This window comes from Biomphalaria glabrata, chromosome 2 (assembly GCF_947242115.1).
Source record: "Biomphalaria glabrata chromosome 2, xgBioGlab47.1, whole genome shotgun sequence".
Taxonomy (NCBI): Eukaryota; Metazoa; Mollusca; class Gastropoda; family Planorbidae; genus Biomphalaria; species Biomphalaria glabrata.
In genome coordinates this window covers 27422119-27494207 of record NC_074712.1, presented here as the reverse complement: position 1 = coordinate 27494207, position 72089 = coordinate 27422119, and the positions used below count along the sequence as shown (strand labels likewise).

The 72089-nt window shown below is 34.3% G+C and overlaps 1 protein-coding gene and 1 long non-coding RNA gene across 3 annotated transcripts; both read left to right on the top strand.

The window, feature by feature from the left end:
* Window positions 1-11774: 11774 nt before the first annotated feature.
* Window positions 11775-15764, top strand: LOC129924541 (uncharacterized). 2 transcript variants are annotated; one of them, XR_008776518.1, is made up of 4 exons: window positions 11775-12293; window positions 13526-13651; window positions 13994-14062; window positions 14424-15764. It is a non-coding gene; the product is annotated as an uncharacterized LOC129924541 (long non-coding RNA). The 2 variants fall into 2 exon arrangements; XR_008776517.1 differs by lacking the exon at window positions 11775-12293 and having other exon boundaries at window positions 12795-13651.
* Window positions 15765-33010: 17246 nt separating this feature from the next.
* Window positions 33011-67654, top strand: LOC129924540 (uncharacterized). Its single transcript, XM_056019797.1, has 7 exons — window positions 33011-33144; window positions 36235-36402; window positions 38744-38926; window positions 44947-45719; window positions 52933-53225; window positions 53315-53537; window positions 59342-67654. Exons 1-7 carry the CDS (start codon window positions 33031-33033, stop codon window positions 59475-59477), a joined length of 1890 nt encoding a protein of 629 aa, XP_055875772.1. The 5' UTR covers window positions 33011-33030; the 3' UTR covers window positions 59478-67654.
* Window positions 67655-72089: the final 4435 nt, after the last annotated feature.

The following is a 72089-nucleotide window of genomic DNA, read 5'->3' as shown; positions in this document are numbered from 1 at the left end:
TATAGCTATGAGCTTATACATTTTAGGGCAACCGTTTCATTAAGATGAGCCTAAGAAGTGTTTGTGCATACCTTATAATAGAGGATAGAGGGTCTTTTCTTTGGTGAATAAAAAAACAAAAAAGGACATATAATTTGAGGAATAGAAAAATATGTTTGGGTGGGGAGCGTTATTACAATGGGCTTAAAAGTGCTTCGGGCAAAATACCAACATACCAAGATATAGAGGTAAATAGATAGATAGATATAGAGATAAATAGATAGATAGATAGATAGATAGATAGATAGATAGATAGATAGACAGATAGATAGATAGATAGATAGATATATAGATAGATAGATAGATAGATAGATAGATAGATAGATAGATAGATAGATAGATAGATAGATAGATAGATAGATAGATAGATAGATAGATAGATAGATAGATACTAGCCATTTATTAGACAGCGTAAGTCTTAATTTCAGTGTTAAAGTATCAAGTAGATCTATCATCTTTGAATTTGATCTAGAGTTAGAAATAGATTTAGGCTTGGATAGATTTTCTTTTTACGCGTGCGTTAAGCCTTCTCTCTGCTTATCTGTGACCTTTGTGTCTTCTCTAAAAAAAGAAGTGAGCGATAAATGTGATATAAAGTAGGTCAGGATGTCTAAATTCGCAGCTCTATGGAGCGAATGTATGTAAACATGCTTTTGAAACACACACTAAAGGTTAATTTTTATTTAATAATGAGATGAATGGACTATATTTTTTATTATCATATGTCAACGTAAGAAGCTATCTTTGCAAAGTGTAGTTCTTAACATTAGATCAAGATCCGTTCGATCTTGTCTCATGTAAACATGGCTATATGACCTAGATCAATGAAACAGTAATGTAATACTTTCATAAATTTGGACAATTTTTTTTAGTGTCTTAAGTTTGTTTTAGGGCTACTTTACATACGTTACAGTTACAGTTAGTATTTAAGGAACATTTATATCAAGTTTGGTGAAACGGTTTTGATTTCTATGCGGAACATACACACATACATACATGCTTACGCCTTACTTTTAACTTTATGGTATAGATATACTAGTCGAATATGACCCGCGAACTGCGGGACTTACTTTGAGTATTACTGATCTACTGGATTGTATTTAGATCTATGTCAAACATAATAAATGTTTCCGTTACATTTTTTTCTACGAAACTAAAAGTAGAGTGTGACAACGGACTTGACCCTTTAGCTGGCATTCATTTCAAGTATAAAATATTCGATTCGTTAAAAAGTTTCGTCTTTCAATAGAGATACCATTAGGTATTTAGGACATACATACATATATACATACGCCTTACTTTTTGCTTTTTTAATATTATATTAAGGAGATGGTCATAACGGAAATTCTTTATACCGATGATTGCGCCCTGCTAGCTACCAATGATCATGATCTTCAGAACGCGGAAAAGAATTGCATACGCTTCCGCCTATTTCGGTTTATCTATAAATCTCGAGAAAACAAAAGTCATGTTCCAGAAGTCAGCCAATAAATCCTACTCAACCCCAAAGATCAACGGACAGCCCCTTAACGTGGTAGACCACTTCAAATATATAGGTAGTATGCTGTCAATTCACGCCTTACATTCATTGGAAGTTGATTACCGTCTGGCAAGGGCCAGTAGCGCTTTTGGACGGCTTCAGGCGAGAATTTGGCGGAACAAATCGCTCCACCTGCCTACAGAAAAAAACTAAGATTTCTTGAGCCCTTTCTCCAAAGATGCTTTCGCTCCATCAAGGACATAAGGTAGCAAGATCGCACTACAAACAGCGATGTCCTTGCATACGAAGGTATTGACAGTATAGAGGGACTTCTTAACGGTCCGACAGTTACGCAAGGCATGGCACGTATCCCGTATGGGTGACCAAAGTATGCCAAAACAGTCTTTTTTGGTGAGCTTAAAGGGGATCGACGTAACAGAGGTGCCCCACTGAAAGGCTTCAAAGACCAGCTTAGGCGTCAACTTTCCTTATCTGACCTAGAACAGAGCACCTGGTTGTATACGGCCTTAGAACGAGACAGCTGGAGGTCACTCACAAAGGCCGCAGAATACACATTTAAGACCAAAGAAAATCCGCTGCCGAGGACAAACACAGAGGGCGAAAAGAAAATCTAAATCGATCATCTGCGGACAAAAGGTGGCGAAAAAATGTAGGTGACAGCTGGGGCTGCGCAACCACGGAAAATACTGCATTCCTCACTAATCTTCGGACTCAAAGACAAGCCTTATTATATATATATATACTAGACATATGTTACCCGCGACTCGCGGGTATTTATTTGCGCATTACTGTCGATATAGTCACTGAGAGTGTTTTGTAAACAATTAAATGAAATAATAATGTAATAAGTAAAGCAAATGTGTCAATGTAAAAATAGTGTGAATAAAGCTATGAAATCAAAATAGCTAACAGGCTTAAATCTATTTTTTTTCAAATTAAAACATTTGCTTTTAGACCTACATTTATTTGATTAAAATTTGAGATGAATAGACTTAATTTTGTATGTTCAAGTGTTAAAGTATAAAGTAGATCTTGAGGTAGACATAGATCTAAATCTACACTAACCTAGAGTTAAAAATTGGCTTGTATAGAGTTCATTCTGTGTTGCGCATGCGTGACCTTTTTTTATGAATGAATATAGGCCTATCTCAACACGGCTACGAAACTTTAGCGAACAGCGAACGAATGTATTAAAAATGCTTTAGAAAAACAAATTTGAATGTTAATTTGATTTAATATGAAATGAATGGACAATATATAGTATGTTTATGTGTTAAAGCACAAAACTATCTTTGCCAAAAGAAGTTTTATCATCTTAGAGTTCAATAAGAGTTTTAGACCTAGACCTAGGAATAGACTCAGTAGAGAGATGTGTTAATGTGTAACCAATTGATATTGTGTAATAAAAGAATGTTCGCCAGGAAATCTGATCTCACAGATATCAGGAACTAATTTATGTAAAAAATCCTTTTGAAACACAAAATTGAATGTTAATTTTATTATATAGATGAAATCAATGGATATTCTTTTGTATTTTCATGTGTCAAAGTAAAAAACTATCTGCGCAAAGTGTGTCTCTTAAAATTAGATCTAGGTCTAAATCCTTTCGATCTTTTCTCATGTCAACATTGTAGACATGGTCTAGATCCATAAAATACTATAGCTGTAATAGAGTCGGACAACTTTATTTATTTTGAGGGTCTTAATTTTATTTTAGGGCTACAATACATACACTACCGTCTAAGTTAGTACCCAAGGAACATTCCTGCCTAGTTTTATCATGATTGGTCAAGCGGTTTTGATGTATATTAGTAACATACATACATACATTCATACATACACCTCACATTCTACTTTATAATATACTAGACATATGTTACCCGCGACATGCGGGTCTTTATTTGCGCATTACTTTCGATATAGTCATTGAGAGTGTTTTGTAAACAATTAAACGAAATAATAATGTAATAAGTAAAGCGAATGTGTCAATGTAAAAAAAGTGTGAATAAAGCTATGAAATCAAAATAACTAATAGGCTTAAATCCATTTTTTCAAATTAAAACATTTGCTTGTAGGCCTACATATATTTGATTAAAATTTGAGATGAATAGACTTAATTTTGTATGTTCATGTGTTGCAGTATAAAGTAGATCTTGAGGTAGACATAGATCTAAATCTACACTAATCTAGAGGCTTTTATAGAGTTCATTCTGTGTTGCGCATGCGTAACCTTTTTTCATGAATGAATATAGGCCTATCTCAACACGGCTACGCAGCTTTATTTAGCGAACAGCGAACGAATGTATTAAAAATGCTTTAGAAAAACAAATTTGAATGTTAATTTGATTAAAATATGAAATGAATGGACAATAATTAGTATGTTTATGTGTTAAAGCATAAAACTATCTTTGCGAAAAGAAGTTTTATCATCTTAGAGTTCAATAAGAGTTTTAGACCTAGGGCCGGCCTAGGAATAGACTCAGTAGAGAGATGTGTTAATCACTGTTAATGTGTAACCATTGGTAATGTCTAATGAAATGATGTTCGCCAGACATTACCCGCGGCCTGCGGTTCTAAGTTTGTGTTTACTAATCTAGTGGATTGGATTTAGATGTATGTTAAACTTAACTAATGATCCTTTCAAGTTTTTTCTCTTTCGCTACGAAAATAAAATTAGGTTTGCGAAAATGGGATTACCCGAAGCCGATACATTCATATCTATTAAAAAACAAAAAGAGCGATAGCTTTGTTAAATGAGTGGGATTATAAAGTGAACAATTAAACGAAAAAATTTTTAGTAAGCGATTCATGAATAAATATAGATCTAGGCCTATCTCAACTCGGCTTCGCAGCTTTCGTAAACGAATGTAGCTTTAGAAAACCAAATTTGAATGTTTGATCAAAATATGAAATGAATGCACTTTAATTAATATATTTATGTGTTAAAGTATAAAACTATCTGTGCGAAGAGAAGTTTTATCATCCTAGAGTTGAATTAGAGTTTTAGATCTTGGGATGGGATTATAAAGTAAACAATTAAACGAATTAATATTTAGTACGCGATTCATTACGGAATTGTCTAATGAAAGAATGTTCGTCAGGAAATCTGTAATCACAGATATAAGGAACTAATTAATGTAAAAAATGCTTTTGAAACACAAAATTGAAGGTTAATTTTATTATATAATGAAATCAATGGATCTTCTTTTGTCTTTTCATGTGTCAAAGTAAAAAACTATCTGCGCAAAGTGTGTCTCTTAAAATTAGATCTAGGTCTAAATCCTTTCTATCTTTTCTCATGTCAACATTGTAGACGTGGCCTAGATCCATAAAATACTATAGCTGTAATAGAGTCGGACAACTTTATTATTTTTGAGGGTCTTAAGTTTGTTTTAGGGCTACAATACATACACTACGGTCTAAGTTAGTACCCAAGGAACATTCCTGCCTAGTATTATCAAGATTGGTCAAGCGGTTTTGATGTCTATAAGTAACATACATCCATACATACATACATACACCACACATTCTACTTTATAATATAGACTAGACATATGTTACCCGCGACATGCGGGTATTTATTTGCGCATTACTTTCGATATAGTCACTGAGATTGTTTTGTAAACAATTAAACGAAATAATAATGTAATAAGTAAAGCGAATGTGTCAATGTATATATATATGGCTCCTTTTGTCTCGAAAGGCAATGGATGCGCCCAAATGAGTCACTGGTTTTGGCTTAATCTTGAGACGGGGCAGAATCTGGTGTGGCTAATCAAGCCAATTCTAGAACGTCAGACTTTGCCACAATTCGTACATGTGTATGCCTCTGATTTAGGGCTAGAGGACAGGGCAGCTTTCTTTTTATCCCTCTTGATTAAAGCCGCTTCAATTCTTTTGTTCTCAGCAAGGGTTGTCCCAGCACGTACAGTCTGTCTCCATGCACTCCGGTCTTTGGCTATGTTTTCCCACATACTTTCACTGATGCCTGAGGCTCTCATGTCTCGCTTGCAGACATCTCTATATGTTAGTCTTGGGCTGCCCTTGGGTCTGACTCCTTCCACAAGCTCAGCATATAAGATATCTTTCGGGATTCTACCATCTGGCATGCGGGTGACATGTCCGAGCCAGCGTAATCTTCTTTGTGTCAGGAGAGCATACATGCTGTTCATATTGGCCAATCTTAAAACTTCCTGATTGGAGACATGGTCCCTCCAAGAGATGTCCATTATGCGTCTCAGGCAGCGCAAGTGGAAACTATTCAATCTGTGCTCTTGGTACATGTATGTTGACCAGCTTTCACTGCCATAAAGGAGAGTGCTCACAACACAGGCGTTGTAGACTAGGATTTTGGTCGCTGTGGTCAATTTACCATTTTCCCAGACGCGCTTGGAGAGTTTTGCCAATGCTGTGGTAGGTTTTCCTATCTTTTTTGTCAGCTCGATGTCTAAGTCTAGGTTACTGACAATTGTTGAACCCAAGTAGGTAAATTCCTGCACCACTGAAAGGGTGTGGTTCCCAATTTGTATTATAGGTATTTCTGCGACGTCTTGTGCCAGGATTTCGGTCTTGGAGAGACTTATAGTAAGGCTAAACTCTTGACAAGCAGCTGCTAAGGCGTTCACTAGCTTCTGTAGACCTCCTTGTGAGTGAGATACGAGCGCCGCGTCATCGGCAAACAGCAGCTCCCTTACCAAGATACGACGCCTTTTTGTTTTGGCTTTAAGACGTGCCAGGTTAAAGAGCCTTCCATCGGATCTGCTATGGATGTATATTCCGTCTTCCAGGGATTTAAAAGCACTGGATAGTACGACTGAGAAGAAGATGCCAAATAGTGTAGGGGCCAGTACACATCCTTGTTTTACACAGCTCTTAATGGAGAATGGCCTGGAGGAAGAACTTTCAAACTGAACGGTGCCCTGCATATTTTCGTGAAAAGCTGACACTAGTTTTCTTAACTTATTTGGGCAGCCAATTCTCTCTACAGCAAACAGACCGCTTCTGCTAACAAGGTCAAAGGCCTTGGTCAAATCAATAAATGCTATGAAGAGGGGCTGCTTTTGTTCTCTGCTCTTCTCCTGTAGCTGCCGAAGAGAGAAAATCATATCTGTTGTAGATCTACCTGCCCTAAAGCCACACTGTGACTCTGGATAAACACGATCTGCCAGGATCTGTAATCGCTTTAGTAATACTATAGCCAAAGCCTTTCCGACTATGCTAAGCAGTGAGATGCCTTTGTAATTGTTACAATCAGAGCGGTCACCTTTATTTTTATAAATTGTAACAATGTTGGAGTCTTTCAATTCCTAGTTGGACCATTCCTTGTTCCCAGCACAAGCTTAGCAGTTCATGGAGTGGTTTGATTAGGGCATGTTTTCCAGCCTGAATTACTTCAGCAGGAATGCATTCTCCTCCGGGTGTTTTCCCATGTGCAAGCATGTCAATGGCAATGCTCAGCTCCTTTACTGAGGGCGTTTCGTCTAATTCCGTCAAAACTGGAAGTGATGGAAAGTTGGAAACAGCATTTGGTGAGATGGCGTTTTCAATCTGGTAGAGTTCTGCATAGTGTTCTACCCATCGTTCCATTTGCAGCGCACGATCGCTGATGATTGAGCCATCTTTTGACTTGAGCGGAGCACACTTGCTGGTGTGAGGTCCAAAGGCTTTTCTCATGCCCTCATATAGTCCTCTTATGTTACCACAGTCGGCACAAGATTGAATATCTTCGCATAGCTCCTGCCAGTATTTGTTAGCACATTGTCTCGCTACTCTTTGGGCATTGTTACGTGCAGCTCTGAGCCTTTTTAAGTTGATTGGGGTGGGATCCTTCTTGTACATTAGCATGGCTGCTCTCTTGTTCGTAGTGGCAGTTTCCATTTCTGGTAGACTAGCTTCAAACCAGTCTTCGCTTTTCTTGGTTTTGTTTCCAAAGACCAGTAATGATGTTTGGTAGATTGTATAACGCATAAACGTCCAGCTTTTTTCTACCTCAGTCACAGAGAAGTTTTTAAAAGCTTCCTCTAATTTGTTCTCAAATTCGGTGCAAAGATCAGGATTTTTTGTGCTAGTAGTATTCAGGCGTGATTTTCTTTTTCCCTGTGATGTGTGGATCTTAGTTGGCAGCAGTCTTGTCCGGAAGGAAACTAAAGTATGATCAGTATCACAATCGGCGCTTTGGTAGCTACGTGTCAGCAGTATATTTCCAATGTCCTTTTTTCGTGTAAGTATCATATCCAGCTGGTGCCAGTGCACAGACCTAGGGTGCCTCCATGAGACACAGTGCTGTGGTTTTGTTCTGAAGTATGTGTTGGTAATGCAGAGCTTATGGTATGTGCAGAATTCAAGAAGTCTTTGTCCGTTCTCATTCATCTTTCCGATTCCAAAAAGCCCAAGACAGTCTGTCAATGTCAATGTAAAATAGTGTGAATGAAGCTATCAAATCAAAATAGCTAATAGGCTTCAATCCATTTTTTTTCCAAATTAAAACATTGGCTTGTAGGCCTACATATATTTGATTAAAATTTGAGATGAATAGACTAAATTTTGTATGTTCATGTGTATAAAGTATAAAGTAGATCTTGAGGTAGACATAGATCTAAATCTACACTAATCTAGAGTTAAAAATTGGCTTTTATAGAGTTCATTCTATGCTCCGCATGCGTGAACTTTTTTTCATGAATGAATATAGGCCTATCTCAACGCAGCTTTAGCGAACAGCGAACGAATGTATTAAAAATGCTTTAGAAAAACAAATTTGAATGTTAATTTGATTAAAATATGAAATGAATGGACAATAATTAGTATGTTTATGTGTTAAAGCATAAAACTATTTTTGCGAAAAGAAGTTTTATCATCTTAGAGTTCAATAAGAGTTTTATACCTAGTCCTAGGCCAAGGAATAGACTCAGTAGAGAGATGTGTTAATGTGTAACCATTTGGTAATTTCTAATGAAAGAATGTTTGCCAGGAAATCTGTAGTCACAGATATAAGGAACTAATTTATGTAAAAAATGCTTTTGAATAATCTAGTGGATTGGATTTAGATGTATGTTAAACGTAGCTGATGATCCTTTCATTTATTTCTCTTTCGCTACGAAAATAAAATTAGTTTTGCGAAAATGGGTTTACTCGAAATCGATACATTCTTATCTATTAAAAACGAAAAGAGCGATAGCTTTGTTAAATGAATGGGATTATTTGAATGTTTATTTGATCAAAATATGAAATCAATGGACTTTAATTAATATGTTTATGTCTTAAAGTATAAAACTATCTGTTCGAAGAGAAGTTTTATCATCTTAGAGTTGAATTAGAGTTTTAGATCTAGGGATGGAATTATCAAGTAAACAATTAAACGAATTAATATTTAGTACGCGATTCATTACGGTATTGTCTAATGAAAGAATGTTCGTCAGGAAATCTGTAGTCACAGATCTAAAGAACTAATTTATGTAAAAAATGCTTTTGAAACACAAAATTGAAGGTAAATTTTATTATATAATGAAATCAATGGAACTTCTATTGTATTTTCATGTGTCAAAGTAAAAAACTATCTGCGCAAAGTGTATTTCTTAAAATTAGATCTAAGTCTAAATCCTTTCTATCTTTTCTCAAGTCAACATTGTAGACATGGCCTAGATCCATAAAATACTATAGCTGTAATAGAGTCGGACAACTTTATTTATTTTGAGGGTCTTAATTTTATTTTAGGGCTACATTACATACACTACCATCTAAGTTAGTACCCAAGGAACATTCCTGCCTAGTTTTATCAAGATTGGTCAAGCGGTTTTGATGTAAATAAGTAACATACATACAAACATACATACATACACCTCACATTCTACTTTATAATATACTAGACATATGTTACCCGTGACATGCGGGTCTTTATTTGCGCATTACTTTCGATATAGTCACTGAGAGTGTTTTGTAAACAATTAAACGAAATAATAATGTAATAATTAAAGCGAATGTGTCAATGTAAAATAGTGTGAATGAAGCTATCAAATCAAAATAGCTAATAGGCTTGAATCCATTTTTTTTTTCAAATTAAAACATTGGCTTGTAGGCCTACATATATTTGATCAAATTTGAGATGAATAGACTAAATTTTGTATGTTCATGTGTATAAAGTATAAAGTAGATCTTGAGGTAGACGTAGATCTAAATCTACACCAATCTAGAGTTCTGTGCTGCGCATGCGTGAACTTTTTTTCATGAATGAATATAGGCCTATCTCAACACGGCTACGCAGCTTTAGCGAACAGCGAACGAATGTATTTAAAATGCTTTAGAAAAACAAATTTGAATGTTAATTTGATTAAAATATCAAATGAATGGACAATAATTAGTATGTTTATGTTTTAAAGCATAAAACTATCTTTGCGAAAAGAAGTTTTATCATCTTAGAGTTCAGTAAGAGTTTTAGACCTAGCCTAGGAATAGACTCAGACCTCAGAAGAGAGATGTGTTAATGTGTAACCATTTGGTAATGTCTAATGAAAGAATGTTCACCAGGAAATCTGTAGATATCAGGAACTAATTTATGTAAAAAATGCTTTTGAATAATCTAGTGGATTGGATTTATATGTATGTTAAACTTAGCTAATGATCCTTTCACGTTATTTCTCTTTCGCTACGAAAATAAAATTAGGTTTGCGAAAATGGGTTTACCCAAAGTCGATACATTCTTATCTATTAAAAACGAAAAGAGCGATAGCTTTGTTAAATGAATGGGATTATAAAGTGAACAATTAAACGAAATTATATTTAGTACGCGATTCATGAATGAATATAGATCTAGGCCTATCTCAACTCGGCTTCGCAGCTTTCGTAAACGAATGTAACTTTAGAAAACCAATTTTGAATGTTTATTTGATCAAAATATGAAATGAATGGACTTTAATTAATATATTTATGTGTTAAAGTATAAAACTATCTGTGCGAAGAGAAGTTTTATCATCCTAGAGTTGGATTAGAGTTTTAGATATAGGGATGGGATTATAAAGTGAACAATTAAACGAAATAATTTTTAGTACGCGATTCATGAAAGAATATAGATCTAGGACTATCTCAACTCGGCTTCGCAGCTTTTTAGCTTTAGAAAACCAAATTTGAATGTTTATTGTATCAAAATATGAAATGAATGGACTTTAATTCATATATTTATGTGTTAAAGCATGGAACTATACTAATGGAACAACAGCTTCTAGTTTTTACTAGGGGAGTGCCGTCGCGCATTTTTTTCGCGCATGGTGCAATATGGAGAAATTCAGGAGGATGCAAAAGAAGAAATTTACTCCTCCAGTCACTTGGACTGACCTTCAATGAGAGTAAAACTTTCCTACGCTTTATTTTATTAGATCTCTAAAAACTTCATCCATTTTCTCATAATGTTTTGTGATTTATAAAATTTTCCTGAATAAGGGATCGTCACAAAAGTTATTTTTGTAAGGCCACCCCATTAAAATAGCTGTTTTCAGTACTTTCACATTTGGTTATTTTACACAAAATCTGGATTTTTTTTATGTACATGAAATCATTATCATCTGTCCCGCGTAACCAAATCCTCCACTTTTCCCGGTCACGAATGTTCTTAACAAGATATCAAAAGAGAGAGGCTGGTCCATTATTTGCGTAGTCCAGCCAGCTTTTCTTCTGACAAACCTTTTTTCGTTTATTCTCTTGAAGGATATTTTTTTAAAGTTAGTCTTACAAAACACAATTCCAAACCAACTCATACAGTTATCGTCTTTTCACAGTTTTGAGGAGTCATCCTTTTTGCCAGCCAGAGTGTTAATTGGCAAAAGTAAAAAATTCATTATTTTAATTTTTTTAGTAAAAATTCACAACTATATCTTTTATATAATAATATATTTTTTAAATAATAATATCTTTTATATAGACATGCTTTAATAGATCTAATAAATGATTAACGCGGCCCTACCAATATGGGTATATTAATACTTAAATCTGGGTATTTTAAATTTCGAATGCGCATTTTTTAAAAACCGAACTTATCTATAGATCTCTTATATCTAGAATAATCTAGATCTACAACACCCAGACTTAGACTATGGTTCTAGATCTATTTAAAGATATTTTAAAAAAAATAACTCAATAGATCTAATAGTCATGATTTCCACTCTATTTTCTCTAGATCTAGACCATACATGAGATCAATATGAATGTTTATAGATCTAGTCTACGTCTAGAACTCTAGATCTATCGATCATCTATAGCTGTATTTTATTGTAATATTATATTATAGTAATTATACTGTACTATTTAGTAATAGTCACTATTACTATAGTCAATAGTGTACTGCCTGTAGATCTAGATCTAGTACCTGTACTAATATTAGTAGATGTAGATCTATAATAATAATACTTTTTAATAGTAGAAAGTAGATTTATAATCTATCAATTCTATCTAATCTAGATCTAAATCTAGACTTCACTTTCACATCACACGATTGTCACGATTATTGATACAGACAGTGAATGTAACGAATGCAGTGATTATATTATAGTTTATACTGATTATACTTATGAGTTATAGCTCTACCAGTTGATTATCATCATCATCATAGATAATAATCTAGACTAGTATTTTAGATCTATAAATAATCATAGGATAATAATCTAGACTCTAGACTAGTATTCTAGATCTATAAATAATCATAGTCACCGTGATAGTGCCCTTTTTAGTCAATGTAGTCAAGTCAAGATAGTGGAACGTAAACTCGAAGGTTTAATACAATAAAGTATAAGTAGAGTCTATGAGTAAGTATAAGATCTAATTATTTTGTTTCTTTGTATGTCAATGTCTCAATTAAAATAATTAATATCATCAGCCATATCATTTTAAATATTAAAATAGTAGACAGATTTCTATATTATAAATAGATAGATTAGATCTATAAAATATAATTTTACAAACTTTAGAAATGATTGATTTTATTTTTGATTGATCAGCCTTGTAGACTAGATCTAGCATCTCTAGCTAGACTCTAACTTGTAGTTTGTAGATCTTGGAATTGGATCGAAATTCACCTTCCTGAATTGTCTTTAAAGTCTGTAGCTGATTTGAGAGGCCCAACTAGGCAAGAGTCTATTACTATTAGTACTCTGTCTCTTGATCTATCTAGTTACTAGTAGGCCTACTTAGCTAGTGCATTAGCCTTAGCCATAGTGTAGTCAAATCTTGACTAGTCTTCTGGATCTAAGCTTCTAGAATAATCAGATCTAGATCCAGTTTAGATTTAGAATATAAAAGTATTTTACTAGCTAAAATACTAAATCTACTGATCTAAATTCTAGATAGATATACAATATATAGATCCAGTTTAGATTTGGAATATAAAAATATTTACTAGCTAAAATTCTAAATCTACTGATCTATACTTAATATTTTAGATATTATATGACAACTACAAAAATTATTATTAAGATATAATTATAGATTCTAGACTAGTTATTTATGTACATAAAATATATAAATAAAAGATAAAATTTATGCAGGCCTAGATCCCATAAATTTATAATTGATCCAGATCTATCAGTAAAAGTTACCTTCGATGGGAAGTTTTACCCAATCTAATCTATACAAGACAATTTATAATCCATGCCTCGCCTACACCCCATACATTAAATAATAGTTCCCATTCCATGCCATGCCCAGACCCATAAGTTCATGAAATAATAAATGATGTGGTGTCAAGTTGGATCTATCCCCTGAAATTCAGCACTTTAATATAAAACTCACATATCTAGTTAATTATTTGCTATGACACTCTGATCAACTTGGACTTGTGTGATACATATATGTTTCTTATCAGATTTAATGAATGAAGTTTTGGTGCATTTTAAGGCTACAAAAGTATCATCAGGTGCATTCTAACCATTGGTATTTTTTCTGGCAACATTTCTATTCTAGTCTGTGATAAATTATAAATAAAAAAAAATGTTTGTAATGTTTCAGTTATTAACAAGTAGAACCATGCCAACCAGTTCTGATGATGTACCAGAATGGCTCAAGGATCATACTTATACTATTTCTACTCTCTGGACAGACATTAATAATATTGGCATCCATTCAATATTTATTGTAAGTACTACTATACAATTTTTATTTTAGTTATCTAAAAGATGTTTTATGAAGTGTGATTTTCATGGTCAAGCAACATCCAAATATCAGGATGGAATTTAACATTTTTTTCTAGTTTTTTTTTATAACACTCTTAAGCAAATTCATCTTTCATGAATGCCTAATATACTTCGCAGTTGTGCAGGCCATTCCTTTACAATAAACTGTTAGATGAAATTAGGCAAAATTATGTCTGATAATTTGTATGTTTGATACAACAATGTATTCAATTTAATAATATTATTTTTTAATTTTAATGTTTTCAAAAGAAATTAGCCATTATGCCTAATTGTATAATTACAGTTATGTTTGGAAATGCAAGAAAAAGGCATGCATTCCTGACAAGTCAATGATTGGTTGCACCTCTTAAAGGTAAGGTACTGCAATTTTTCCCAATGCACTTTTCTCATAAGCTGAAGTACTTGTATTTTTGAAAAACTAGTTTTCCATGAAAATGTAAATCATAATATATGTTATAGTTGCTTTTAGATGAGTGCAATGTCCATCAAATGAACTGAATATCTGCCTTCACCTTTAGTAATAATTCATAACTATTAAGGTCAGGGCCATGTCTACACATTAACACAGTAGCTCCTTTTAGGTGCAGACTATTTTTAGAATGGCAAAATTATATAATTATACTTAATAACATATATACGTTTAGCATGGTCAACACATATGTCACACATATTTTTTATTTTTTTTAAATTCTTTTATTTATTTTTATAACTAGATAACTTTCTGTTATGAGAAAAGATGAGATTCTTGGACTCCTGCATAGCACCACCAGAAAGGAAAATCCCATCATGTTGCAAAATAAAAGTCTTGGACCAATTTTAATTTAAGATATATATATTATGCTGTAAGCTCTATACATATTTATGTATATACTGTCATTCAGCCAACAGGTTTGAATTTAGTATTTCTTTAAATCTGTTTGAAATTGTACTTGAAAACTATTAATCTGAGCCCCATTAAAACAATAGGGAGTGCAGTGAATGAGTGGTAAAGCACTTGGCTTCTGAACTGAGGGTTCCTAGGTTCAATTAAGACTGGGATTTTCAGTTTCAGAATTCAAAAGGCTAGGGATACATGGCAATAGTAAGGAATAAGTAAAGGCAGTTTGGGGATCCATGGCTGAAAGGTTAAGTCATGGGTTTGAATCTCTGTGAAGACTCAGATTTAATTTTTTTAGATTTTTGTGTGCCCCTGAGTCCACCTAACTCTAATGGGTAGCTGACTTTTGTTTTGGAAAGTAAAGATGGTTGGTTGTTGTGCTGGCCACGTGATGCACTGGCCAAAGAATCAAATGACCTTAACATCATCTGCCCTATAGGTTGTGAGGTCTGAAATGGTTTTTTTTTTCAAAAGGTGGTTGGTTGTTGTGCTGGGTACATGACACCCTCGCTAACCATGGGGCACAGAAACTGATAAACTTTATATCATCTGCCCCATAGATTGCAAGATATGTAAGGGAAATTTTACTTTTTTAAAATTACAATAAGAATCTATCAAAAGTAAACATATAAAATATGGTGCATTCCTCTTAAAACTAAAACCTGGTGCGAAGGTTTAAAATGTTGGCAAAAAAAGCAACATCATATATTCTTAATTCCCTTTGCAAAACTTACTGAGAAGAACATGCATGTTGTTCCCTCATAAGTTTCTTGACAGAGGAAATCGTGTTTATATTAGATTTGAATTAAGCAAATTAAGGAAAAAATTATAATCATTATTTCAAATGGTTGTATCTAAACCTTATGAATTATTTTTCAGTTATAAGTATATTGAGATTAATGGATAATCATGAAATTGTTAAATAATTGCTGCTATCATTCCATTGACTAAAGAACCATAATTTTTTTTTAAATTAATTTCAAAACTATTTTTTTCAAGCATAGAGTTCACATAGATCTTAGTGAATTTTTTTTTTATTTGACTAATGCTTCAATTTTATTGTATCATATTAGATGTTAATTTTTATTACCCAGAATATTTAAAAAATGAGTACACTATTTTCATGTAATAATGTAACTTGGTATTCACACAATGCTCAAAATACAGTATAATCTTTAGGCCATACAGATTTGTATAAATTAACTTCTTTAAATACATTGTAAATGTATATTGTTTGGATAAGAATAAAGTTTTTCTGTAGACAATTATTGTTCAAGATTTGTTGATGCTCCTGCTTAATCAATTATATATATATACAGGTCATTAGTTTTAACACATCTGATAATAAATGACAGTACAAGTTAGTGAATAAAAATTTGTCATTATTTCAGCTGCTTTAGGCCTACATCAATGTGAGGTGCCAGTACTTTGATTGTGTCATATAACAATGTAAAGCAATATTTTTAAATGAATAGTCTGTAGAATTGACAGTAAATACATTTAAGTGATGGGCTGTGATCTGCGTGAATTGGGAGCTGATCATGTATTGAATTTGTGTTTTTTATCTTTACTTCAAGTAAATGTTAATGAGCAATTAACAATTTAGAGTAGAGTCAGAACACAAAATCATAGTTTTAAAATATTAAGTAAATTAAGCTAAGCTGTGATCTCTTATAAACATTTGTATATAGACTATACACAATTTAATTATTATTTTTCATCAAATTGCAGGAACTAGTACATATACTTATGCCTATTTGACAATAAAAAACCTTAGTCAATGAAATAGTAATACTAGTAAATGAGATAAAAGTAAACTAAACACCATCAATGCTATTGAAGCCACACTTGTTTTTTTTATCTTGTTTGGTGGACTGCAATTAAAGTTGCTATTAATTTTACTGATCGTCTTAGCTGAAATGCCAGTGTCGTCTCTTTGAAACCTAAGCTTATTTTCTTGGTAACTGGAAGTCCAGATATTTGGAGTTTCATTTTAAGCACCTATACTTTCCAAAATGGCATTCCGATAGGCTAAACCATTTGCCTAACATGTCATATGCACGTAAAGAGGTACCACAGAAATGCTTTAAAGACAAGCTTAGGCGCCAACTTACTTTAACTGACATAAAATAAGAGAGCACCTGGTTGCATACAGCTTCAGAACGAGACAGCTGGAGGTCACTTACAAAGGTGTGGTATACACCAATGAAAATTAATTGCCGAGGGTAGACGCAAAAAAAAAAAAAAAACTGATTCTACCACAGGTGGACAATGGTTATGCCTGTGCTCAGTGTGGCATAATATGTAGGTCACAGCTGGGGCTGAGTAGCCTCTGGAAACATAGCATTCCTCATAAGTCTTAGGAATCAAAGACAAGCCTATCATTTTTGTAGCATAGTTTGTAGCTTCTGTAAATGCATGAAATGCCGTCACAAATGACACAAGTCCTCTGTGAGTTTGATGGATTATAAACATCTTACTTCTTTGCCTTATATTAAATGGTCCCTCTCTCTGTTCCTCTAGGTACTTGCGTTTATCTAAATATCATTGATATATCGTAACATGTCATCAAAATAAAAGCTAGAATCTCTGCAACTCGCGTACAAGTCAGAAGTCATCAATAACACTTGCCATTTAAAAAATAACAATTTAGATTAGTCAAATTAGTGACTGATTATTCGATTCATTTAGGCCTATAAATTTTTTATTTGAATATATAATGATCCTTTACACTTTGTGACTTTACTAGTATACTTTGGAGTAGACTTGTTGAGCCAAAGTCGGAAGTACACATTGAGTTTTACTGTGATCTACTATATAGATCTAGACCTATATTATATAGAAGTAGAGAGAGTATCTCATCAATAGTAACTGTCATATCGTGATCAGTAGGCGGCTGAAGGTTTATAGATCTATTCCATGACAAAAACCCTGGCTAGATTTAGATCTACTGGTCTAGACATCTAGATCTAACTAGAATTAAACTATAAAACTGAATTAGAGAAGTAGCTTTCTGGATCTAGATCTAGAACTAGAATCTATATTATTAATATTAGATCTAGTTGCGTCGAACGCTTAATTTTTGATTGTTGTTTTTAATAAATGCACATAAAATACATTGTATTTTGGCAATAAAAATACCCAGTTGGTAGTCAAGTAATTCTAATAATTAATTAATGAATGACTATCAGTATAGTATCAGTATTTGTTTTAGATCTATCAGATTCATATGACTATGTCTTATTATTTATACTTATTTTGTATCATTCGTCCAAGAAAATCTAGCTCTAGATCTATTTCATTTTAGATTAGGCTATAGTTGTTTTTTTTTTGGTCATTTTATTTAGGCTACAATATTACCGAGATGAACTTTTTCTTTGTTTCCCACGAGACGTGTATGCCTATAGCCTAGTCCTTTCGATAATAATAATAAAAAAACGATTAGAAATGCGTAGCTTGGAGTGTCAAAACTATATTAGGCCTCCTATTTTTATTTTTATTTCGTGCAATTTAGTATATCGTAACAAATACGCATTTAGCGGAACGGTAGACAGGTCTTCATCCAGATTTAGTGTAAATAAACCAAACACAGAAACACTGAAAGATTGTATTTTCGGAATTTAGATTCTATTTTTTTGAAAAAATGTGGCATTTTATAGGGTGGTCGAAAAAAATAACTTTTGTGACGATCTCTTATTCGAGAAAATTTTATCTATTATATCAGATAGTCAGAAAATGGATGAAGTTTTTACACATCTAATCAAATAGAGCGTACGAAAGTTTTACACCCATTGCAAGGAACTGACGGAGTAAATCTCTTCTTTGGCATCATCATGGATTTCTCCACATTGCACCATGCGCGAAAATGATGCGCGACGGCACTTCGACTCTTTTTGGCTTTGTAAAAAACTCGAAGCTGGTGTTCCATTAGTATAGCTCCATGGTTAAAGTATAAAACTATCTGTGCGAAGAGAAGTTTTATCATCTTAGAGTTGGATTAGAGTTTAAGATCAAGGGATGGGATTATAAAGTGAACAATTAAACGAAATAATTTTTAGTACGCGATTTATGAATAAATTTAGATCTAGGCCTTTAACTCGGCTTCGCAGCTTTCGTAAACGAATGTAGCTTTAGAAAACCAAATTTGAATGTTTATTTGATCAAAATATGAAATGAATGGACTTTAATTTATATGTTTATGTGTTAAAGTATAAAACTATCTGTGCGAAGAGAAGTTTTATCATCTTAGAGTTGAATTAGAGTTTTAGATCTAGGGATGGGATTATAAAGTAAACAATTAAACGAATTAATATTTAATACGCGATTCATTACGGTATTGTCTAATGAAAGAATGTTCGTCAGGAAATCTGTAGTCACAGATATAAGGAACTAATTTATGTAAAAAATGCTTTTGAAACACAAATTTGAAGGTTATTTTTATTATATAATGAAATCAATGGATCTTCTTTTGTATTTTCATGTGTCAAAGTAAAAAACTATCTGCGCAAAGTGTATTTCTTAAAATTAGATCTAGGTCTAAATCCTTTCTATCTTTTCTCAAGTCAACATTGTAGACATGGCCTAGATCCATAAAATACTATAGCTGTAATAGAGTCGGACAACATTATTTTTTTTAGGGTCTTACGTTTGTTTTAGGGCTACAATACATACACTAAGGTCTAAGTTGGTACCCAAGAAACATTCCTGCCAAGTTTTATCAAGATTGGTCAAGCGGTTTTGATGTCTATAAGTAACATACATACATACACCACACATTCTACTTTATAATATAGATATATCATGGGCTAGCCAGGATTTTTTTCCTCCCCTAACCGCCCCCCCCCCCGCTAAAATACATTTAATTATATGTATGCGTGTGTGTACATAATCTTTATTACATTCTGACCCTTCATTCTTTCGGAAGACCTTTTTTTTTGTCCCTAGAATATGTTCTACCTGGAGTTAGCGGAAAAATTGTAGATTCCCCACCTTGCCAGCAAGAGCCCCGCCGCGAAGCACTATTTCTGGTTTTGAAAGCCAACACAATGCAATTTCTGAGGTATCTACAGTGCATTTTCCTGCTATTAAAAAGTTTTATTCAAAAACCTAATGTGCTATTTTTACTGACTTAGACCATCACGCGCTGTTCAGCGCATTAGCCGTCAAGCTGTTTCCACAAAAATCTGTCACTGGTAATGTCTGAAGCTTCGTCCCACCTGCTCTAAGGACCTCCATGAATGTGTGGTGCCAACTTAATAGGATGTCATCGCAACTCTTAGTATGCGTAATTCATTTTGTCGGAGAAATGCTCTTTATTTAGACCCGATCTCTATAAGTGACTCCTATAATCTATCTTAGTTATCTTTGCTGAGCCACATTTAGTGTTTTTACAATTTTACAGATTACTATTCACTGCACTTTATTAATGGAGCCCCGCCACTGGTAGAGATGTGTAATCTCTTTTGAATACGCTCTTGGAATTAAGTAACTGTAGTTTGCTTTAGATTTTATACCAAAAAAGGAAGTTTTATCGTCAAAATCATCTGTTGGGGTTTTAACTAAAAAATCTCTCGAGTTTTTTTTTTTAATTCAAAACCCCATTTGGCTACGGTCAACGAATTTGGTAACTCTAGTTTGCTTTAGAATAATATTGAAGATAGAGGTTTTCCACCTCAAAACATTCTGTAAGGGGATTTTAAACTCAAAACCATCAGGAGGAGAAGGGTTTAAACTCAAAACCCCAATAGGCTTGGCTACGCTCAAATAATTTTAGTGTGTAATTTGCTTTTTTATATTGAAGAGGTATTTTTTAGCATCAGACCCCTCTGAAGGGGGGTTTAAACTCAAAACCCCATTTGGCAAAGCTCAAAGCATTTTGAGTGCGTAATTTGCTTTCTTTTTTTACATTGAAGATGTATTTTTTAACTTCAAACCCCGCTGGCGGGGGGTTAAAACTCAAAATCCCTTTATCTATGCTCATAGATTTTAGAATGTGTAATATTTTTTTTTATATTGAAGATGTATTTTTTAGCTTCGAAATCTGCTGGAGGGGAGTTTAAACTCAAAACCCCTTTGACTACATTCATAGAATTTTGAGTATATAATTAACTTTGTTTTTGATATTAAAGAGGTATTTTTTACCATCAAACCCCGCTGAAGGGGGGGTTTAAACTTAAAACTGAGTCAAAACCCATTTAGCTACGCTCATAACATTTTGAGTGCGCAATTAGCTTTTTTTTTATATCGAAGAGGTATTTTTTAGCATCAAACACTACTGAAGAGGGAGGGGGGGGGGTTAAACGCAAAACCCCTTCAAAATTTTGAGTGTGTAATTTGCTTGCTTTATATTGAAAAGGGGGTTTATCGTACATTTTGGAGGGGGGAGTTTAAAATCAAAATCTTCCTTAACTGTGCTCTTGGAATTTTGGGATTGTCATTTGCAGTTTTTTTGGTTTTGTTTTATAGAAGAGGGGGATTTAACTGCTAAAACCCCCTGGTAGTGGTTTTAAACTCAAAACCCACTGGTAGGGGTTTTAAACTCAAAACCCCTTAGGTAGGGGTTTTAAACTCAAAACCCCCTGGTAGGGGTTTTAAACTCAAACCCCCTGGTAGGGGTTTTAAACTCAAAAACCCCTGGTAAGGGGTTTAAAAATTAAAAACCCTTGGCTGTGCTGGGGCGAGTGATGGTTTAGTATTAAAATCTCACCTAAAATAAACAAAATCAAAGCAAAAAATCTGTCACTAAATTCTGATCACCCCTTAACCCCCCCTTGCTACGCCCATGATATATATATATATATATATATATATATATATATATATATATATATATTGTTGTAACTCTCTAAGGCAGGCACTCAACGAAAGACAGGTCGGCAACAGTAAACGATGTATTTATTTATTATAACTAGTATAAGCATCAACAAATAGTAATAGTTACTAGTTAGACTTGGACGTCTGCTATAAAGTCACAGGGAGTAATATGTCTTAAGTTCTAAGAGTCCTAATTCATACCAGAACACAGAACAGACCACCGACACACTTCCCAGTATCGTTCCAGGTCTCCCACACAGTTTCTTAGTATCACACAGGACAGCACTCAACACCAGACTGTTCAGACTCCCATGACTTCTAGCCGGCTCACAACAGTCCTTCTTCCTGTCTCAATATGTCTTTCAGTAGTCGTGTTCAGCAGTGCTCAGATGCGCACCATTAGTGTAGCGCGGGAGCGGGGTTACAACATTGCCCCCTTCTCAGATCTGTTCATCCCGAACAGATTCAGGTGCCCTACAGGGTGGTGGACGTTGGTCAGTGCAGGTGGAGGTCGTCTGTGGGAGCTACAGACGGTAGGGTGCGTGTTCCCCACAAAGTCATCCACACTGCTCTCTGCAGTTGCCGCTTTCTCTTTTTCCAGTTTATCTTCCTTTGGTTAAGGGGGCGTCGTTTTCGTTGTCTGGCCTTTCTCTCAGTCAGCACCGACGCAGCTTCATGGCAGGAAGAGAGGCAGTGGATGTCATGGCGGTGGTCATCAAGACCATTGGTCTTACACATTGCTCCAGCACGCTTTCCTGATGCACCGTAGGCCCCCAGGAGGCCAGGTTGTCAAACACGGCATAATCTTCAAGCGTGTCCGAAAGACATGTCTGTGGGGCACGTGGGAAACGTCATATGTGCACAAGTTTATCAGCTGCAGGGTTCTTCTGACCACCTTCAAGGCCTCTCTCGCTGGTGAAAACAGAAGTATCGAAGTTCACTGGTTTCAGACCCTGTTAATGGGTTTCTTGACATTTGCACTCCCTTTGTGAAGCACCGCATGTACAGTTGTTGCTTACCGCCTGAATGCAACAATTAAAATTCAAGTTCTCCTCGTAGGTAGATCGACAGGGGTCCTTAAGGTCCAATTGACAGGCTCTAACGCAGGCTCAAAGTTGTCCTGCTCTGTTTGGGTCGTTGTGGCACTCAAAGCTGGTACAGCAAAAGTTTCAGTCGCGTAGCAGACTTCTTCTATTGCTTCAACTGTCTCTTTCTGTTCATCTGCGTTTTTCTTGTTAACATTGACGCATTCTTTGTAACTATCAGTACAGCCACAATCTTGAATGAGTAACGGTTCATTGTTGTTGAATAATGGACTCCTCTCTCTTACTGGATTGATCTTGCCTTGCACGTTACGTATCAGTTTCTCCATAGAATGATTCATCGAATCCTGGAAAGTACAAAGTTCACATAACCAGTTTTGCATGGTGTTCAGCACCTCACCAATATATGGTACTATCTCAAACAGGTATGTTTCCGGATCCTCCCCTTCATCAACAAGGGCCTGCCAAAGACTGTCTCTCATTTTTTCTTTCTCACAGAAGATCCTCAGCTCCCTGTCTCGGAGCTCCTCTTTTAACTGTTTACAGCTAAGTTCATCTAGCTTCCTAAGCGTTGTTATTCTTATCCTTTTGTTGAGCTGCCTAAATCCCACTTCGACACCAGTTGTTCTAACTTTCTAAGGCAGGCACTCAACGAAATTTAGGTCGGCAACAGTAAACGATGTATTTATTTATTATAACTAATATAAGCACCAACAAATAGTAATAGTTACTAGTTAGACTTGGACGTCTGCTATAAAGTCACAGGGATATGTCCTTAGAACTTAAGAGTCTTACTTCATACCAGAACACAGAACAGACCACCGACACACTTCGCAGTGTCGCTCCAGGTCTCCCACATAAATTAGTTTCTGATATCTGTGACTACAGATTTCCTGGCGAACATTCTTTCATTAGACAATACCAATTGGTTACACATTAACACATCTCTCTACTGAGTCTATTCCTAAGTCTAGGTCTAAAACTCATATTGAACTCTAAGATGATAAAACTTCTTTTCGCAAAGATAGTTTTGAGCTTTAACACATAAACATACTAATTATTGTCCATTCATTTCATATTTTAATCATTTTAACATTCAAATTTGTTTTTCTAAAGCATTTTTAATACATTCGTTCGCTGTTTGCTAAAGTTTCGTAGCCGTGTTGAGATAGGCCTATATTCATTCATGAAAAAAGGTCACGCATGCGCAACACAGAATGAACTCTATAAAAGCCAATTTTTAACTCTAGATTAGTGTAGATTTAGATCTATGTCTACCTCAAGATCTACTTTATACTTTAACACATGAACATACAAAATTAAGTCTATTCATCTCAAATTTTAATCAAATATATGTAGGCCTAAAAGCAAATGTTTTAATTTGAAAAAATGGATTTAAGCCTATTAGCTATTTTGATTTCATAGCTTTATTCACACTATTTTTACATTGTCACATTCGCTTTACTTAATACATTATTATTTCCTTTTTATTGTTCACAAAACACTCTCAGTGACTATATCGACAGTAATGCGCAAATAAAGACCCGCGGGTCGCGGGTAACATAAGTCTAGTATATATATATTTATATAATTGTAATAGCTGGGTAGATTGTGTATAGTATTGACATTTAATTTATTTTTTTTAACCAAAATGTAGTATATGTTTTGGCACCAAGATTTTTTTGTTTACATGGTGAGATAGGTATGTTTTGATTGTGTAGTTTTTTAAGGATTTTCTTTCAGCCCAAATATTTTGATCTCAACGCAACGTGTCCAAGCTACATGACGATCTACAAGGCTGAGAACATCAATGAGCTCATCCAACGAATGCTATTCGATATAAATAAATGTTTTGTTTTTCAAAAGTTTCCTGATAACTCAAGGCCATTTGAGTGTTACTATGCCTTAATAAGGTAATATAATTGTCACATTATAAGCAATCATCATCTCGCTTAAAGTTGGCAACGTAAACAGTTTTTACTATTTCTCTTTTCAGCTTGCTAATTTATGGGCTCAGAATCTTTGGCGAGTAGGTGGACGCGGTTCTTGAAAACAGCTGAAACTATTTTTCCTAGAAATTTAATAATGAATGCATATCTCTAAGAAAAGAATCAATAGCTAATGTTTACATTTGGAAAACATTAGTTACAAGCTTATTAGTAGAAAAAAACAATAGTTTTAATTTGGTAAAAAGACTAGAAGGAGGCGCGGTGGCTGAGGGGTAAAGCGCTTGGCTTTCGAAACGGGATTGCGGGATTCGTATCCTGGTGGAGACTGGTATTTTTAATTTCGCGATCTTCGGGCGCCTCTGAATAAACCCAGCCCTGATGGGTACCTGACATTAGTTGGGGAAACAAAAGGCGGTTGGACGTTGTACTGGCCACATAACACCCTCGTTAACATTAGGCCACAAAAACAGATGACCTTTACATTATCCCCCGTATAGAGCACAAGGTCTGAAAGGGAACTTTACTTTAATTAAAAAAAGATTAGAAAATCTTTTGCACATAAGTTTTCGGGTATGTCTGCCTTTAAAGATCTATAGGTCTTTCATTAGAATTTAAATACTCTGATTAGATTTTTACATACGCCTAAGCAGATTTTTTTTCTTGAGAGGAAGAATTGGGACTGGTTATAGTGTTCCATAATTTTTTTAATCTTTCAGGCATTAATTATTGAGCGTAAAATAAGTCACTCTTACAAATTAGTATTTAGCTTCATAAAAGAGGAAATGTATTTATTTTCATGTACTTTTTAAATATTTTATTTCGATAATTGTTAATATATAATAGATTGTTATAATATATTGCTGTAACTCCGCTCCCGTGCCGACTCTGAAGGTGCGCATCAGAGCACCGTTCAACACAAGTAAGAGAAGACATGTGGTGTCTACAGGAAGGACTCTTATAGATCGGGCTGAAAGGATATGCAGGTTATGGGACTCTGAACTGACCGGGCTAAGAGAAGTCTTGCGTGATACCAGTGAACTGTTTGTAGGACATGGAGCGACACTGGGAAGTGCTTCGGTGGTCTGTCCTAGTGTGAAGTAGGACTTGTAGAACTGAAAACATTCCTCCCTGGGACAAGATAGCGGAAGTCCATGTCTAACTATCTTTATAGCTGTAAATAGAAGCATCGACTAATATTACCTCCTTGCATTAGATTTACTACAATAATCTGCATCTCAGTAAAAATATTTCATTCAGTTGGCATGTTATTAGACATAAGTAGTAGCAATATAGTCAGTTATTCGCAATATTCAGGCCTATAGAATTATGGTGTAACTTGGAAATGCATAGAGATTAGTTTAACGATATGAAAAAAAGAATATATTTCACTATTTCTCTATTGAGCTTGCAAATTTTGTTTTGGGTAGGTGGACATTGTTTTTTAAAAAAGACTTTAACAAGTATTGTCCTAGACATTGGACAGTTTCTGTATATCTTTGGGGTTAGAATTACTAGCTATTCGGCCTATGGGGAAACTCTACTTTTATAGGATTATTTTGTCAAAGCGTAAAAAAACAGTATTTTAATGTGTCTAGATGACAAGACAATCTTTACTTTGAGTAGACAACATTTTCGTGTTTCTCGGCAAGTAGCCACTAGATAATCACCTAGAAGCTGAATAAAGGAAGAAAGGTCTTTTTTAAAAAATATTTTTTAAAAACTTTTGTTGTTTACTTTAATGATTTAGAAGTGTTGAATTGTTATAGACCTCCTTTAGTAGTAAACGACAATGAATCATTGCGTAGAAAATATATGAATGCCTGGTTATTAGCTATGGCCTAAGGGGAGGTACACCTAAAAAATCTATTTTTGTTAATATTTATCAGAAATTTATCAAACTTGTATGGTTGATACAGTAACTCATCCTGATTTTAAAAACATAGAAAAAATGTGTTTGACTTTTGTGTTTGCCATGGAAATGGCCTCCATCTTGTTTTTTGTATATGATATTTTAAATGCTATTTCTTTTTAACTAATAGACAAATATGAGTCAAAACCTTTTCATTTGAACAAAAAAACAACACAAAATAAAGTGACATCTCAAAATTTATTATATTTTAATATTTGTTTTTAACATATAACGGTAAAGTTGATCATTCATTTTTTTAAAGAAAAATATATTTTTGTTACATTCATGTCAATAGAAAATGAAAACCTAACAATATATTTAAAAAATCAAGATGTCACATAAAATTATAACAATAGATCTTTAAGTGTTTTAAATTTCATGTAAATATTTTTAATGGTTTTAAAGATTTATAAATTTTAGTGAATGCATTTTTGGAAAACGACAATTTTGAGAAAAACTGATTTTAAATAAAATGATGTTTGTAAAACTACGTTAACTAACTATATTTGAATATATAACACTTGTAAGTTAAAGAAAACATGTAAACTAGTGTTATACAAAATTTCACATCATTAAACCAACTAGTTATAAGTCTTTTAAGAAGACTAATTAAGAAAAAACAGAAATAGAAAAAAAAGCAAAAATTGAGAAATTACATAAGATTTAAAAATGTCCAGATGAATATGAAACTCCTTCAGCTTCAATAAACTGCAATTCTTTTCGTGCCTTAGCCTCCTTTCTTAATAACAGTCTTCTTTTTACAACTTTTTGTTTTTTATAAGCTGCATTTTTCAAGCGTTTCTTAAGTCTCAAAAATTCAAGTCGCTAGCTGCTTTTGCTTACCTGGCAATTGAAAAAACTTTTTATTTCACTACCAAAAGAAAAGCCAAAATTGAATTGTCCTACTGCAGGTAAAACATAAAAGCTAACTTTTTTTAGTGAAGAAAATCTTGATTTGCTGCAAATATTCCAAATACATGAATGAAAAGACTCATTCGCTTTTTGAGTTGAGCCAAGCAAACATCGTTGTAGAAGTTGAGGCTCTGACAATCTTTTGTATATAGGCTTCAGATGTTCTGCTAGTAAGTCATAATTAAGAGATGTATGTATATGGAGATTGTGTTTACCAGGCTTTACATTTTTTTGCCTCACAAGACTTATAAAAACACCAAGAATCTGCACCTGAAGGACACAGATTATGCATCGGCCTCTTATCGGTCGAGAAATTGTGATACATGCTCGCAAGTATGACATTTCTCATTTGCTTAGCATCATTCTGTTTCCGTATCGTTCTGGTGTAATACTTGGACAGTTTTTTGATTGTTTGTTGTGTAAGTTTATTAAAGGCTTTAGAATCACCATCTGACATCATAGTGGTGTAGCGCAATTTGAACTTCTCAATGGATCTCCTCCACAAGATCTCGGCCGCATGTGTTTCCATCATTCCAGACGATCCTGAAAAATATAAAACAAAAAGTTAATGGAAAGACAATAAACTGTTTTGTATGCTGTTTTTAAATAATTTAAAAAAAAAGAACATGTCAGTATAAAAATGAATCTAGATTTTAATTACTGTAAAAGGTTTTAAAACAATAGAAAAATATATCACCTGTATTGTTGATATCACAATCAGGTTTGTAGGATTCAAACTACTCTTTGTAGAGTGCAGGAGATAGTGCTTTTAGTCTAGTACCAGTTGTGCTACAAGTTTGGCAAAAGCTAGATAGTACTTCAAAATCAATGACATAGCCTGTCAATACATCTATGACACAGCTAACACCTATCATTGATTTGTGTCCTCTGGTCATTCAAGTACCATCAAATGAAACGGCAATGTCCAAAATGTCATCCTCACTTAGAGCTGAATTGCTATTTTTTGCATGTTCCTTTCTTACAAGATGAATAGTTTTACTATGCAAAGCCTGACGAACATCTTCAGCATCCTTATAAATGGACTTTGTCCTGTTGTAGAAATTTTTGGCTGATAGACCCGGAAGGTCTAAATGTTCACAAAATTTGTTGAAAGTTAATGGTCCTAGTCACACAACGAGGAGGCAACAAGAGCAGATGTGTTGATGGAAAAACTTTTATCATTGAGTGAGCGTTCAGATGTAAAAACATCATTCTCCATAGTGCCACAATTATCGCAGTAAAGTTTCAGTTTTAATACAAGTCCGAGACGACTGTTGTGATCTGAATGTAAAGTTAGACCATCAGCATTACAATAAGGACACAGAAGAGGTGAAAGCAATTTTTTTCAATTTGACTAATGTCAATAATTGTTCTATATGCTTGTTTAGCTGACTGATCATTAAATAGAGAGCTAGAGCTTCCAATGTCCATAGCAGGAATATCAACAGTTTTTTTTTTGGAACTTGTTTGCATAGACAACAACACCGACGAGTTAGTTGGAGTTGAAGGAGCTGGTGTTACTTTGTCTAGATCTAGTTCATAATCTTTTCGACATAGGCCTACAGTGTTCTTCATCTTGGCAATCTTGCGAGCCTCTAGAAGTTGTTTACTTCTTTTTTTTAATCTTCCCATGGCTAGCACTAGAGCTAGAATCTAGAATGTCTAGGGCAGTAGAGCTAGATGATATTAAATGTGATGATAATTATGGATAAGACTTAGATCTAGTCAATCTAGTCAAGCTCAAATAAGAATGAACTTGAAGACAATCACTCAATAAGTCACAATCGTAGAAGTCTAAGCTCTAGAATATTATCAATATAGATCTAGACTATATATTAATTATATATAGAATCAAGATAAATCTAGACTAGAATAATATGATATCCAGCAGGGGCGGACTGGCTATATGGGCAAACGGGCAAATGCCCGCTGGGCCGGTCTGGTCGCGACCAAAGAAAATTAAATTCAAAAGTGACAGCAGCAAGACAGAAAGGCCCAAACACGTTTTCTTGTTGTTGTTGTTTTTTTTTTTTTGTAAATTATTATTACAATTAATTTTGTTTGAAATTCTACAAGAATGTAATTTTAAGAATTACACTATACACTGTACGTATTATCATTTGTAAAACGTTAGACGTACTTTCTGCTATGCACTAGCGGCATGCCTTCAACACTACTTTGATGTCTTCGAGACTGTTTGGCCTGATCATTTTGCTGGTCGGCACGGGCCTTTGATGGCACTCCTATTTTGGTTTTGCTCCTTCCCTCACCCGTTTTTTAATGGTTCCATTGAAAGTTAACGAAAAGAGGGATGGGAGAGTTTAAGTTAGAAAACATTGATATAACGCGGCAAAAGGGGAGACAATTAGCTCTTTAACAAAACTTAATAGAAGTTAACAAACACAAAAACACAGCCGCGAAATCGCAAACCACCCAATTTATTCATAGCTCAATATGGGTATAACCGTATAAAGTTCTAGTTTCTGCGAGTTGAAAAGAAAAAGTAAGTTTCTTGTTGTTTATTTGTAATGGCATATATCTAAAAAACTACACTTAAGACTTACAAAAAAAAATAATTATTTAATTAAAACATAAATCTAGATCTAGATCAATTTTATACAATTTTGATTAATGGCAAACTTATGCTTAGTATGAAGTCATTAATAATGAAAATTATTACAATAATTAAAATAATGTATATAGCGCTGTCACATCCGATATTTAATGAAAAGAGATTTAGAATCATTTATTTTTTTTTATTAATATATTCATATACAAATGTACTCGGAGGAAGCAAGAGTTTTTCACATTTAGAAGTACATCTCTAACCATTCTACTTTCTCTTTTCTTCTAAAGGAATCTATCTATCTATCTATCTATCTATCTATCTATCTATCTATCTATCTATCTATCTATCTATCTATCTATCTATTTATCTATCTATCTATCTATCTATCTATCTATCTATCTATCTATCTATCTATCTATCTATCTGTCTGTCTATCTATCTATCTATCTATCTATCTATCTATCTATCTATCTATCTATCTATATCTATATCTATATCTATATCTATATCTATATCTATATCTATCTATCTATCTATCTATCTATCTATATATATATATATATATATATATATATATATATATATATATATATATATATATATATATATATATATATATATATATATATATATATATATATATATATATATATAGTTCGTCCATCGTAGTTCGATAGTTCGATTATGACCACTTTATCATCCAGGGGTCTGAGGGCTTTTCACTGGGGTTTTATGTCTCCTCGTGTGGCTGGTGAGGCCTATGTGAGCCCGGAATGTTCGGCCGCACACTAGGCAGGTTATTACAGCTGGAGCTAGTGTCATCGGCCTTGCTTTTCTTCTCTGGCGTTTTTCTTCTGCCAGCATTGTTTTCTTTTCCTCAGCAACCTGTGCGCCGGTTTTCACAGCGCGACGCCATGATGCTCTGTCATGTGCCTCTGTCTCCCAGGTGGCTGTGTCTATGCTGAACGCCTTCAGAGATTCTTTGAGGGTGTGCCTGAAGCGCTTTCTTTGACCACCTTGCGAGCGCTTTCCTTCGCTTAGTTGGCCATACAAGAGTCGTTTAGAGATGCGGTGGACTTTCATTCTGAATACGTGTCCTGCCCATCGCAGCTGGAACTGCATCAGGATTATGTGGATGCGTTACAGACCCGCTCTTTGAAGTACTTCAGTATCTGGTATTTTGTCTTGCCATTTGACATTCAGTATTTTTCACAGACATGTCATGTGGAAGTGGTTCAGTTTCTTTGCATGTTAACTGTACACTATCCATGTTTCTGAGGCATAGAGCAATGTAGGGAGGATGACGGCTCGTTAGACCGCTAGTTTTGTATTTGTGGTGATACCACTTTAAATGAATGGGTTGCCTGAGTCAGCCAGGAAAACCAATGATTTAGCATATTTTAAGTCACAGATCAACATGCATGATTAGATTGACACGAGAAATGCAAAGGACCTAATTATTTTATTTTTTTGAAGAAACGTCTGTAATATATATGTAATACAAAAAGTTTGAAACTCATTAAGACTGCTAATGTAGTGTTTATAGTTTTCAGACTACATACATGTATAAATAGAATACTTTATATAAGCCTACGAAAGCCTACGAAAGCATACATTCAGTTTCCGATGCGTTATCAAACTTTATATATTTTGAATAGAATTAGGCTTACAGCTATGATAAAACACATGGGCGTAGACGAGAGGGGAGGAGTTCAAACCATCACTGGCCTCCAATCTCATTGTCTGAAAGGGAAAATTTACTAACTTCCTCAGTGCAGTCAACTTAAGAAAACTAGTCACCAAATTTCATGAGCGTAGCCAAAAAGGGTTTTGTGGTTTCCCTCCCCCCTCCAATACAAAACTAAAGCATTTTACCATTTTCTACTAGTCGCTGGACCCGAGTGAATAAAAGATTAAGTTTTTGATTTTTTAAGCGGAAGAGTAGCAGGCTATTTGCACTGTAGATACCTCGAAATATGCATTTTTAAATCTTAAAATAACGGAAATTATGCTTGGATCCGTGGCTTCGCCCCGGACCCCACTGGGGGAGCTTACAGTGCTACCCCAGACTCCCTATCTGTCCCTTGGCGGTGTGTACTGCCTTTCACTAATTATAGGAAGAGAGTATTCTAGGGTAGAAAAAACGTTTAAAAGAATGAAAGATAAGAATGTAATGAAGATTAATTACAACTACACACACTAATACATATGTATATAAAAATTGCGGAAATATATGACATGCCATTTGTGGGCCGGTTTATATGGTAATGCCCGGGCCGATTTTGATATTCAGTCCGCCCCTGATATCCAGGCAACCCGGCAGAGTCGCCAAAGAGACTAGTCTGACTAGTTATAGTGATTAGATCTACAGCTCAGTCAACTATAAAATGTTGATAATTCTACTTACAAGATGTAAGAAAAGCAAGCACAGAACATATAAAACGTTTATTTTAAGATACTAAAACTGTTTAGAAAGTAAATGTTAATTTTTCACATACGATAATTTCAACACGCTGTAGGCAGTTCAGCCATTTATTTTCGATAACCTGAGGTACACAAAGTCGCTAGGGGAATCCTAAGAATAGACCAATCAGAACGCAGCATTTATAAGCGGGTCTATATTTACACCGAAACTAATCAAAAGAGTACGTAAGTTTCTAAATATAGCGAAAATGTGCTAATAAAAGATTAGGAAGTGATGTCAAATCTTAAAAGACCTTTGGACGCTGAACAAATTGATACCAAATATGACTATTTTATTTGCAATGCACAAACATTATTAAGGGGTTACTGGATAGCGAAATTTATTTTTTTTATTTTTGCTTTAACTTAATAACTATTGTTATATTATATCATATGACAACTCAATAATAAAAAATATATATTGAATGTTGTCTAATGTTTCCGGGTTGCCATGGTAACGGCAGCCATCTTGAAAATAAACAAAAATTAGTTCATATAGGAAAATTCTAAAATTTTTCAAAATAGATAAAGTTCAAAGCTAAAAATACTTACACCTTAAAGTATAAAGGTGGCTGGAAGGAGCTAGCTAGATTTTATACATTTTCCCTTAGTATTGTGCATTTTATTATTTTTAAAAAAAGGGTGATTTTTTTCCTGTAAAATGCATCCACATTTTTTTTCCCAAAAGATCATATATTAAAAACTTCTTCAGCTAAAGTCTCATTTTCTTGTTCCATAGTAATGGTTACGTCAATAAATGTGACAGACGTGACCCACGTAAACTGATGGATCCAGATATCGTTAAAGCTTGTGATCAACTCAATGGAAACAAATATCAGATCTACAGCAAGTATACTGGCACATATTATAAAAATATTTTCTGCTCTATTTGTGATTTGGTAAGTGGAAAGAATCCTGAATCCTAAGACCAGATTATTGACATAGAATAATATTCATGCAAAGTAGGAAATGATTCTCCAATTACTTCTTTACCTATGTCAGCAAAGTTGAAAGTATCTTGGCAGATTATTATTGTTGATATACATTGTATATGTTAGCCGATATTACTTTGCCATGTTTTAATCACTCAAAATTGTACCAGATAAACTCAATACACGTTTATTGTCAAAAAAAGAGTACACCGTTTGGTTTATGAGTGGGTCCTATCTTTTCGATTGTGCAATTAAAGCACTCTTAGACTTTGTGAATTCAGTGCATGCATTTGTCATCTTATTGTTCATTTTGTTTGAACCCTTTTTTTTGGATGAAGTTTGTTACGATGGTCATGCTGATAGCTGTACACAATTGCGTAAGTAACTTGCTTGCTTCTACTATCTAGCATGTTAATATATGCTCAGTAAAAACAAAAACAACTCGATCCTCCATTATGGAAAGCCGACATGTTTTGATACTAAGAAATTTAAGTACTGACAAAAATAGAAGTTTTTATTAGTTTATTGTTAGGTTAAGCATTTTAGACGAATGACCTAATTCTCTACATTATTGTGATCCTAGTCACGGTTCAACTGTCGCCGATTTAGTACATTTTCCATATGAAGCAAAATAAAGAAACAGATTACATAATTAAATAACTTTATGAATGATTTTTATGTTGTTATCAACAATAAGTAATTGTTTAAAGGTTTAACTTGATTCTAGAATGGAAAGTGGCAGGAATAGCGTGTAAATTATTTAGGCTAGAAATATGGAGTTACTTGTAGCCTCAATAAGAGACGCGTTGATACTTGGCTTAACTCAAATTGTTGGTAGTATACTATTCAATGATATTGTTAATATGATAATTGAATAATATTTAATATATTAATGTAACACAGAAGTCAAAATGACTTGAAAAAGTAACTGAAAATTTCTGAAGAAACGTCTGCGCCATGCTTTGGTGGAGGAACAAGAAGACATGGACGTTGACCAATTAGCATCATGAAAAAAAAAGGATTCAGTTCTGTAACAAGTCAAAAGCCGAAAAGACTCGAAGGTGTGGGAGGTGTTACTTCATCATGGCTGTGGCTGTACAAACAGTTGTGACGGAGTCACTGGAGTTGTAGCACTAACTGTGACTGTGTTGCTGGCAAGTCGTGCGGGTGTATCTTTCAAGACGTATTAAATACTTCTCTCTTACTTAATACTTATCTTTCTTACTTAATACTTCTCTCTTACTTCAATACTTCTGTCTTACATCAATACTTTTCTCTTACTTAATACTTCTCTCTTACATCAATACTTCTCTCTTACTTAATACTTCTCTCTTACTTAATACTTCTCTTATACTTAATACTTCTCTCTTACATCAATACTTCTCTCTTACATCAATACTTCTCTCTTACTTAATACTTCTCTCTTACATCAATTCTTCTCTCTTACTTAATACTTCTCTCTTACATCAATACTTCTCTCTTACTTAATACTTCTCTCTTACATCAATTCTTCTCTCTTACTTAATACTTCTCTAATCAATTCTTCTCTCTTACTTAATACTTCTCTCTTACATCAATACGTTTCTCTTACATCAATACTTCTCTCTTACATGAAATCTTCTCTCTTAATACTTCTCTCTTAATACTTCTCTCTTACTTAATACTTCTCTCTTACATCAATACGTTTCTCTTACATCAATACTTCTCTCTTACATCAATTCTTCTCTCTTAATACTTCTCTCTTACATCAATTCTTCTCTCTTAATACTTCTCTCTTACATCAATGCTTCTCTCTTAATACTTCTCTCTTACATCAATTTTTCTATCTTAATACTTCTCTCTTACATCAATTCTTCTATCTTAATACTTTCTTACATCAATTCTTCTCTCTTAATACTTGTCTCTTACATCAATTTTTCCCTCTTAATACTTGTCTCTTACATCAATTTTTCCCTCTTAATACTTCTCTCTTACATCAATTCTTCTCTCTAAATACTTCTCTTTTACATCAATTTTTCTCTCTTAATACTTCTCTCTTACATCAATTCTTCTCTCTTAATACTTCTCTCTTACTTAATACTTGTCTCTTACTTAATACTTTTCTCTTACTTAATACTTGTCTCTTACTAAATACTTCTCTCTTACTCAATTCTTATCTCTTACTTTAATTTTTCTCTCATATTTCAATACTTCTCTCTAACTTTAATAATTTTCTCTAACCTAAATATTGTTGTAACCCTATTGGCGACGCGATAGGATTAACTGTGCGTGATCAACTGACATGTGACACAGGGCTGTAATACAGGTTAGCATGCTATATCGAAGGGCAATGGACAGTACTGGTATGAACTTTGCACGTGAATATGACCCGTGGTGTTATGATCACCTGATTATAAGTCTGCTTGGACATGAAACAGAGTGTGTAAGGCAATGCAGTTCAATATAGGACAGCGAGGAGACCGGGACTGTTAGTCGGCCATGAAGTCGGTCCTGGTGCAAACATTGAGTGAAACGCACGAGTCCAGGAAGAGACAGTAAAGTTTAGTACACTGATGCACAAAGTAGCATTTTTAGTAGTTAATTGTGTTACCATTTGTGTCATATTAGCTGTTTTATTTCATCTGTATTGAAGTACAAGATTATTTGGGACTCTGTTTTGTAAAGTTCTTGTGTTGATGTGTTGTTGAGTAGTGTTTACAAAACGCCTGATTAGGAGAGAAAGAAATGTAACAATATTTTTTTCAAAACTTAACTAACAGTCGTCAAATTATCTTACCTGAAACTATAAACAATGTTCACACATATTCATTTATTCAATGTAAACATTTGTGAAGGAGTAAGAGATAAAAACAAATTTATGCTTTAAAGCCAAGCTCAGACTACATAGACAAAGTAGACGTTTATAAAAGCAGACATTGATAAAATTGATGTTGACAACATTTTTTATCAAACACATTCATTTTGTTGAAGGACCTTTTCTTTAGTGTAAACCCTTAACGATCTACTGTTTATCTAAATATTTTCTTTGTTTTAAACGAATGTTCTCCTATACACTAGATGGCGTATCCGTTTGAGTTGACCAACAAAACAGAGAATTGCATTTTTTTTCAAAAGTCTGAGAAAACTTTCCCGTATAAAATGTTGGTCAACGTCCAAGACGTAGTCAGAGAGTCTAATGGCAAGACTTATAACAAATGTAACGAGACAACATGGTTAGCGCCTCATGTGAGTAGCATGTGATCGTCTTTAGTGTCTAGTTTTGCAAATAAAATAAATTAAATAAGTCAACAAGATTACAAAGACTATTTGTGTGGTAACACAAACTCAAAATCCGCCAAGATAGTGGTCCTGTAAAAAGGTTAAATGGTGTAATGTTGAAGAATGCGAATGTCTTGGAATGCTGGGTTCGTGCTTCCTGGAGTACTCTTGACACGTGACAAACATATATACCACAAATTGAATTAAGTCCGTTTCAGCAGACAAATACAAAGTTTATTTGACAACAATAATAAAAATACTGCACTTCTTGTTAGTGCTACAAGTCACGAAAATCCTATCCGCATAACAGCTGTATCAAAAATATCCAATACGTTAAACTTTCCAGAGTATATTACAAATCACGTCCACATCTCAGCGGTTAACACTGTACAGAGTAATCCAGAATAATACATGTCTCAAAAAGCCACTGGCATCAACTGCCCAAAAGTTACTATCTAACTTAGAGTTACAACTCGACTAAAAAGCAACCACTAAAGACATGACTGCCTCGTTCAGAGGATAACACTTGAATTAACTGACTTGACTGCTTTAACTGACTTGACTGAACTCAAAGTCAACTTTATTCATTCTACTTCCTGTTTTCTACATCAAGAATTCCTCGTGTCTTTTAACCTCTTAACACGACGTGAACATTAAATCAGGCAAAGTGTCAACTGAGACTGTGACAGGTCCACCCAGGGCAGGTAAATATCAGGTTTCAATATTTTCAGAAAGAACATCAGAATGAATTTCTATCCAAGCCTATGACAGAGAAGAAAAAGAAAGTTGACAGTATATTGAAGTCGAAGTTAGATTTGAACCTGGCCTGAGGTCATATCTTATCTTATATAATACAGACGTTACTTCAAAAAAGAAGATGATTATGGACTACACGTAATGCATTTAGTCATGCATATTTACAATGACCTAAATTCTGCTAAGTAACTGTTATTTTAGTGACTAGCTCAGGCAACCCATTCCATGCTCTAATAGCACTAGTGAAGACGAAGAATTTGTAGAAATTTGTCCTAGCATAAGAAACAAGGAATGTGCCTTTATCTTTGTGTCTTTATTAGATTTTATTTTTGAATTTGGAGATTATGGTTCAGTGTTTTATGTATAAGTGCTACTTTACTTTTAAGTCTCCTATCCTGAAGGCTTTCTAAATTTTACTAAAGATGTTACTCTAGTCTAATGTTAATATTCGTTTGTTATGAATCTCACTGCTCTATTTTGTATCCGTTTCAGGGGTCCCAAACAGATGATGCATATACTATAACTGGCCTAACCAAGGTTAAATAACATATTCTAATTTGATTTATAGAAATTTCTTTTAATAAACCCTAATGATTCATTTATAGTTTCATCAATGACAGTTTTTCATCTATTATAACACCTAAGTGTTTTGCGTTTTTAGTCTGTGCTACTGGTTTACCATGAATAAGATATGTGGAATTTTTTTTTTTATTTTTTTTTTATTACTCTCAATAAATGACATTTCTCTGGGTGAAAAGACACGCTCCAATTTCGATTATTTTTTATTGTTCTATATATTATGCAATCGTCTGCAAATAAACTGACTTTTGTTCCTGAACTAATATTATTTTGTAAATCATTTATGTAAATTTCTCCTTGAGGTACATCTGAGTTATTGTTATTTTTGTTTACTTAGAGCCATTTATTATTACAGTTTGTTCCTTCCCTATCAGAAAATACTTAATACACTGTTGCATTGGACCATCAATGCCAAAATATTTTTTGGAGTAAGGACATTTTGTTTGTGAGTGTGGCATATGATGTTGCAGTCAACTGAACAACAATTGTTCAATTAATTGTCGTTTTAACGTATGTTTTACTTATATGTTTACTAAATAGATTTTTTCTCTTTAAAAAAGCTTGTTGTTTTTTTTGGTAAGTGGTGTAGTTAGTTAGTTAACAGAACCTATTTAACTTAGCAAAAAATCTGATACCTTTGGATAAATAAGTTATATGGTAAAAAGCTATAGGTATTTCCCTTACCAAATAGCCTCCCATGTTTGTTACTATTATTAGTGAATAGTTGTAAAAATGGGCTATTTTTTTTATAACTGCTTGCACAGGTAATATTTAAATTAAATTTTTCGCTATCAGAAAAGATAAAAAAAAGTAGCCGTTGCATCAGAACTTTGAATGGTCTAAAATAGCATGATGTCGAATTTTCAATATGTTTTCTAGTTTACGAGATCTAAATGGGACCTACTGACTGATAGACGGACAGACAGACCACATAAAGTTAATAGTGTCTATTCCCCTTCGTTTTCTGTATCAGGGCGAGTGTCTCCAATTAAAATGTACACCAGGAAAGACCTTAAAGAATGGAATATGCACCACCATATTTACAGATTTTAAGAGCCTGGATTATCAAGCGACATTAGTTCTTGAACTCAAACACCGGGATAATTTTAAAGACAATATGACTCTTCCAAATTTATTGGATTTGGCTGAAAGACAGGTAATTCGTTGTCTGGTAAAGAGTACAGACCCTTGGCCCACGACCTACTCAAATCAAGATAACATTTAATATTATTCCAGGATATTTATAGATTTAATGCTATATAATATATAAAAAAAAAATGATGATATCTATTCTGTATATTTGAAAGTCAGATATGTTTATGTATGCATGTTCCGAATAGAAAGCATAACCGTTCGATTAAATTTGAATAAACTTGACATGTTAAAAACTAGAAAAACAAGATTTAAAAAAAAATGTGTGTTATCTCACAAACTCATAGGCGGCCCACGTTGATCCCTGTCGTATCCGCCTATTTGCAAGGAATATTCAAGACATGATTTTGTTTTTTATTGTCAAAAGTAATAATATTTCAAAGATTCATTCGGAGTTGTAAAAAATATGCTGTTTTTATTGTGTAAAATGTTTTACATGTTTCGGATGTTCCTTCAAAGTTAAATTTTCTTCCTTGTCCAAACCTTCCGCTTCACGATGTGGGATGCCAGCGAAAAAGGTAACAACCCGGGACCGACGAGATAATCTAGATATTTCTGCTAACTGCATAGCAAACTAATAGCCTATTATTCATAAAAAGATATATTACAAGTTACGGCAAGACAATACCGGATATGTATAATATGTCAGATGAGCGATTTTAGAGAATCTTTGGCATTTATTTATAATTGAAAAAAAAAAAAGAAAAAAAGAACATTTATCGAGCTCATACTTTTGCAACGGCTGCTAGAATTTCCAGCAAAGTTACCAATATGAGCTATTGGCTTTTTTATTTAAATGGAACTAGAATGAGAATCAAAATCTACACTTTAAGTATAGAAATTGAAGTTCTAGATATTGATCTAGTCTATATCATTCTAAACTAGACCTAGAAATTCTAGATCTATCATCTAGAATGATTTTCATTAGAATATAAATTGAGATTTAAAAAACCTAGATCTAGTGTAAAAAAATCTAGATTTGGTGTAAAAAATCTAAATCTATTGTAAACAAACTAGATTAGATCTAAATCAAGCTAGTTTGTCTTTTTATTATAAGAGAAAGATGACAAGGTTTAAAGAACATTAATGCAACGAGTTCTTTTAGCATTTCGTTTAAATAATTCATTCCATATGACTTAAAAGGAAAAAAAATCCACTTCATCACAGGCCTAGTTAGACTAAAAAAAATCTTTATCAATACTAGCAAGTTGACGAGGGTTCCTAGACATTTGTGCACTCGAGTTGTTTTATCATTTCATTTAGAGAATTTATTTCTTTATGACTTTATATGAAAAAAAATTGATGTTTTTACTTAGTAACTAACTATTAACTACTTATAAATTAATAATAAACGTTAAAATACAAGAACAGTAATAAAACAATTCTTTAAAATAAAAAGTTATGGTTACACGGAAATAATAATGGAAACATATAATAATAGAATACATAGGCATTCTGCACATTGCCTTGCAAAATATGAAATGTTGAAAACATTTCTTACTTTGCTTGGAGTTTTTGTGCATTCTATTGAATGCCGGATTTCGAACTTTTCTACCAGGGGCGTAACTAGGGATTTGGGGGCCCGGAGGTATTGACGTCTTTGGGGGCCCTTTGCATTTTGACATTCGACATATGACGAGATAATGTACCCAAAATATATAAGCCCTAAATCAAATTGGTTCAACATATCAGTAAACTTAACAAAAAATAATCATTAAGACTCTTTTAATTAACAATACCGTTGTTTATTAGTTAAATAATGCACAAGTGACAAATCTCAATTGATATTCCTTGACGTCATGCATTATGTGCAGCAAAAAAATCTATAACATCATCTACATCGATACTTTCTAGTATTTGTGACTTAACTGACATTAAGGCCATGATAAGCCTTTCTTGCGTCATTGTGCTCCTGAGATAGTTTTTGATGAACTTAAGCTTTGAGAATGATCTCTCACATGACGTAAAGGAAGTGGCCTGAGTTAGCGGTATTCGGAGGAGGTTGCAAGGTTTGAGCACACGTAATTACCATATGAAGCCTGTTTCCTCAATATGTCTATTAGTGATTGTATTACTGGTTTGTTGATGAAAAGTGCTCTTGCATCAATGACATCATTGAAAAAGCAATTTGCCATTTATTTCATCATACAAACAGGAAAAGTAGCACAGTTTGTCATAAGCGGGTCTTCATCTAACAGGTGTCTTGGTTCAAGAAGAAACCCAAAGGTATCCATTTTCTTTCCAACCTCTGAAATCTGTCCAGCACTTCTGTTGCAACACGTTTGAAATGAAGTTCTATTGACTGTCCTACATTAGAACTCAACTTCCCATTAAGTCTTTTCTTTCTTCTGGATGTTTTAATTACAGGAAATCCATAGTATTCACTACCTTCTTTTGCTTTTTCGATGGATTGGGTTTTTGTCAGTTTCTCATTTTGCAGAAAGAATGAAAGGGTATTTCTTCAGCAGCTTCCCGTATATGCAGTCCAGACTTTTGTAGTTTCTTCTGAACTATATTAATTGGGCGCAGGAGCTTTGACCAGAATTCCAGATAAGCAAAACATTCTTAATTTTTCACTGCATGAAGAAGATTCTGTTCTAATATTATGATATTACGTCATTGATGGTTGTTTATGTTTTGTGCGAAAGCAAAAGTATTCAAAGCATACAAAAGTGAGAAAGATTCATATCTCGTTATGCTTGAGTATAGAAATACTCCGATAAGCGTATTGACGTATTTAACATAACAACTGCTGACGAGTAGAAGACTCAGGGAATCATTCCAACTGATCCCAAACTATTGAAACCATCGGTATTTGAAAATGCAGAGACATTACTCAACGAACGACAGATGAAAAGCAAAGTAAAATACGATGCAAAAGCAAGACTACCTAGAGATTATTCTGTCGGAGAGTTCGTCTAGTTCAAACATGGAAGAAAGCAGTTGTCATAAAAGAAACATTCAGCACGCAGATCTTACATCATAAAGAAAAACGATGAAAAAACATACAGAAGAAATCAACGCTTTTTGAATAAGAGTTTCCATAAAGACATCTCAGGGTACTATGATACCGATGAAGCACTGAACTGCAAACTGTTGGAACAAACGAAACAGACAGTTGTAGACCAACGTCTAGAGAACTTGTTGTGCCAGTCAAGACAACCAGAAGTGGACGAATTGTTAAAGTTCTTAGTAGATATCACTCTTAAGAACTTTAAAAAGAAGGATGTGATAATAACTTCAAAAAGAAGGATGTGCTAATATTATATGATATTACGTCATTGTTTGTTGTTTATGTTTTGAGCAAAAGCAATAAGATTAGATGGAAATAAAAAGAGAGTTTCCATTGAATTGAGTAAAATGAATAGAGGGGTAATAATTCGAGTGTGAAGTTTAATTATGAGATTATAGACGCCAAACGCTAATAATGGACTATTCTAACATTATTAAGAATAACTTTTGGATATGTTATACTCGATTCTGTAAATTTTTCTTCAATGTTAATAAGTGTAGCCATAAAATACTCGCCATTTAGATCTATTATTAGTAAAGGTAACAAGATACCTGGAATTCGCTGTATATCATGCAGTTTTATTCGTGGCAACAAAGTTTAATATGTAAAACTAACTTTAAAAAAAACAAACTTTGATCTCTGTGGGAAAAAATATAATGTCAACAAAGTCAACATACTGATAGACCTAGATGTAGGTTTAGTTTTTGTTATAAATTTAATCCATTAATGTTGAAAAAAAAGACACCCGATGACACTATTTGTCAATAAAATATATTACTTTATGTATTTACAAATAAATTTCGGACACCCATTCAGGGAACCCCAAGGTGGGGGCCCGGGGAATCTTAAAATTCTTCCCTCCTCCCCCCTTAGGTACGCCACTGTTTGCTACGCTTGTTGATTTGTTCCTACAATATTTATATACTCTTTTATACCATCAAAGCCACTTTTTATTCCATTTTATTAAAAGGAAAAAATCCACACCCCCAGTTTTTGTTTTTCAATTGTACCCTTTGCAACTCTATTTTCTGTTTTCTTCAATTGGAACGGCCCACTTTGTAAGGCCTCCTCTACAACTCTACATAACTAATTCTAGTTTCAATGCTCTCTTTCTCCCCCCCCCCTCTTCTAAGTTATGGGTATGTTTCCTCTACCAAGTCAAACCTGAATGGATTTGTAGAAATTACCTTATTCTTATTGCTTCATAATGACCTAATGATAATAAGTTTATAAAGATAGTTTGTGTTATCACACAAACTCATATGCGACGCTGAAAGACATACATTTTTGGGATGTGTTCGAAGGAAAATTAAAGGTAAAGTCAGATTTGAAATACCTTTTTGTGATCTAAACGTGACGGGCAAACAGATCGACAGACAAAACGCACCTTCTAGGCGCTCACTAAGAAGCGGTTTTGAAAGAGTCGCAAATTGAGCTTTTATATCAAACCTTTGTATTTTATTTTATGTATTTTCCCGAAAAGAAGTTGTCTATATATAAAGTTTTAATAGAACAATCACAAAAAAAAAAAAAAAAAAAAAAGAATTCCTGTATTTTTTTTCCACTTAGTGAACTTTAAAAAAAATTCCTTAAGCCACCAAATATGAAATTTAATGTTAACAAACAAAAAAGTGATTGAAGTTTAGTCATAACAGGAGAGTGAAATACAAATAAGAGAAATGAATAATACTATCGGAATGAAAAACTAATGACGGAGAGAAAGAGTTAAAAGAATCAAAACTATAGATTTAGATCTAAAGTCTATTTCTCTATAATTTTGTTTAAGAGGGAAAGAGAGCGAGGTATGATATTTTGTAGCATTAGAATTTCGCTAAAATAAAAAGGGGGCAAGTAGACGATTCCAATTAATAAAGCCAAATTGATATTTTTTAGAGGACAGATTACAAACATGAATGTAAATTGGGGAACGGGAATGTGACATTCGGAAAATGATTTTTTTTTTCTCTAGATTGAAAACTGATGTTCTAAAGAAACGTTTGCGATGTCAATATCGTACATTGTTTGATTTAAGATTAAAATATGCAAAAAATATATAACTAACCAAAGGAGCTATATGCATAATTCAAAAGATGAAAATGATGTGATGAAGATTCGATGACCATTTAGAAGTTAGATAAAGGTTGTCAGTGAACTATAAATGGATCGAAACATTTGAAAGCTGTAGAGTTGTGCACGGGGGAGGGGGGGACTTTACGGACGACAAGAAACACATGGTATATTAAACATTGAATCGAGAAAAAGAAGAAATTTTACGGACTAACTATTTTGTTGTTAAAAGCTTAAAAGCCAAATCAAGTTAAAAGTTTATGAGGGTGAGGGTCCAGTGGGAGATAGAGAGAGAGAGAGAGAACGGCCGATGCATTTCATTTGAAAGAGATACAATAATTCACATGTTAAAAAAGTTGGTTAAAATTGGGTCCGTTTGGTAAAATTTCATAAAAAGGAAATGAGGGATGTTAAGGCCATAAAATCTGGGAACCAAAAGAGGGGGTACCGGTGTGACCGGCTAATATATATATATATAAAATCTTGTGTATATATATATATATATATATATATATATATATGATATGTTTATATCAGTTAAGCGGAAACTTATCTTAAATAAAAATCCCCATCATTTTTTTAAATATGAACGTTAGCGAAGGAATAATAACATCACTATATATTTTATATCTAACATCACTATATATTATATATCTAACATCACTATATATTATATATCTATGTCTGAACACTTTGGAATTATGCCATAAGTTTATGTAACAATACAATCAAATCAACAATTTTGTCTCACATGGCCGTTTCCTACAGGGGAGCTACGATTTGGTGGTTTATAGTTTGAGCTTCTAAAGTTCTGACTTTCGTGATTTAAAAAAATCTGCCTTTTTTACTAGCATAAGCAAACCACTTTTGTGTCGCATCTGAGTTTGTGTTTTTACAAACTCTATTTGTAATCTTTACTTCATTCATCTGGTTTTGTTTTCCAGATAAGAAAAGATGTTTCCAACATTAACGATGGCTACTCTTATCAACTTGGTGTTACTCAGAAAGTCAACATAAGTCTTACTGACACCGAAATTCCTGTGTTATGGATAAACATTGAAATGTTAGCTTCACATTTACTCACTAGAGATGCCTTTGAGAACATGGCTCTGGACATTTTCTTTGGAAACAGATTGAAGAATGAAGAAAAAATGTTCAACTATTACAAAATTTTAGTAGATAGATATGACATCTCTTGCACTTGGTCAAACAAGTTGTTATCATTGCGCCGCTATGAGTCATTGTTATGGTCAAAATACTATTATACACAATGTGCTAACAAGGTAATTCTTTCACCAACATTAGCTTGTCAATATCTGATATTTAAAAGAACAAACTTTACTTTAGTTTGGACGACTACCAATGGAGTGAAATACGTAATAGTGATGCTAGATGTTGGTGGGGCCAAGCTTAAAATTTCCAGCCTGTCTGATATGAATAGCATGGAACTAACTGAATCCAAAGAATTATATATATGTGTTAAGATGTTAAAGGAATACTTTAATACATCCAAATCAACTGATAAAGGAATACCAATGTACAAAACATTAAATGTTTTAACATATATTTGTATAAGCGCCTCAGAGTTATGTCTCGTGTTAACGCTAGTTACGTACCTTGGATTTCCTGAACTGAGAACTGTTCCAGGCATCAACAACATGTTCCTGAGTTTAAGTCTACTTCTTGCACAGATGGCGCTGGTTACAGCTTCTAACATGTAAGTAAATAAAGTAAATGAAAGAAAAGTTTGGTCCAAAAGTTTTTAAAACTATCAAAAGTAATGTGAAAGTCGCTATTAGTTCTTTGTATCCATCCCTTCATCAAATCTGACTAGATCTCAAAAACTTTAAAAAATGAATTGAAAATCCAATTTTACGATATTTTTGCAGCTTTCAAATTTCTGGTGCAACGGCTACTTTTTGTTTTCTAAATGCTAATGTTTAATTGTTAAAATATGTAAGCCGTTTATCATAAAAATAAAACTTTTTCAGAAGTAAGTCAGAGGTAAGTCTTTATAATAGGTAACAGAGCGGGTATAAAGTCTTATATAAGAATTTCGTATTGGATAAATCTAGTTTAGAGCATTGGTCGTTACTGCATTGATAGATGGCTTTTTGGGAAGTTACGATATACATCAACAAAACAATAGTAACAACTAATAATGGCTATTACAAAATATTTTCTACATTAACAATCTTATTTAGTTAAACAAAGATGCACATTTTAAGTGTGTTTTATCTACTAATTCCCTCTAGTTTTAAACTATAAAATGTTTTTCTTATCGCGGAGTCTTTATCGGTCGATTTTTGTTTGATGTCACAATAAATCTAAATGGAATTCAGATATACATCTACGAATACGTTCATTAATAAGAAAACAATGTTTAAAATTATCAAACAATGATCCTGGCAGTAAAATTAATAAAGCGTTTTATATAAGGTCATGATGTTAATCTAGCAATAAGATCGAGATTAATTCGGCTGTGATTAATTTTCTTCAAATCTAATTTTATTTTATAAAAATTACTCATTTTCAATGATACTTATTTAGAAATATGTATGTTGACATTTTGAAGAGAATGTCACAGTAATAAAGCCATTAATAACTAATAGGCTTTGTTGCGCTTATGCATTTCGTTTCTTTGGTTTAAAATTAAAATTAGTAAATTGTGCCGGAAGTACCTTTTTCCTTATATATATTTTGCATTTTTTCAATTCTCATTTTAAATTGAACTGACATTATTAGGCTGTGACTTTAAGTGTACCTGATAGAAAAAATATTCTGCACATCAATATGGGTAGTTGAGATCAAACCTGAAAGAGCCTATAAAAAGAAAAGACCTGAAACAAGCGTGTGAAACTACACATTTACAGTTTTTTATTTGATTAGTCTTTTACACAAGATCTGTGTATTTTTTGTAGGACTAGCTTACTTCAAGTACCTTGCATTTTCCGATACACAATTTCACACACAAAAATAATTGCAGGAATAAAAATTGCAGTGATTTTAAAACTTTTAATGATTTTTAAAATGTGTTTTTATAAAGGTATTACTGTAATCCATTGTGAATATACTTTTTTTTTGTTATGAACCTCACGGTCCATTTTGTGTCTGTTTTAATTTTTTGTTTTCTTGAGTTAAAGGGCTCGTGTTTTCTCCTGATGTTTATACCTTATTTCTCTGATCAACCCTTGTGAGACATTGATCTAAAATAAGGCTAAGCTTATAAATAAAAATATATCCATGTTGTTTTAGATGAAGTCCATTAATTATGCTTGCTTTGAAAAATTTATCTCGCACATGCAATGGGCATTGTCATTGTCAGGGGTGAAATGGCGCTGGGTATAACTCTAGTGTGTAGTGATGTGTTGAGATCTCTTCTTGCCTCGTAATTATCAAGCCTTCGCTCTGGCAACTTCAGCCATCGCGTAGCATTACTGTGTACTAAGCCTATGACACACTTACACGTAAATATATGGAACGTAACTCCACAGATGCAGACGAGGAAAGTTTAATTACACAAAATAAATAACAATAAATACTGGCTGCTCATGCCATGTAGACAAAGTAATCACATCAATGAAATATTACTAATATTAATCCTAAGAAATCTTTTAAGTTAACACTTGATCAAATTAGTCACAGTATACATTACAGACAGAGAAAACTATATTACAACCACTCTCTGCTGGAGTTCTTCACTAACTGATTAACATTGACCATAGATCTATAAAATCTAGTTTTAATCTGTAGTCTATGTAATCATGAATATTCATGTTGAATTCGAATTGTAACTGTAGAATCAGTATAGATCTACTTCTAGATTATATATCTAGGTTATAAATATAGACTAAGACTGCTTTATTGATCCTTATGAAAATTTGTTGTGATTACAAGGACAACACAACAGAAACATACACATAAATAGAACATACATAACATAAAGAGCTCACGAACCAGTTTTTGAACAGTTTTGTTCTTATCTTGATTGATAGAAGTCGCCCACTTCGTGAAGTCTGGCATAGTTATGATGAAGCGGGTGGTTGTTGTCTTCCAAGATTTTTGCGATATTTATGAGACATTTCTGTTCAAAACTTTCCTTTAAATAAGGTAATTTTGTGCGTGTGATTTTTGATGCCCTTTTTATAATGTTTTCTAGGCGGCGCAACTGTTGAGATAAAGCGTTGCCTTGCCAAAAAGTATTCCGTATGTTAGCAGATTTTGTATAGTCGCGCTGTAAACATTTTATAGGATCTTATTTTCTTTTAAGCTGCTGAGTTTATATAGAAAAAATAGTCACTGGGCTGTTTTTTTTGTCAGAGTTCCAAGTGTGGTATTCCCATAAGGACTAGTTAACAATGATTACTCTTAGATATTTATATGACTTTACTTGCTCTATTGATGTGGTCATTATCTGGAGTTTGTGTATCATCTGTTTTTTTCTTTCTGAAATCTATTATAAGTTTTCAGAGGTGCCCCAAGGAAACGCTTTAAAGACCAGCTTATGCGCCAACTTGCCTTAGCAGACATAGAAAAGAGCACATGGTTGCATGCGGGTCAGAATGAGACAGACAGCTGGAGGTCACTTACAAAGGCTTTGGGTTGCACATTTGAGACCAAAAGCAAAACCGCTGCCGAGGACAGACGCAGACAGCAAAAAAAATCTTAATCGACCTCAGGCGGACAATGGTTATGCTTGAACTGGTTGTGGGAAAATATGTAGGTCACAGCTGGGGCTGCGTGTCTACGGGAAAAAATGCATTCATCATTAATCTTCGGAATTGACGACAAGCTGTTTTTTATTATTTTATTAGTATATTAGGTCTTGGCGTTGAAAAGTTATCTATAAGTAGAAGTATATTCAATATTCAATATTCAATATTGTATAGTTCGTAATTCTACTGAGTCTGATCTATACTAGCTATAGAATTATTCTAGATCTAGATCTAGACTCTATATAGAATAATCTAGATAGTAGATGTAGAATTATCCTAATTAAACTTTAGTCAGGTATAGCTAGATCTAGACTTATGACAATTTAGTCTTAAGATAGAATCTAAATTTTTAAACTAGATTCAATTTGACATGTAGTATACTTAATGTCATTGTCATTGGTTCCGAATATTAATGATGAGTGCAATTTTTACTATTTATTTGAATGTTTTACGAATCACATGTGCCCATGTGGTGATATGACTTCGCCTACGTTATACGCAGAACCGTGAATGGCTTGAACGGTATACGCGGAACCTATTGCGACTTGAAGGCTTTTGTAAGACTAATACTAAGACTGCTTTATTGATCCATATAAAAATTGTTGTGATTACAAGAACTCGCTTCTCATATAAAGACAACACAATAGAAACATGTACTTAAATAGAACTGACACAACATCAAGAGCTCATTCAGCGATTATTCTGATGTTAGTACCAGATGCCAAAAAATATGTAGATTCTAAAATTCTAGAACAATAGATCTATTCCTTCCTCCTTCCACTTAGTTTATTAACATAAATCTACTAATCTTATAATAGTATTACAGAGATGTAATTTAGATCTATACGGTGTTAGCAAATATCGTTACACTAAAACCGAACCTGGGTTCTTCTAAAATTAGATACTTGGTTTGTAATAGTAAAAAAGCATCTACCTAAAAAAATCGTAAATAGAAAGCAAATACCTATATTTATTGTAGTATAAATAGGTTTGCGATTTTATATTATATAACTTTCCTAACTTCTTCTATAGAGAAATGACATTTGTCATTTCTTTTACTGAAAATCTGGGCTATTCCAGTCTGAAACATACAATTTTAATGTGCAGCAACTAAGCCCATTGAAAACTATCACCAATAGTGCACCTTAGTTTAAGAAAAAAAAAAACATCAAGAACTGTCGAATGATAAGAAATATTCAAGCCATGGTATACTTTTTCTTGAAAAAAAAATATCGAAACAAATTGACAACAGATATAAACAGACATATTCATAGTTCTTTAATTTTGTGAGCCACAATTCGATTCTAAACAATAAAAACATAAAAAATACACTTTCTAAAAAGAAAAAAGGTTCATTTATACAACTTAAACTTTAATAAATATTTTTTAAAAATTGGTTCAAAACGGTTATTGAACCAGTGATTATGACACCTTCAGTTACGTGAACGTATTTTGATGTCTTTTTACCAATTCAGCCACAGAAAAATCGTATTTTTTGTGATTCTTCATTGATATTATCATTACATGGACATCTAAATCTAATACTAGACCTAGACTTTTTGGTTTAGAACTGTTAAAATCTAGTATAGATATAGATCTACTTCTAGAAATAAAATGTACATGTAATCTATATTAAAATTACGTAAAAAATGTTAGTAAACTTAAGATACTCTATAAAATAAAATAGAAGCAACTTCAAAATTATCCTGTTATAATATAATTTTGGAACAGTAAGGCTGACTACGCCATGCATTTGTTTTTAGTCAAGCCAAATTTACAGGTATTTGTTTTTTTTACAGTGAAAAATTATAACGGTCATGTTAGCAACGAACTAGTAACTCTTTTCTCAGCAACTTTTTAACTGTTAAATTTTTAGGTACATCGTTGGAGGCATGTTTGAGATCAGCTGTCTGTGTTCCTGGATCCAAGTTTATGTTCTAAAAATATATTTGAATAAATTTTAATAAAATTAAATTATCTTTCTTTGCTAACTTAATAATATTCCTTAGATCTATATATTGTTTTATAAGTGGTGTAGTTTTATTTCAAAAATGGCTTGCATATTTAAAAACAACAACAACTAGAACTTTGTAAGCTTCAAAATATTGTAACATTGGAATTGTATCACTTTTTTAGTTTTTAACATATTATTGTTAAGGACAAACGTACGCACAGACCAATCTGACAAAATTTATAGCGGCTTTTCTTTTTTTTAAATCTGCTAATGACATGAAGTTCTAAATAATTCAAAGACTAATTAGACAGATATTTCAAATCGTGGCTTGTTATTTTTCGACGTTATATATATATATATATATATATATATATATATATATATATATATATATATATATATATATATATATATATATATATATATATATATATATAATGACAATGTTTATGTTATATGTACGTCATATATATATATATATATATATATGACGTACATATAACATAAACATTGACATTATATATATATATATATATATCATCATCATCATCATCATCATCATCACTCCTTTGAGTTCCTCATGGAACATAGGGTCTCGACAAAAACACACCACTCTCCACGGTCTCTTGCTAGTTTTTTTATGGTTTCCCAGCTCTTTTCGGTCTTCTCTGCTTCTTCAAGTACGCTGCGTCGCCATGTTCTTTTTGGTCTTCCTCTGCGACTTGTTCCCTGAGGGTTTCACTCTAAGGCCTGCCTAGCTCTGTTGCTGGTATCTTTTCTAAGGGTGTGACCAATCCATCTCCACTTCCTCTCTAAGAACTGCACTTCTATATTTTTCTGTCCACTCATCTCCCACAGTTTGGTGTTTTCTACTTTGTCATACCAGTGTATTCTTAGGATATTTCTCAGGCATCTGGTTATGAAGGTTTGTATTTTTTTAATTATTTTTTGTGTGTGGCTTCAGTTGTTCTCCATGTTTCAGAACCATACAGTAGGGGAGCCTTGACATTAGAGTTCAAGATTCTTAGTTTAGTTTTGTTTAAGATGTGAGGAGATTTCCAGGTTGGTTTTAGCTGTGTAAATGTCTAATGCGCTAGATTTATTCGGCGTTTAATGTCTTCATCTGTTCCACGAGTTCAACCTGATATACTGACTACACTTCCAAGGTATATAAAATTATCTACTTGGTCTATGGTCTGAGAATCCAGTACTGTCTTCAATTTGTTTATTGTTTATTTTAAGTACTTTATTTTTTTTTGGTGGTTTATTTTGAGGCCTACTCTTTTTCCTACTTCACTTTTCTTGCATATCCTGTAGTCTGTGATAATAGGGCTATGTCATCAGCGAATTCCAGATCTTCCAGCTTTGTGTGAAAGTCCATTGGATTCCTTTCCCTGAATTAGAGTAGGCTTCTTTTGTGACCCAATCCAATACTAGAAGGAACAGGAGTGGTGAAAGAAGACATTCCTGTTTGACTCCTGTTGTGACTGGAAATTCTTCTGACAGCTTGCCACAGTGGGTTACTTTGAAGGTGAAACCATCATAAAGGTTCTTGATTATGGTTATTATTTTATTGGGGATCCCATAATGTCTCATTACAGTCTAGATAGATTCTCTGTCGACACTATCAAAAGCTTTTTTAAAGTCGACAAAAGTTGCATAGAAAGGAGATTGCCATTCGACACATTGTTCTACAGTTATTCTGAGTGTAGCTATTTGGTCAGCACAAGATCTCCCTTTTCTGAATCTGGCCTGTTCTTCTCTTAAGTGTTTATCACATGCTCCCTTTATTATGTTTAGTAGGATTCTGCTGAAAATCTTGCTTGGTACTGACAACAAAGTAATGCCTCGCCATTTCTCACATTGTGATAGATCTCCACTCTTTGGCATTTTTATTAGCAAGCCTTTTTTCCAGTCACCCGGAGGTGTTTCTGTTAACCAAATTTTGTTGAATAGTTTGTGCATTTGGTCAACTATTTCACTTTCTTCTTCTTTTAGGACGGGTGGTATGTTGTTAATTCCAGCAGGTTTACCTGACTTCATTTGTTTGAGTGATATATACATATATGACGTACATATATGTGTGTGTGTGAGTGTGTGTGTGTTATGCAAACTGGGTGTTATGCCAAGTTTTCATACAGTATTTTAGCATGTAAGCAAATATGAACACAAATTCACAACTACATTTATATTTTAAAATTCAGAAAAGCGAACATTCCAGGATTTACTGCCTAATTATAATAATTACTTTTTTTTTCCAGAACTGGTCCCAGTACTCTATGTACTTGTATAGGTATTTTGACACATTTAGTTTGGCTTTGGCACTTCACTTGGAGTTTTCTGTGTAGTCTTCACATGTTTAGAGTCTTTACCTACAAGGTTCCAAGTGGTTCAAGAAATGATGGACTATGTGCTCATATCTTCAAACAGATACTTTTATCGTTAATAAGTCCTGTTTTAATTGTCACTGCGGTCTTGATCACGTCACATTTTATGTCAAACAGCCTTGGCTATGGCCGACATTTGTGTTACTTGGACTCAGCTCTTCTCATAGGTCTGTATTATTTCAGTGTCCTTGGTTTTCATTGCATTGTCTTGTTTATTTTAAAGAACTTGTATTATTTAAATAAATTCTATCTTCAGGTGTCTCCACGGTCTTTCCAATCTGTTTGGTTTCCTTGTGTAATTTAACGTTTCTGGGACTAACAATTGCAAGTATTAACAGGGTCGATTCGCTCGTTACTTTTGATTTTGTCAAGAGAACTCAGTACAACAGCTGTATACTTTACGCAAAGTTGTCTTCAGTGACCGGAATCTACTGGATTGTCACCATTGTGGCTGAGGCTTTAGATAATGATGTTCTAAGGTGAGATTGTATACATGTTCGTAAAAATTGTTAAGCGCATCTTCTAATGCTATAGTATTCTCGATTAGCTCATATCTCATCTCGCCTGTGGACCTGTAGGGGGCAAGAGAATCTGGGTAAAGATATCTTCATCATCACCATTATCATTCAATTCCATTTGAATGAGGGCTTGAGAGGCTCAAATCTCCTTTTCCAAAGGCCCTGGACAGAAACCCTGCTCTTTTCGCGTAGTGCATTCACGTCAACTTACAGGTCGAGAATTTTTGGTTACCTACGACTGTCGGGACGGAGATTAGCAAGTCTGGGGGGGGGGGGCAGTCATACAGAATATGAGCCACAGAAGCATCTAGACTTAAACTAATTAGTGATTTTTTTGTGAGTAGAGCAAATCAGTACATTTTGATCTTGCTATTGAGAGCATATTTTTTTTTATAAATGTGATTTTGTATTTCTGATATTGGAAATCTTGACTTAGTTAAATGCCCCATTACCAATGGTGTTCATGAATTAGTAGAAGATTTTATCTTCTATCATTGTTACCTTTTATACGAATGACTTGATACACACCAGAAGTAACAGTGTCTGATGATCACAAATGCCCAACATGAGACTTCAGATGTGTATCTAGCATTAGTCTCTTGCTCACTTTAGAAGTTTTAAAGAACAATGTATTCTCTTGAGACTTAAGAGAGAGAGAGAAAGAGAAAGAGAGAGAGAGAGAGGTGTTTGTGAGAGAGAGAGATGTGTGTGAGAGAGAGAGAGATGTGTGTGTGAGAGAGAGAGAGATGTGTGTGTGAGAGAGAGAGATGTGTGTGTGAGAGAGAGATGTGTGTGTGAGAGAGAGAGATGTGTGTGTGAGAGAGAGATGTATGTGTGAGAGAGAAAGATGTGTGTGTGAGAGAGAGATGTGTGTGTGAGAGAGAGATGTGTGTGTGAGAGAGAGATGTGTGTGTGTGAGAGAGAGATGTGTGTGTGAGAGAGAGAGATGTGTGTGTGAGAGAGAGATGTGTGAGAGAGAGAGAGAGATGTGTGTGTGGGAGAGAGATGTGTGTGTGTGTGAGAGAGAGATGTGTGTGTGTGATAGAGAGAGATGTGTGTGTGAGAGAGAGAGATGTGTGTGTGAGAGTGAGAGATGTGTGTGTGTGAGAGAGAGATAATGGGTATAGTTAGTTGGACAGAGCCCGAAGCAATACATTGCATGAATGAACCAAGTAGGATTGGGGTTTTGGTTATTTGGTGACCATAGTATTTCCCTAGAGAATTCGAATATAAGATTAAGCATTAAGCATTTTACATTTTGTAAAGACCAGGAGAGGCTTGGTAAAGCTTCCGAACCGAGCGTCCCGGGTTTGAATCCTGGTGAAGACTGGGATTTTCAACTTCGGAATCCTTGGGCGCCTCTGAGTCTACCCAGCTCTAATGGGTACCTGACATTAGTTGGGCTTAAAAAAGGCGGTTGGTCGTTGTGCTGGCTACATGACACCCTCGTTAACCGTAATAGAGGCCCCCGAAATGGGAAAAGACGCTCCGTCCGTCCCGTTTAGATCTCGTAAACTAGAAAAGATATTGAAATTGTGGCAAGGAACACAGACCACGTCAGTGCCCAGCTTATGGGGAAACCTGCCACAAATGTCATAAAAAAGGTCATTTTTCGTCAGTGTGCAGATCAAAGCCTGTAAGTATAGTGAAGTCAGAAGGTCGAGATGACTCCGTTGAGGAAATAATTTTTCATCGGCAGTATTGGCTCCCATAGTCTAAGCAACGAATGGAACTCACTCATCACTGTTGAAAACAAACAAGTCAACATTCACGTTGGATACTGGAGCACAAGTCAATATTCTCCCATACAGAATCTTCAAGCAATTAAAAAAAAAAGAAACTTCTCAAATCAACATCCAAACTTACTACTTACAGTGGAGAAAGATTGAAGGTTGTTGGCAAAGCACACATTAAATGTACTGTTACAAAGTAAGACAGACATAATAGAATTTCAAATTGTGGAGACACATTCAAAGCCAATTATGGGTCTACCAGGCTGCCAACAAATGAATTTAATCAGAAGAGTTGACTTTATAGAGGACGATACACTCTCAGGCTACGCAGATGTATTTACTGGCTTAGGCTGCATTGAAGACGAATATACTATAAAGGTCAATTCCAACATTAAACCTGTTGTACACGCATCAAGGAAAGTGCCAGCGGCACTACGTAAGGAATTAAAAAATGAATTGAGAAGAATGAAAGATGAGGGTGTCATTGAAAAAGTAGATCATCCCACTGCATGGGTCAACTCACTTGTTATTGTTGAAAAGAAAGGAGGCGGATTAAGGATATGTCTAGACCTTAGAGACCTCAACAAAGCCATTCAAAGAGAACACTATCAATTACCTACTATAGAAGAAATAGCTAGTCGACTAAGTGGCAGTCAAGTGTTCACGGTATTAGATGCCAACTCTGCCTTTTGGCAAATCAAATTAGACAAGAGCTGTACAGATCTAACAAATTTTAACACACCTTTTGGTCGCTACAAGTTCCTTCGTCTACCATTTGGGCTAAACTCTTCTGCAGAAGTATTTGCAAAACGTTTCCACCAAGCTTTCGACGTTATACAAGGTGTTGAGACATACATGGACGAAATACTGATAGCAGGTAGAACAATAGAAGAGCATGATGATAGACTTAGGCAAGTTCTTGACATAGCAAGAAGGAAAGGAATCAAACTGAAGCCATCTAAATGTAGCCTTAGAGTACGACAAGTCAAGTTTGTAGGACATATCATTACAGATAGTGGAATAAAGCCTGATGACTCAAAGATTGAAGCAATACAATCCATGCCATATCCTACAGATCGCAAGGAACTAGAAAGATTTTTGGGTATGATTAATTATCTTGGTAAATTCTTACAGAACTTGTCAGAAATAACTGCCCCATTAAGAGAGTTACTTAAACAAGACAACGAGTGGATATGGTTGGAACAACAAAAGAAGGCTGTTGATTATTTAAAGAGTTTGATCACAACCGCCCCAGTTTTAGCCTTTTATGATGTTTCACAGCCAGTCATATTGTCAGTGGATGCTTCACAGGAGGGACTTGGAGCAGTATTAATGCAGAATGAAAGGCCAGTGGCTTATGCCTCAAGATCTCTTACAGACTGTGAAAAACGTAATGCACAAATAGAAAAAGAAATGCTTGCCATTGTCTTTGGAGTTGAACATTTCCATTACTAAGTGTATGGACGTCCAATAAAGGTTGAAACAGATCACAAACCTTTGGAAGCGATTATCAAAAAGCCTTTGGCATCTACACCACCTAGGCTTCAGCGGATGCTTCTTCGACTAATGAAATATGAAATACTGCTGGAATACAAGCAAGGCAAAGAAATGTCTATTCCAGACACACTGTCAATAGCATCTCTACCAATCAAATGTCCCTCAAGTGATGACTGGGATGCACAATTTCATCTGATCGTCAATAGTTTACCAATGTCAGATGAATACATGAACATTTTTCAGCAGGCCACTGCAGATGATGCTGTTTTAAGGCTGTTAAAGAATAATATTATGATAGGCTGGCCAAACAAGAGAGCTGAAATTCCACAAGAAATTCGAGCATATTCAGGATTTAAAGAAGAACTTAGTGAAAGCAATGGTTTACTTTTTAAAAGAGAAAGATTAATAGTACCAAAAGTATTGCAAAAAGAAATGCTTCAAAGACTGCACCAAGGTCACCTTGGGTGAGATAGAGGTCTTGTTACAGCTAAGGAGGTGTTCTTCTGGCCTGGAATGTCTAAGCAGATTATAGACATGGTATCAACATGTGCAGTGTGTAAGGAACACCAGAAGTCCCAGCAAAAGGAGCCATTGGTACCACATGATACTCCTATACTTCCTTGGGAAAAAATTGGAGCTGATAATTTTGAGTATCTCGGTAAAAACTATTTGCTACTTGTAGATTACTATAGTAATTTTTTTGAGATAAATCTTATCCCAACACTAAAGGCTTCAGATGTGATCATACATATGAAATCACAATTTGCTCGACATGGTATTCCAAGGAAAGTAATTAGTGACAATGGACCCTCATTTGCTTGTCAAGAATTTCTGAAATTTTCTAAAAGCTGGGGATTTAAGCACATTACTTCTAGCCCCAGATTTCCACAATCTAATGTTATGGCAGAACGGGCCATACAAACAGTGAAACAGCTTCTAAATAAAGCTAGAACGTCGGGTCAAGACCCATATATGGCCCTCTTGCAATTTCGAAATGCTCCACGCCCTGATGGACCTTCACCTGCACGGCTGCTCATGGGCCGCCGTCTGAGGACAAATCTTCCGACAACGGAGGCCTATCTCAGACCTCCAATCCCAGACAAAAAAGAAAATGCTTGGAAAACAAGAAAAAGTAATCAAGCAAAATATTACAACAAAACGGCGAGACGCACCGAGCGACCACACATTCAGCCTGGGAGCAAAGTGTGGATGCAAAAGAAGCCTGGCGATTTATGGGAACCAGCAGTGGTCATCTCAGAAGCAGAGACCCCGAGATCATACTGGGTAAAAACACCGAATGGGATAACTTACCGAAGAAATAGAAGGATGTTAAGAGAGACATGTACAAAATCAAGGGTCATGCCTGATATTTTTGAAATGGACACCCCAGAGACAGTCATTAATGGTCAAACCATACAGCCATAGAACGTGAGCGATACAAATGTGCAGGAACAGACTAACACTACCAATACGCCGCCAGTAATAACTCGATATGGTAGGCAAGTTCGGCCACCAGTACGTTACCCTGACGCAGATAATTAGATACATGTATATCTTTTTATTATTATGCAATTTGTATATAATTAATGTCTATTTGTAAACCTAGACTGTTGTTGTTTTTTTTACTACACATTTTATAATTTATATTGTTACTATTGATAATATTAACAATTGAACATTCTGTTGTGTTAAACATGTATTCAGTTTACTCATTTGTTTATAGTGAGACAGAAATCATTTGTATAGTCAATTGATATCTCAAAGCTTTTAAGGAGGGAGATGTGATAGTAAGTGTTTGTGTTTTGCCTGGCTGGTAGTGCAGTGTGTGTGCCTGTGTATGAAATGACCAGTGGACCTTGAGTGTACATGCTTGAGTGAACAGCAGTGTGTCAGGGACTGTGTGTAAAAGGAAGTCAGAGTATAGAGAACAAGTGGCTGGAGTAAAGAGCATAAATATGGACGAATAAAATCATTGTGTTTATTAAAGCTCGTGTTGTTTTAGTCTATTACAATATTCTTTTTGACTGCCCCAGACTTGCTGATCAACAGCTGTGGGAAACAAAAAAATTCTCGACCTGTACGGTGATATGTTTGCACTACGCCAAACAGCAGGGTTTCTGTCCAAGGCTTTTGCAAGAGAGGATTTGAGCCTTTCAAGCACTTACTCAAATGGAGTTTGATGTTCATGATGATGATGAGTGCTTGAGTTTTAGCATAATTCAGTTTGTTGATGTCTGTTGTGTGTAGAAAGTCAGTGTTTAATGACAGTTAATCAACTTAATATTATTTTAAAAGTTACTGAGCTCTTAACACATAGCTTTTATGAGAGGTCAACAAGAAAACACAAAGGTAACAACAACATCCTCAAGACTCTCTTTGTAATGTTGTTTATTTTCTCTGTAATAACATACTTTAAAGGGTAAGTTTTTTAAATGTGATTTTGGTGTTTAGTGTTCTGCAAGATTTGTTTTAATGTCTATAAATTAAGCGATTTTTTTTTAAACCAGTCAACTTTTTACATTTTTTTCTTCTAAGAATCATCTCAATCTTACTGAACGGACTTCAAGGTGTTTCAATATTTATCTCTTACACTTGTAACAAGAAAGTCTATCAAATGTATTTCAAATCAGCGAAATTGCCAAGTGTATCACCAGCTCAAGACACTTCCTAGACAGATAATTAAAATAAATATAAAATAATTGTAAAATGAAAATATGTTAGCTGTTAGCTAATGAAAATAAAAATTAACAGAACATAAAAATATTTCCAAAAATAAATTATTATTTTATAAATTTATTGATTTCTCTAAGTACGCTTACTTCGCTTTTAATACTAATACAAGTTATATTTAAAACAAAAATATTACTTCGCCTCTATTCTCTCCTCCTACAACAACCACGTGGTTATTATGACTCCATCTTTCTTGGAAAAGAATGGATGCTCCCAGATGAGTCACTGGCTTTGGTTACGTCTTGAGATGGGGCAGAATCTAGAGTGACTGATCAGGCCTATTCTGGAGCGGCAGAGTTTACCACAGTTCGTGCATCTGTCCTAGGGCTAGCTGACAGCAGCTTTTTTTTTTCTTTCTCTTGGCTAAAGCTTTGCACTCGGCGAAGTTCGTACCAGCACGTACAGTTTGTCTTCATGCTGTCCGGTCTTGGGCTATATCCTCCCACATAATTTGGTCGATGTCGTGGCTCTTATGTCTCTCTTGCAGACATATCTGTAGGTTAGTCTTTGGATGCCCTTGGGTCTGACTTCCTCTGCAAGCTCAGTGTATAGGATGTCTTTAAGAAGTCTTCCATCTGGCATGCGAGTGACATGACCGAGGCAGCGTAGTCTTCTCCGCTGAAGGAGAGCATAGATGCTAAGCATATTGGCCCGTTTCAAAACTTCCTGGTTGGTAACATGATCCCTCCAGGTGATGCACATTATGTGTCGCAGGTAGCGTAGCTGGAAGCTTTTTAATCTGTGTCAGCTCAGTGTCTAAATCTAGATTGACGGCTATTGTTGTTCCCAAATATGTCAATTCCTACACCACCATAAGTTTGTGATTTCCAATATGTATTGCTGGTATATCTGCGATATACTTGTGCCAGGATTTCGGTCTTGGGGAGGCTTATTGTAAGGCTAAACTCTTGACAAGCAGCTGCCAGAGCATTCACTAGACTCTGTAATCCTTCTTGTGAATGAGATATGAGTGCCGCATCATCGGCGAACAACAGTTCCCTAATAGAGATACGCTGTCTCTTTGTTTTGGCTTTAAGGCGTGCCAGGCTGAATAGCTTTCCATCGGATCTACTTGGTTATACCCTTGCGTAAATTAAATATAGTCAGACTACTAAAAAACATTCTAGTTGGGTAATAGAGTTTAGAGACATATTTCTAGTATTGGTATTTTGTATTGATAAATTATAAAAGTACTATAATCATACGTACATTTTGTCACTAATTAATCCTAGTAGTCCAGTTGCAATAGTTTTACATAAAAAGGGTTGCAAAATGCTCATTTTTTTCTTTGATAATTCTGTTACTGTTTGGACTGTGATTCTGAAGCTTGTATTTTTCTCTTAGATTTTGAGTTAAATTTAATCAAGAATAATACGTTGACTAAATCTAAATCTAGTTCTAGCGCCAATTATTGTGATGGTAAGACAACATCCATTTTTGGTTTGTTGACAGTAGAAAGAATTTGTATTCATGCCATTAGATCCAGAATGGAGATCTATATTGTAAACGTTTCGTCCATTGTAATCTGTATTGTTTACTATTTATTGTCAGTGGCTTCCTTAGCCCTGGAATGCTTTAAAGTCTTTAAAACAAAAAGGATTGCGATACTATTTTTTTTACTTTGTTAACAAAAACGTTTTTGTCTTTTATTTTCCTGTCACGAGCATGTCAGGCAGTTTGCTCGTTATTTTTCTTCTATAAATTTTGATACTACATCCCGTTGTTAGTAGGCAGAACTTTGTATAAATAGTGAGCCAACACCGCGTAGTTAGTAGGCAGAACTTTGTATAAATAGTGAGCCAACACCGCGTAGTTACTAAGCTTACTTCTAAATAAATAGTGACGATAAACCACATAGTTAGTATGCCTACTTTTGAAGAAATACTTAGGTTACGCCGTGAAGTTAGAAGTTCTACTTTTGTATGAATAGTGAGGTTACACCAAGTAGCTAGTAGACCTACTGTTGTATAAATAGTGAGGTTAGAACACGTAGTTAGTAGGACTAATTTTGTATAAATAGTGAGGTTACATCATGTAGTTACTAATTGTAATTTTTTCTATATACGAAATCCACAAGGAGTAGTTAGAAGGACTACTTTTAAATAAATAGCGAAGTTATACCTCGTTGTCAGGAGGCCAACTTTGTATAAAGTATAAATAGTGAGGTTATGCCATTTAGCTGGAAGGCCTACTTTACTAAAAAACAAGGTTACAAAGAGAGTTTGTGTTACACAAACTCAGAGGCGGCCCCCGTCGAAGTCGGATCCCTGTCGGAGATATTATTCCTTTTTTAACGAGGCTTAATAAACATTACTATACCGAGTTCTTTTTTCATTTCATTTAAAGAATTAATTCCATATAACGTCAGAGGGAAAAAAAAAACTACGTCACACGGCCTAGCTAGACTAAAAATCGCTTTCATCCATACGAGCCATTTATCGAGTGTTCATTGACTTTGGTGCACCGAGTGCGTTCTTTAAGCATTTCATTTAAAGAATTCATTCCATATGACGTCAAAGGAAAAAAAAACACTACGTCACACGGCCTAGCTAGAATAAAAATCGCCTTCATCATTACGAGCCATTACGAGCCATTTATCGAGTGTTCATAGACATTGGTGCACCGAGTGCGTTCTTTTAGCATTTCTTTTAAAGAATTCATTCCATATGACGTCAAAGGAAAAAAAAACACTACGTCACACGGCTTAGTTAGACTAAAATATGTTTTCATTAATACAAGCAATTTTTCGAGTGTTCATAGACATTGGTGCACCGAGTGCGTTCTTTTAACATTACATTTAAAGAGTCCATTCATATGACGTCAAAGAAAAAAAAATTCCATTACCTCACAATAGGCTAGTACCGGTACCATAAAAAAAATGTCTTCATTTACACGAGATATTTAACGAGGGTTCATAGACATTGGTGCACTGAGTTCTAATAGAATTTATTTAAAAAGGATCAAAGCCGCATTGTTTTTGCGTTTTGTCTGTCAGTCGGTCTGTCCGTCATCTTGATATAAAAAAAAACAACAACTAAAAGTTATTAAAAATTGATTAACCTTTATTCTACGTTTCAAAACATCGCAATAATTTTTAGATATGAACACAATTGAAAAGTTCATATTATAGATTGTTATTAATTAGAAGAGGGAGTTCAAACAATTATTTGGCGTTAGTAGATTTTTATATAAATTCGGAAATTTCTGGCGACGATTTGTAAGAAACAAAATCCGGAACTTTCTTTATCGATTACAAAACTTCTATGTTATGTTTTAGCAAAAAAATTAAATGTCTAAAAAGTAATTTTCAGTAATCAATTCTAGTAAATTACTTTTTTTTAAAGCCCTGAACAACCTATTGTCGATATTTTTAAAATTTGTTTAAAGATGAAAATACGGAACAATTTGATATTGATAACCAAATTATAGTGACGCATTGTCATCCAGGGGGGCTGAGGGCTTTGCACTGGGGTTTTATGCCTTCTCATGTGGCTGGTGAGACCTATGTGAGTCTGGAATGTTCGGCCGCACACTGGGCAGGTTATTCCAGCTGGAGCTAGTGTCATTGGCCTTGCTTTTCTTCTCTGGCGTTTTTCTTCTACCAGCATTGTTTTCTTTTCCTCATCAACCTGTGCGCAAGTTTGCACAGCGCGACGCCTTGATGCTTTGTCGTATGCCTCTGTCTCCCAGGTGCCTGTGTCTATGCTGAACGCCTTCAGAGAAGCTTTGAGGGTGTCCCTGAAGCCCTTTCTTTGACAACCTTACGAGCGCTTTCATTCACCTAGTTGGCCATACAAGAGTCGTTTAGGGATGCGATGGTCTTCCATTATGCAGACGTGTCCTGCCCATCGCAGCTGGGACTGCATCAGGATTGTGTGGATTCGCAGACACGCTATTTGAAGGACTTCAGCATCTGGTATTTTGTCTTGCCATTTGACATTCAGTATTTTTCTCAGACATGTCATATCTATGCAAGCAGATTTTTAAAAAAAAATGCCACTTTTAAATAAAAAAAAACTTCAGTGGAGGTAAGTTTTTAAATAGGTCACAGACTTCTTTATTAATAACTCAAGCTTCATTTATAGATTTGCGCATTGGCACGAAAAATTTACATCTAAGGTCACAATGGAAAATAATAAATTTATTAATATAAAATATATTTTCCATTTAATAACTAACTCATGGAATGAAATACTGATTGAGATGTCGTTTTTGTAAAAGAATTTTAATTCGAAATTTGCTTTAGTTATAAGTTAAAAAAAAACGAACTACTTTAATAGCGATCAGTTTTGACATCTTAACTATACACTTGACAGTCTTAAGAAGACTAAATAGAGCTCAGATCTTGATATATTTATAATTAATATAATATAAATGTATTAATAATTTCAACGAAACTTCTGACTTTTTAAGGTTGCAGATTTATCTATATTATAAAGTAGAATGTGAGGGGTATGTATGTATGTATGTTACTTATAGACATCAAAACCGCTTGACCAATCTTGATAAAACTAGGCAGGAATGTTCCTTGGGTACCAACTTAGACCTTAGTGAATGTATTGTAGCCCTAAAACAAATGTAAGACCCTCAAAAAAAAAAAGTTGTCCGACTCTATTACAGCTATAGTATTTTATGGATCTAGGCCATGTCTACAATGTTGACATGAGAAAAGATAGAAAGGATTTAGACCTAGATCTAATTTTAAAAAATACACTTTGCGCATATAGTTTTTTACTTTGACACATGAAAAGACAAAAGAAGATCCATTGATTTCATTATATAATAAAATCAACCTTCAATTTTGTGTTTCAAAAGCATTTTTTACATTAATTAGTTCCTTATATCTGTGATTACAGATTTCCTGACGAACATTCTTTCATTAGACAATTCCGTAATGAATCGCTTACTAAATATTAATTCGTTTAATTGTTTACTTTATAATCCCATCCCTAGATCTAAAACTCTAATTCAACTCTAAGATGATAAAACTTCTCTTCGCACAGATAGTTTTATACTTTAACACATAAACATATTAATTAAAGTCCATTCATTTCATATTTTGATCAAATAAACATTCAAATTTAGTTTTCTAAAGCTACATTCGCCTACGAAAGCTGCGAAGCCGAGTTGAGATAGGCCTAGATCTATATTCATTCATGAATCGCGTACTAAATATAATTTCGTTTAATTGTTCACTTTATAATTCCATTCATTTAACAAAGCTATCGCTCTTTTCGTTTTTAATAGATAAGAATGTGTCGACTTCGGGTAAACCCATTTTCGCAAACCTAATTTTATTTTCGTAGCGAAAGAGAAATAACGTGAAAGGATCATTAGCTAAGTTTAACATACATATAAATCCAATCCACTAGATTATCCAAAAGCATTTTTTACATAAATTAGTTCCTGATATCTACAGATTTCCTGGCGAACATTCTTTCATTAGACATTACCAAATGGTTACACATTAACACATCTCTCTTCTGAGGTCTGAGTCTATTCCTAGGCCTAGGTCTAAAACTCTTACTGAACTCTAAGATGATAAAACTTCTTTTCGCAAAGATAGTTTTATGCTTTAACACATAAACATACTAATTATTGTCCATTCATTTGATATTTTAATCAAATTAACATTCAAATTTGTTTTTCTAAAGCATTTTTAATACATTCGTTCGCTGTTCGCTAAAGCTGCGTAGCCGTGTTGAGATAGGCCTATATTCATTCATGAAAAAAAGTTTACGCATGCGCAGCACAGAACTCTAGATTAGTGTAGATTTAGATCTACGTCTACCTCAAGATCTACTTTATACTTTATACACATGAACATACAAAATTTAGTCTATTCATCTCAAATTTTAATCAAATATATGTAGGCCTACAAGCAAATGTTTTAATTTGAAAAAAAAAAATGGATTTAATTAAGCCTATTAGCAATTTTGATTTGATAGCTTCATTCACACTATTTTTACATTGACACATTCGCTTTACTTATTACATTATTATTTCGTTTAATTGTTTACAAAACACTCTCAGTGACTATATCGACAGTAATGCGCAAATAAAGACCCGCGGGTCGCGGGTAACATATGTCTAGTTTATTATATAAACAGTATCGGACACAAACAGCATAGTACACTATTACGCGATAACAAAAGGCATACTATTTCTGATCATTGTCCTAGGTCTAGTAATATTAAGATTAAACGCGTAAATTGATACGAATTATAGTCTACAACTAGATTATATATTGATATTCTAAATCTAGTCTAAATTCTATATCTAGATCTAATTTTCTATCTAGTTCTAATAATTTGTCTAGTTCTAAATCTAGCTGTATCGAGATCTAGATCTAAATCTAGATCTACTTTGTATGACAAATGGAAGGGGAGATATTAATTTTTATTAGCGAGGCTAAGTCTTAATTTGTGTGACCCAAGTCGTTACTAGCTCACTACCTAAAGTAGGTCAATAATTTTTTTTTTCGTGTTGCCACTTTATCTCATTTTGTAAGAAGAATTAATCTATTTTTAGGTTCTCTTTATTACTTGTTACATTTTTTTAATTTTGAATGTATGGAGACGCGTTGGCTGAGCTGTAAAGTGCTTGGCTTCTGAACTGGAGTTTTTTGGTTCCAATCCTGGTAATTACTGGTATTTAAACATTAGGGATCTTCAGGGCGCCTCTGAGTCTACCCAGCTCTAATGGGTACCTGACATTAGTTGCGGAAAAGTAAAGGTGGTTGGTCATTATGCTGGCCACATGATACCCTCGTAGAAACATAGAAACAGATGATGTTTACACGATCTGCCTTATATATCACAAGGACTTAATGAATATATATGTATATAAAACAACTTGTAATTGAAAAAGTACATGAGTTTGATAAAAATTCATTTGGAAAGATTTAAACATTGAAAGAGGAAAATTTTGTAATATTATTTTATTGCCTAATGATTTTTAAATGTTATTACTCTCGAGGATCAAAACAAGATTATGGCTTGAATATTTCTGGTCCATTGGTGAATTCGATGGGGGCCGCCACTAAGTTTGTGTGATAACACAAACTCTCATTGTAATCTTTTTTTTATTAGAAAAAAAGGTATCTCGATAAAAAAAAATCATTTAATTTATCCAACATGATACAGTGAGTGTATTCTTAGAAGATGTTGTAATTTTGTTTTCTTTATATGGTGATGTTTTATAATATGATGTGTTACCTGTATTGGTTTGTCAAGTAAATTTTTTATATGATAAATTTGTAAATTGGGATTTGCCTAATAATGTTTTTAAACATTGTGTAATTTCATAAAGTTATAGATTTTGAATTAGATAATAATGATTGATATTTAATTATGTTGTTGAAATTTTGTGTAATATTTTTTTTTTGCACATACAATCATTATTGCATTGTTAATATACATATGTATTCAATGAACTGATATTTATGAAAATATAGTTAAATCCTAGGTGTCACTTACATACAAAGACCGCCTCACGAATGAAGAGATTAGAAACATGATTAATACAGCAATTGGACCCCACGATGACCCCACGATGCTTATCACTCTCAAGAAAATGTAAACTCAAACTCTATTGACACATCATGAAGTTCTCGGGGCTCGTAAAGATTTTCCTTTAGGGAACAGTACCGGGCAGAAGATGAAGAGGAAGACAAAGAAAGCGATGGGAAGACAACATCAAAGAATGAACAGGCCTGTCAGGGAATACAATTCTATCAAATTTAAAGGACAGAGAGGAATGGAGAAAGACGGTTGATAGATCTTGCATAGTTTCCCGTCCAATAGACAAAACGATAGGAGAAGATGAAGGCAAAGTAAACTGTGACCTTGGCCTGACTGAATTTATTGCATGATTATCTAATTGATCTAATTGTTTTGTAAATGACCGAACTTTTATTTGACAGGTCAACAAATAAAGCTTTTCTTTTTTATTTTTTTTAGTTATGTTTCCGAGATGTTAACTGTCATGCTACAGTACATGTGTAGAATATGAAAAACTGCTTATTAATTGTTCTTTTATATTGAATTCCACTTATATGCATACTAAATAGATTTTTTCTCTTTAAAAAAAGTAAACAATTCTTTACAAACATGGTTGTTTTTGTATGATAGAGATTAATTAACTTTGTGTTATAATTTTTAAAAAAATTGACTAAAAATAATCTTAAGTAGTTGACATAAATGTATTAATAATATAGTAAATAATAATCGCTAGTACTAAATAGTTTCCCGTGTTTGTTTCTATTAATAGTAAATAGTAAAAATGGTGTATTTTATGAAAAAAAAATCCTTGCATAGTTGATTTTAAAAATTTAATTTTTTCGCTTTGAGAAAAAAAAAAGTTGCAACAGAAAGTTGCATCAGAACTTTGAACAGTCTAAAATATCATAATGTCGGATTTTCAATATCTTTTCTAGTATTCTAGTTTTCGACGAACGGAAGGACAGACCACACCCTTTTCGGGGGCCACTAAAAAAAAAGAAACTACTTTATATTATACATGATAAAAAGGTTTAGGTTATTTAACAAATGAAAAGTTTTCATGAGATCCCCATATTGATGAAATTATTAAAAATAAAATCAGGATTACGAAGATATTTGTGTTTTTACACAAACTTAGAGGCGGCCCACTTTGAAATCAACCAAGGACAAGGAATATTTAAGCAATGGCCTTGTTTTGTTCGTTTAAAGTAATACAATTTCAAAAAATCTTTTGGTGTTATTTTCATTTAAAAGGAAACAGGACAAAACTTCCTCAATAACTCGTATGTAATATGGATCTGAAATAGAGCTCTTTTGAAAGCAGAGCTGCGTTAACTGATCACCTAAAAACAGCACAAAAACCTTCCATAGACGTACCTGACCTCAACAGTTTTGATCGATATATTGGAGTGCAGCGCACTGAGGAATGAAAGTTGCGCTATACAAATAAATTTATAAAAATATTCGATAGTGATTCAAATGAAGTGCACATGATAATTCAATCAACAACTCACTAAGTGAATGGGGAATTCTATTGCATATGTTCACGAAACCTTATGTTCTTATATAAATTTTAGTTGGCTTGAAAGCTAAGCAATAAATTTAAAAATGAATGTATGAAATTTCAAACTGCTATCATGGTTACATAGTTTTGAACAGTTAAAGACGGTTCCAGACAAAATAGCGCGAATAAAATGGCGTGAACAAAATAGCACCAACAAAATAGCGCGCATTGTGCCGACAAAATAGTACAGAAAAAAATAGTTTTCAGTAATTTTACAAGAAAAACTTTAGATATCATAAAATATTGATAGAGCCAATATTTTTTAGTTTAATTCTATCATTATTTTTCAGTCATTTTGTAGGAAACACTTGAGATATCTTAAAATATAAATAAACAAAAATTATGCACGAATTATAATAAGCTAAAATGAACAATTTCAAAATATAGCATTTATCTTCATTGCAAAATTTCTTTAAAAAACACGCAAAAATGCTTCTATATTTTTTCAGCTTTACACACACACACACACAAACTTTCACAATGTTAAATTGTATGCAATGAAATTAAGTGGCTTGTTTCCTTACATTGGCAAGTCGTCTGTCAAGTTGGAGGTACTTTGTCTTGCTTGCAGCTTTACTTCAGTCTCCAGCATTGTACCTCAGAATCTTGTTCTCAGTGTTCTCCTGTTCTCTGAGGAAGTGAGAGGTAGATCAAGATAATCAAGATTTCTGATTATACTAACGCACACATTATCATACCTAACTCATGAACAGATCACCACATTTCAGAAACATAATTTTTTAGCAAAATATGCATTTTAAATCATCGTGAAAAAGGAGAATAAGATACAATTTTAAAGTTTTCACTTTCTCTGCAAATATATGGCATACGTTTAGATTTATTAATACTGAAGAAGATATAGGCCTCAACAAAAATGGTGCTAAGGAGATTTACTAACTAAAATCCGGTACTTTTATACACATCATATATAACTCCGCGCTAGTTAGTCTTGCGCTTTTTTGTCGGAAAATTTTTGCTATTTTGTTGGTGCTATTTTGCTGGCCTGTCCCAAGATGAGGAGATAAAAAACTCATAGGGAAGGCCACATCAACCTTCGCTAGACGCCAACAAAGAGCTTAGGAAAACCAGCTCAACACAGCGACCAAATGGAGGTCTACAAGGCATGCGTTCTTAGCACCAGAGGTGGCATTAACTATGCGCGGGGCCCTTAACAGTAAGCTTAGACTCAGACCAAGAGTTTGGGAAAACCATAAGCTAACTACGGTGACAAAAATGGAAGTCTACAAGGCATGTGTTATGAGTACACTGCTGTATGGCAGTGAATCATGGACCACCTACGCAAAGCAAGAGAAAAAACTGAATTCGTTCCATTTGAGATGTCTCCGTAGGATCTTGAATGTCACATGGAAAGAAAAAATGTGCAATACTGAGATCCTTGCGCGGTCAGGTATTCCCAGCATCTTTACAGCCCTCAGACAACGCCGTTTGCGCTGGCTTGGGCATGTTCGACGGATGGAGGACAAGCGCATCCCGAAAGTCATCCTCTATGGTCAACTCGCGACTGGCACAAGAAAAACTGGTCGCCACCACCTCCGTTACATAGACGTGACCTCAAATCAGTGAACATCAATACTGACTATTGGGAAGACATAGCTCTAGACCGCAACAGGTGGAGAGAGACAGTGACCAAGAAAGCTATGAACTGTGAAAGTACATGGGTCTCAGATCAGGAATAAAAACGCACAATCCGAAAAACGGCCAGCTCCTCTACCACCGAAGCAAAAGCCACCTTAACCTGCGCTATCTGTGGACGGGAGTGTCTCTCAAAAATAGTGCTCCACAGCCACATGAGGAAGTGTGCTCTGAGATGAACCATAGTCGTTCTACGACTGAAGAAGGCCAATGAGTGATATATATATATATATATATATATATATATATGTTTTTTTTTAAAGACTGAAACGGGTTTTCACACGAACATCCGATGAATATGCACAGTAGCTTATTGGGGAAAAAATCAATACGTCATCGTCAAACTTTCTGGATGCTGATTGGCCAAATTAACTCTACGAGCTAGGCCACAGTACAAAACCCTCGTACCTTTTTCTCTATGGCGGACTAACGTAGCAGTATATTCTTGTGTAATGTGACATGACAGCACTGTATGACTCTTTAGTTACGAAATAAACGATTTGATTGATTGCTTCAGATTTCGAGTTTTTTTTTATGCCAAGGTGAACTGTTAAACAGTGATAGCCGCTTAGAATGTATAGGTCATAAGATGCTGTCTTTACCGAAACTGAACGATATTTCAAAACCAAAATGTCGAATTAATAAGTTTACATGGTAATTACTATCATATAGATGCCTTGAAATATTGAAAACAAATCCTAATTTATGAGAACTGATCTGGTTTTCGAACCTGGTGGTGACATGGAAATCTCCTCTCGCGGGGCCCCTCTCATGTATGAATGGGGCCTGGGGCGGTTGCCCCACTTGCCACCCCCTAATGTCGCTACTGCTTAGCACGCTACTGTACGGCAGTGAATCGTGGACCACCTACACAAAGCAAGCGAGAAAACTAAACTCACTTCACTTGCGCTGCCTTCGAAGGATCTTGAAAATAACATGGAAAGAAAGAGTGTGCAGTAGTGAGATCTTCGTGAGAACGGGCCTTCCCAGCATCATTACACTCCTCAGACAACGCCGTCTGCACTGGCTTGGACATGTTCGCCGGATGTCAATCGCAACCCGAAATTCATTCTGTACTGGCAACTTGCGTCTGGCTCAAGAAAAGCTGGTCGCCCCCACCTCCCTTACGTGAATGTGATTAAACGGGATTTAAAATCAGTGAACATTGATACTGACCATTGGAAAGACCGAGCCTTAGACCGCACTAGTTGGAGAGAGACGGTGACCAAGAAAGCTATGGACAATGAGAAAACATGGACCTCAGCTCTTAAAAAAAACGTGTCACACGGAAAATAGCAGGCTCCTCTACCACCAAGGCGAACGCCACCTTGACCTGCAATATATCTGGACGGGAGTGTCTCTTCAAAATAGGGCTCCACAGCCATATGAAAAAATGTTCGAAATGAACCTTAGTCGTTTAACGACGGAAGGAGGCCAATATATATATATATATATCATGGGCGTAGCCAGGGGGGGGGGGGTTTGGGGTTCAAACGTTCCCCCGGGGGGGGGGAGAAGACTGACTTTAGTAACTAATTTTTTGCTTTGATTTTGTTTATTTTAGGTGAGATTTTAATGCTAAATCATCACTTGCCCCAGCGCAGCCAAGGGGGTTTTGATTTTAAAACCCCTACCAGGTGGGTTTGAGTTTAAAACTACCCTTACCAGGGGATTTTGCAGTTAAATCCCCCTCTTCGATAAAACAAAACAAAACAAAAAAATGCAAACGACAATCCACAAATTCCAAGAGCTCACTTAAGGAAGATTTTGATTTTAAAACCCCATCAAAATTTACGATAAAACCCCTCTTTAATATGAAAAAAAAAGCAAATTA

Bases quoted from the DNA above. Each gene is read 5' to 3' on its own strand.
- LOC129924540 (XM_056019797.1), top strand. From the start codon at position 33,031: ATGGATCCAGATATCGTTAAAGCTTGTGATCAACTCAATGGAAACAAA. The intron at 33,145-36,234 runs GTAAGTGGAAAG...CCTATACACTAG, and splicing joins TCTGCTCTATTTGTGATTTG to ATGGCGTATCCGTTTGAGTT. The intron at 53,226-53,314 runs GTCTGTATTATT...TTCTATCTTCAG, and splicing joins GGACTCAGCTCTTCTCATAG to GTGTCTCCACGGTCTTTCCA.